This window comes from Malania oleifera, chromosome 3, assembly GCF_029873635.1.
Source record: "Malania oleifera isolate guangnan ecotype guangnan chromosome 3, ASM2987363v1, whole genome shotgun sequence".
Taxonomy (NCBI): Eukaryota; Viridiplantae; Streptophyta; class Magnoliopsida; order Santalales; family Ximeniaceae; genus Malania; species Malania oleifera.
Window position 1 is genome coordinate 107,413,055 of NC_080419.1, and position 72,089 is coordinate 107,485,143.

The window sequence follows — 72,089 nt, forward strand, 5'->3', positions numbered from 1 at the left end:
ATTTGCGACGTATTTCCTCAACATAGAAATATGAAATACGTCATGAACTCAGAATAAAGATGGCGGTAAAGCTAGCCGATAGGTTACTAACCCAATCTTCTCAAGTATCTCAAAAGGGCTAATAAACCTAGGACTCAACTTACCCTTTTTCCAAAATCTCAAAATCCCCTTTAGTGGAGTTATTCTCAGAAAAACATGATCACCTACTCCAAATTCTAGTTCCCGGCGGCAAGTATCTGCGTAGCTTTTCTGCCGACTTTGTGCTGCACTGATCCTATCTCGAATAAGTCGGAATTTATCGCATGCTTGCTGAATTATCTCTGGACCCAAAACTCACCTTTCGCCTACTTCATCCCAAAAAGAGGAGATCTACATCTCCTACCATATAATGCCTCGTAAGGTGTCATGTCAATGCTAGACTGATAACTATTATTATAAGCAAATTCAACTAGCGGAAAAAACTAAATCCAGCTACCTCCAAAATCTAGCACACAGGCACGAAGCATATCTTCCAATACTTGGATGGTTCTCTCAGTCTGACCATCGGTCTGAGGGTGAAAAGCTGTGCTGAATGCTAGCTGAGTCTCTAGTGCCTCCTGTAAACTCCTCCACAACCGTGATGTAAAACATGGATCACAGTTCGAGACTATGGATACCGGCACTCCATGGGATCGAACAATCTCTTGTATGTAAATAAATCTTTGCTAACCTGTTCATAGAGTAGCTAACCTTAATAGGTAGAAAATGCGCTGTCTTCGTCAATCTATCAACTATCACCCAGATGGCATTCTGTCCACGCAACACCGGCGGCAACCCAGTAACAAAATCCGTGGACACGTGGTCCCACTTCCACTTAGGAATGAAAAGTGGCTGCAATTGACTAGCCGGCCTCTGGTGCTCAGCCTTAACCTACTGGCACGTCAGACACTGTTGCACAAATTCTGCTATCTCCCTCTTCATGCCACTCCACCAGAAATAATCCCGCAGATCCCTATACATTTTCGTACTACCAGGATGAACAATGTATAGAGACTTGTGTGCCTCCTCTAAAATCATCCTCCTGATGCTGTCATCTGCAGGCACACACAATCTGGTGCGAAATCTCATAGCCCCATCATAAGAAATACTAAACTCCTCCCCTTGACCATCCTGTACTTTGGCTATCACTTCCACTAACTCTGGATCATCTTTCTGAGCAGCTTTAATCTTCTCATATAATGTGGGCTATACAACCTAACTGGAAATAAGTGCTTGAGAATCATCATCCACTAACTCTACACCGAGTCTTTCTAAATCCATCTGAATCGGATGCTGAACTACAGCTATTAGCTGTGTTGTGTCTCTAAATTTACGGCTCAGTGCATCAGCTACCACATTTGCTTTACCTGGGTGGTAACTGATGGTGCAGTCCTAGTCCTTAATGAGTTCCAACCACCTCCTCTGCTGCATATTCAGCTCTTTCTGTGTAAAAAAAAAACTTGAGGCTTTTATGATCAGAAAATATCTCACACCTCTCACCATAAAGGTAATGCCTCTAGATCTTCAGTGCATGTACAACTGCATCCAACTCTAGATTGTGAGTAGGGTAGTTCTTTTCATATTCTTTCAACTGCCTGGACGCATACGCCACTACCCTACCATGCTACATCAACACACAACCGAGTCCTTTCAAGGACGCGTCACTGTAGATAACATAACCATCGCCTCCCGATGGAATCGTCAGAACAAGTGCAGTGACGAGCCGCTACTTTAATTCCTGGAAGCTCTGCTCGCATTCTTCATCCCATACAAATCTGTCATTTTTCCTAGTCAGTCGAGTGAGAGGACCTGACAAGGCTGAAAAACCCTCAACAAAACGACGGTAATAACCTGCCAGTCCTAAGAAGCTCCTGACTTCCTGCACATTTCTTGGCCTAGACCAATTTACCACCACGTCAATCTTGCTAGGATCCACTGAAATACCGTCCCTTGAGATCACGTGGCCTAAAAATGCCACCTTCTCAAGCCAGAACTCACACTTGCTAAATTTAGCATAAAGCTTCTCCTCCTTGAAAGTCTGCAACACCTGCCTCAAATACACCTCATGCTCCTCAAAACTCATCGAGTACACCAGTATATCATCAATGAAAACTACTACAAACTGATCTAGATACTAGTGAAAAACTCTGTTCATCAAGTCCATGAACACAGTCGGGGCATTCGTCAAATCAAACGGCATAACGAGAAATTCATAGTGCCCGTACCTGGTCCTGAAGGCTGTCTTCGTGATGTCCTCCGCTTTTACTCTCACCTGATGATACCCGGATCTGAGGTCAATCTTAGAATATACCCGTGTACCTTAGAGCATATCAAACAAATCATCTATATGGGGTAGAGGATATTTATTCTTAATAGTAACCTTGTTTATTTCCCTATAATCAATGCACATCCTCATGGACCCATCTTTCTTCTTTACGAACAACACTGGAGCTCCCCATGGCGATACACTGGGTCGTATAAACCCCTTGTTCAGTAAATCCTGCAACTACTCCTTTAATTCTCCCAATTCAGCTGGAGCCATACGATATGGGACCTTAGAGATCGGTGCAGTCCCTAGAGGTAAATCTATAGGAAAATCAACCTCGTGCACAGAAGGCAACCCTGGTAGCTCCTCTGGAAAAATATCTAAAAATTATCGTACTACCGGAGTGCTGTCAATCTTCAACTCATTTTCAGATGCTTATTTCACAAAGGCTATAAAACCTTGACCTCCGTCTAAGAGTAATCTGCTCGCCTACACGGCTGACACTAACTGCGTTGGAGCATGCACCCGTGAACCAACGATTCTGAATTCCTACTCTTCAAGAGGTCTGAAAATTACTTCCTTCTGGAAACAATCGATACTAGCGTGATTGGCAGCCAACCAATCCATACCCAGTATTATATCGAACCCACACATATCAAACACAATAAGATCTGCTGGCAGCACTTTCCTATAAATTTCTATTGGATAGCCTCTAAGTACCCTCTAACATCTTATCATTGACCCTAATGGTGTGGCTACCAACAATGCTATATCTAATGATTGGGTCTCACTCTCAGATAATTTAACATAAGATGCAGAAATAAAAGGATGAGTAACACCTGAGTCAAAGAGAACAATAATTGGATATGATGAAACAGTAAATGTACCTGTCACCACATCCGTAGTAGTCTCTGCATCTCCTGGCGTCAGAGCGTATACTCGTGCTGGGGCCACATTCCTCTGCTAGCCACCCTAAGGCGCCTGGTATCCTCCCTGAGCTACCTGATGTCCTCCCTAATAGGGCCTGGGTGCTGGAACCTGGTCCTGCTGAACTGGGAACTCATGCATCATGTGATCGGGTCTCCCACAACGATAACATACACCCTTGCCTACCCGGCACTCTCCAAAATGATGTCTCCCACATGTCTGACACATCGGGTATGTCGGTGCACCCTGGTTCCCATGGGGTCCTGCCATCTGCCTCTGATCTTCCCTATCATGACCACCTCTCTATGGACCCCTATTGGAGCCAGCCTGAAAACCCTGAGGTGCAGGCTTCTTCCTCTGACTCTGAACTGCTACACCCTTTTGAATACCACTATCAATGATCGCAGCTCTATTTGACAACCTATGTGAATGTCTGAGCTCTAAAACAAATCACCTGCTCAAATAGATTCTGCCTCAGTCCCTCTTCAAACTTCCTCGCCTTCTTCTCTTCATCAGGTGCTAGATGTAGAGCAAAACGTGACAACTCGACAAACCGAGCTGCGTACTGGGATACAGTCATCTGCCCCTGTACCAAATGCAAAAACTCTGTTGCTTTCGCACTCTGAACGATAGTAGGGAAATGAAGAACAAATCCTTGAATCGGTCCCACGTCACTGGAACTAGAATCGGCTTCTGCTCCTCTATCAGACGCGCTGCTCTCCACCAGCACTTCACCTCCTCTGTCAACTTAAATGTGGCAAATGCTACCTTCTACTCGTCTGTACATGGAAGCACTGCCAATGTCTCTTCAATATCCTGGAGCCAATTCTCAGCTACAATCGGGTCATCACCTCCGGCAAAAGATGGGGGCTTCATACGTGTAAACTGCTCAATCGAACAGCCACGCTCCCCAGAGCTCCTAGCCATCTCAGCCATCACCTGCTGAGTGACACTACGCAATACAACATCTGTATCTCCTCCACCTATGCTCGAAGGTCCTGGCCTGTCCTCCCCAGCATTCGTGCCACTACTTCCTGGGTCCATCCTGAAAACAAGAAACACACTTAAGCACTTTATCTCCTATACAGACCTATCCTGTACCATCTCAAAATTAATTACCTTCCCTAACCTAAACCAATATCCAGTTTTGTCACCTAGACACATGACCCGACAATAGTTTACTATGGTTTTCCTGAAATCATCACCCCAGGAAAAACACAAAAACTACTACGGAAATCTTGTACCCAGACACAGAACAAACCCCAAGTCCTTTTCCTATATTCTGGTATTGCTTCTGCTGCACTCTATAGTCTACAGAACCTAGGAAACCTAGGCTCTGATACCAAACTATAACTACCTGCTTAATTACCATATATATTTTCTTTTTTATAATATTCTACATGCTCTGATACCATGCTGGGGGTAAACCCAATCATTAACCTAAGCAGCGAGAAGCATAAATCACATAGACATAACCATATGAAAATATATACACAATACAAAACCAATACCATACAATACCAGAGCACTACATGTTTCCGCACATACCACTATTTTCCCAAAATACCCTCAACTAGCTAGGGTACACACAATCATCGCCAAAAATATACTCACTCTCTGACAGGGTACTACTGAAGCCCCTCTATTTGCGAGCCTGATCTGATCACGTACCTGGATCACCTGAAAAATGATTTAACACTGGGGTGAGCCAACGCTCAGTAAGACGAAATATGTTATTACTAATGTGTGACAAATGAGCTACTATATATCATGGAATATGTTTTCATATAAACATATATAACTGAATATGTAAGTACGGTATAAGCAATAAAATTCACCACCCTCCCTTTTCATGTTGCTTAACATTACAGTATCGTAGTTTACTATTCAAAATACTTCTATTATGCATAAGTATATTCCCTGTTTCTGTAAAACTATAAATACGTAATAATAATAACTGAAAATGTTCCGTGTGGAAATTTGTATGTCATGACTTACCCCCTCATGACAGGGTTGTGTGGCCCGTAGGCTGGATTTACCCTGGCTGGCCGACTAGGAATAAATGACTATACTCCATCAGTTGATATGCCCACCTCAAACCATATTTGGATAGGGAGCCTATCCTCTTCAAGGGCCTAGGTGATCGACCTTACCACGTATTATCTAAATAAGTGGTTGCACTCATAAAGTAACATAATTTCTGTAGCAACGGTACCGTGCTCTGTAACTGCATAGTCCAACAGGGAATCATAATAACCATGATGCTGCATAAACTGTTCTGTAAATCTAATAACTGTATAATCATAACATTGTAACTGCATAATCATAATACTGATATTCGTATAATCATGGTACTGAGATTCATAAAATCATGGTACTGAAATATCATAAAATCAAGATACTGAAATATCGTAGAACATATCTTCGTACAATATTCTTATTCACAAGTCACACGATACTTTAATTCATAATTTTCGTAATTTAATAAACTGTATAATATTTTAAAAAAATACCTAGCATAGCATATTTTCCTTACTTGACTACTGGAAAGTCCCTATGGAATACTAGCCTAACACCCGCAGGGCCTACTACAAAACACCTTGAAAACAATATTTGTAAGAACATAATATCAGTATTTCATCGCCTACATCATTTCTTATAACTACCATAAGGCCAAAAATGGCTAGAAGGCCTTACCCTGAATTTGGGATGAATTCTAACTTGATCCCACCGACGATCCGCTCCGGAAGACTTATAGAGAACTGTGCCGGGAGCGTCGTGGTAGTCTCAAATCTTTTATCCGACGACTGGCGGGGCCAAAATCGAAGAGAGAAGGGAGAGAGTGACGTAAAGAGAGAGAGAGTGAGTGTGAGAGAGAGAGAGAGAGAGAGAGAGAGAGAGGAGTGCGGAGAGTGAATAAAAAATCTGGTTTTTACGATTTATAGGGCCAGAGTCGTCGACAAGACACGTCACCTCGTTGACGAGTCCTTCATTAAATTCATCGACGAGGCCATGTATTCGTTGATGAAATTCAGAGCAGCCAAAAACCACGTTTGGTATTTTCTCATCGACGAAATTCCTTATGCACTCGTCGACGAAACCCTGTATTCGTCGACGAGTCCAGGAAATTCCTTAATACTATTATTATTTCCAAAATGCAATGTCGTCGACGAAGTCTACGGCCTCCTTCTGTTTCTGTTTCTATTTTCTCTACCTCTTTATTATTAAAATGCTATTATTCTTCGGGTCACTACACACTTGGTTCTTATTCTTTTGATTAGGGCTATCCTTATTTAACTTGTGAGGTCTACCATAACTTTTAATTTTTTTCTTACACTTTAGTTGAGTATTATTAGGAAAATGATTATCGAACAAAATATTATGTTAGAAGGAAGTTAAATTTATCTTGGTTGAATTGTTATTACTTTCTTGCATAAGTGCATCTTGCCCTATTGGCTCCTCTACTATGTGGAGTGATTAAGGTTTTAAGGGACATATGCTTTGCCTATGGCGCATGCTCTTTTGAAATTCTCTTCATGATGAGGCAACTTGTTAATAATTTTAGCCAATAATTTCAACCACAACAAGATTATCTCTAATCTTGACATCTTTGAACTTAATTTTTGTCACAATTAATCAGAAATTTAGAGACTGCTCCATAACCAACTTTCTATTATTTGATAATAGAAAAATTGGCTAGCTATTCGAAATTATACTTACTTGCCAAGATTTTCAAATTTTATTTGTAGAAGGGTAACTAGTATCATAATAATAATAAAAGTGATCAACAAGATCATTTGAAAGATAACACTTACAATAATACTAGTCTTTTTCATATTATTCAATCTTGTCGTGGTGTTAGATCAATTCATTTTTAACTTATATTGTCAGTGTTGGCCTTGTTATGATACTTCTAGGTGCGCATGTAGTTAACCTTGAGGATATTAAGGTAAAAAAATGTATTTGATTTGATAGCGACGCTAGGGTAAGGAATCTTAACTCATGTTTGGTGCAACACATCAATATTAGAATTGGATTGGTTAAGATAAGGACCCTTGTCCTTTTATATGGGATAGGATTGGCCAATCCTCCCCCATTGGCTCAATAAGCAATAAAATTACAATTATGCCCCATTTATCTCAGTCTTTGTTGCATTAATCTTGTTTGACGAATATGGCGATCATCGTTGTGATGCTCAGTAATAAAAGGACATTTATCGACAATCTTAGTAATGATGAGTTTAGATGCATCCTTCGTCCACTGCCACGGTAGAGAATGTCATTGTGATGACCCTATATACAATTAAAGCATAATAATAATAATAATAAAATAATAAAAATGGTCATTAAGTTAATATTAATACCGAAGTACTTTTCTGTAGGATCCTTGATTCCTTATTTGATGCCAAAGAAAGACCTTGTTTTAATGAGTGCTTAAAGACCATTGTGACTCAGTCGCTCCCTGGAGGTTGGCCTGGTCAAAATGGAATTTCATTGGATAAATTGGATAAACACTGTTTGTGCACGTAAATAAGTACATATACATAAAATAATATTTTGATAGACATAATTTGTAGAAATACATGATAAAATAAAAATAATATTAATAATATAGGTATCCTATGATGGGCTCACAAGACTGTGTGGGGCTCACATGAGTCCTGAAGTTGTGTGGGGTCCACATGAGTCCCAAAACTGTGTAGGACTCATAAAACCGAATGAGAACTATTGGAATTACTTAAGACCTGCTTGGGTCTCGAAGTTGTGTGGGGCCCATAAAACCATGTGGGGCCCACATGAGTCCCGAAGTCGTGTGGGGTCCACATGAGTCCCGAAACTATGTAGGGCTCATAAAATCGTGTGAGGACTATTAGAGTTACATAGGACCCACTTGAGTCTCGAAGTTGTGTGGGGCCCACATGAGTTTTTAAAATTTGAATTTAATTCTTTAAAAAAAAATAAAACATGGCTTAATAATAATAATAATAATAATAATAATAATAATAATTTTAAAAAAATTAAAAATGAATAAATAAATTAATTAATTAATTAAGTAATTAATTAAAAATTAATTAAATGGGAGTGGTGGCAAACACTCCTATATGACCTCCATCCCTATCCCATACTTAACCCATACCTAACCCATCCCATGCCCATTCTTTAATTTAAAAAAAATTATAATTTCACCTCTCTCCCCACACTTTTACAAATTATATTTTCTTCTCCAAAATTTTCTTATAAATAGGAAGCCCTCAACCTTCATTTTTCACAAAAATTTTCAAAAAAAGAGAATGATTAGTGAATGAAAGAATTAGTGGTAGAGAGATAATTTTTGAGTAAATTCTCACTCGACCACTCTTTTCGATCTCATTTTTTAGAGATATTCATTATATTCGGAGCATAAGGTAAAAGAAGAGAAAAATAAATTTGATTATGTTAGATTTTTATTTAATATTCATACCTGAGTTTATTTGTAAGTAAATTTCAATTATATTAGTTAGTTTCAAAAAATTCTCTTGAGTTTATTTTTACGCATATTTAATTATATTAGTTTTATCTTTAATATATTTGCATTTATTTTTGAGTTAAGAAATGTCCTAAATCCTTCGGGTATTTTATATCATTAATTTCTATTCAAGAAAATATTTTTAATACGAAAATTGTGTGGTATAAATATATTTATACGTTGCATATTTCATGAAAATTTGAGTAAAGATTACATGAGTTGATTTTTTTATGTTACGTATTTCACGAAAATATGAGTAAAAATGAGATTTTCATGATATTATTTTAATTGTACAAATTATATAATAAAAATATTTTTTAAAACCCCTTATGACAAAGAAAGTTCAAAGTTACAGATGCTTGATACCGCAACTTAAAATTTAAACATATTAGAGTGTACCCATACTGTTTACAGAGTAATTTTATATGGTAGTGGATTTCTGCTGAGTGCACACTTGGGTCGGACCAGGATTTAATAGGGAAAATCTCACTTAATGATGATGTACGTTAATTTAGTTTGGTCGGCCAGTCAGCTAAATCTAGTCTTTGGATCGCACAACCCAGTCATAGGGGTAAACATGACTTACGATTAACAGGCCTAAGGGTGGTTGATTTTTACAGTATATGTATATACATATTTAATTACGTGTAAAGAGTTATTGATGATTTGAAGGTAAAATATAAGTTTATATGAATAAGACCATTATTGTGCCTAAATGATGATCTAAATGAAACGTATAAGGAAAATATATATATATATATATATATATATATATATATATGTATGTATATAATTTAAAATTATTATCACAATTTTTAAAGTTAAAAGTTTAATTTAACAAATTTCATAATTATAGTATATGATTATAAAATTTTACTGTTGTAGTTTATGACAAAAGTTTTTATGCAGAAATTTTTAAATTTATATTTATTTTAAAAGTATTTTTAAAGTTATAGTATTAAATATTATTTTACGAAATTATGAAAACTCATTTTGGCCACACACTAATAATAATCTTATTTACTTATTGAGCGTCGTCTCACCCCAATCATTATGTTACATTTTAGATCATATTAAGGAGTGTACCAAAAATCTGAAGTAGCAAGTGCATAGGCTGGAGAAGAAAGAATAGAGTAGAATAAAAATTTAGCATAATACAATTTAGAATATGTTTGTATATTTTAGAATTTTAGAATTTGCATTTTAATAATTGAGACATATATTTGTAATAAAACTAATTAGTGTTCTGATAATAAAAATAAATTTAGATTTATTTGCATCCGCTGAAAAATTTATATGTAGGAACCCACTTGGGTTCGGGTCCTTACAGTCATGACTGAGGGGTGCTTGACAATGCCACTACCTAGGCATCGACTGTGTTATATGATGATTGATGACTTAACTACACTTATCAAGCTTTCATCAATGCCCTTAACTTCTACCTCGACATTACACGCGTCTCCACACCCTTTTATATCAGACTTTTCGTTAGTTTTAATTCTCCATTTATTCCCTCTTCCCTATTTGATTATTTTCTATATATATATTTTTAAAAAAGAGTCATCTATATGTTCTTCCAAAGATATTTTTGTTCTAAAGCAAGTAATATACCTTGACAATCCCATAGTAGGAGAGCAAGAATTTTATTGGAAAACCTAAATTTTCAAAAAACCTATTTATTTTTACAATAAATATGCCTATTTTATTGGCGTATTTTCGTTTTTTAAGTAGCTACACTATAATTGTTTTGCCTTTTATGGATGAAAACCAAACACTAGATAAGATAACTTTTATAGCTATTATATATAGTTTGGTATGTTTAGTTTAATCAAGTCAAGCCCAACCCTGTCAAGATTAGCCACCAAACCAAACACATCCTAAAAGGAGAAGAAAGATTTAAATTTAACAATGGTAATGACTATGCATGAAGCTTTTGACCAAAAGGATAAAATTGATTTAAATAAATCAATGGTTAGTGACATGTAGCCAAAGAGAAAAGAAAGAAAGAAAGAAATTGTCATGTGCCGTGGGTGGTACTAGAGCTTGCTAATAAAATTAAGGCTGAGGGAGTTGGACCACCATTAACATACCTTTGATTTAAGCATGTTTAGCTAAATCTTCTTATAACATCTTAGAATTTGGGATTGATTAGGAAATCTAACACATACCTTGTTAGGAATCTCGAGCATCCATGTGGAGGGTCTGATGGCCAGCAAAATTTGTGAGATTAAAAGTCAATAAAACGAGCAATTAGTATTTAGTTGTAGATCACAACATTACGTAATTGGAACATGAAAATATAAAAGATCTCCAGTTAATCAATACCACCTTAATTATCTTCTTTCTTTTACCACCATTATGTTACTTGTTTTTTTTTTCATTCAAGCTTATTGGGCCTAAGCTATAGCCTATCTGCCTATCTGTTATTTCATATTCCTTTCAAAGAATCCAATGTAAAGGCTTTAACATAAAAGTCCAATCTTACATTGTGTTTGGTAAGGAAGAAAAAAGAAGAAGAAAGAAGAGATAGAAAGAGAGTAAAAGCAAGATAAGAGATATTGGTATTTGGTGGATTGGCAAACAAATTTTATCTATGGATTATGAAGTGGATGGGATATGGGATATGGGATATGTATAGCATGACATTATGTTGATTGTTCCTTAATTTTCCTAATTACAATATTGCAGGGAACCAATCACAAAGCAAATCTCACTTTGCAGGGGATAAAAGTCCCCAATCCCCCCTCGTGCTTTTGGTAAAGCATTCCCAATATATTTCATTACACTTATATTATACGATAAGATTTTTAACTTCAAAATATAGTTCCACTACCATCCCATATGAATTCCTCAAGGACACTTGGTGTGTAATATATATATTTGATAATCTAACGACTTCAGTCACCATCATGTCACTTTGAACACTATGATGCGGTACCAAACTCGAGGGGGTGAAAGTTGTCTGCCCATTGACACACCCCTGATAATTTATTAGGATAAACTCTCAAAGGGAAATCAAATTCATGACTTTGGCGTCACCAAAGTCATAAGTCGCTCTTACCACTTGAGCCAATCTGACTGGCTTAAAACTTAATAACTAAAAACTTTTAGGTTAAGTTAGTACTCACTTATACATATTAAATTAACTAAGCGTTTCTGTTTTTTGGTTTTCATTTCACTAATTTTTTTTTAGTGATACAAAATGATTCCTGAAACTTTTAGGTCAAGTTGACACTCACTCATACATATGAAACTAACTACATATTTAGTGCATGAGAATAGAATATAATCTATCTGAATGTAATCGAATTTATCATTTGATTTTATCATATTTTTAATTCAAATTTTCATTTTATTCATTCTTATGTTGCTTCATTTCCTCAACCAGGCAAAATAATTATGGAATATTCTGAATGCTCCATTGGTTCTTCAAAATTAAAGTAATTAACAAATGCACGTAGCATAAATAAACAAGATAAACTAATAAATAAATACGTACAGCCAAACATATCATAACATAACTATCATAACAGTGCCGGAAACACATTTTCTTCTTTGCTGGATATTCTAGGAAATGCCATGCTCAAATAATCATCACGACAACCCTTTATCACGGTTGAACACCAGTCACCACCCACTACCTCCACCGGCAGCGCCGCCACCACCACCACAACCGCCGCCACCACCACTATTATTTGTGCCTTGCCTGCACTATCCACATCCAATATACATGTAGAGGGACAGGGTGGCAGCGGGTGGCCATGACTCTGGCCTAATTTTTCTTTTCCTCTTTTAAAATTAATGTTGTGTTTGTTCAAGGGAATAAAATATGGCGAAGATAAAAATTAAATAAATAATTAAATGAAGAGCATATACGAATTATAGACTCATTTAATTTCTTTTAAAGAACTATAAAAATGTTAGAACTCGTTTCATCGGGGAAAATATTTTTTTATTTTTTATTTTTTATTTTCTAGAAAATTATGAAAAATTTAATTTTTCAAGATTTGTTTTAAAAAATAAAAAAAAATAAAGAATTTGTTAAAATTATTTTTTATTTTTAGATTTCAAAATAATTACAAAAAAGATAACTTATTTTCTAATTTTTAGGAATTTATACAGGGTAATATTTAAAATTATAGATTTTGAAACTTGAATTTGGATTTATATGGATTTAAAAGAAATTTTATAAATAATCTACACAAATTAAAATCTAAAATCCGAAGTACATGCTCTCATAAGTAAGAGTTAGAAATCTAGAAGATTAAATAATAATAAGCCGTTTTTCAAAATTTCTACATATTAGAAAATCTAAAAATAAGACCTAAGTCATAAATTCAAATCCATTTTATTCTTACATGCTAAATAAATAAAAGTTTCAAAGGTTTAAATTTTTCAATTGTGAATTTTATAAAACTTTCTTGTTAATAGCGATACTATTCCTTGTTCAATTATATTTGCCAAACTTAACATAGTATAAACATATGTTTGTTTAATGTTTAAAAAACTTTTGGAGTTTGCAGTTTGTATTTTAATTAATTGAATGTTAATGTAGTAAACGGGAAAAAAATAAAATTAAAAAAAATATATAATAATAAAATAATAAAATAAAATTAATTAATTAAAATAACAAGTAAAATGAATAGTATGATAAGGAAAATATTATATATATAAGTAAGTTATTATGATATGCATTTAATATAAAGGTTAAAGGTATATATATATATATATAGAAAGTGGAAAGCTTCTTCAAGAAGCTTACTTGGATTTTTTTTTTTTGAAGTGCTCTCTCTCTCTCTCTCTCTCCTACGACTCTCTCTCTCTTCGATTTCGGGCTAGTTTTACGCCGGATCGACAAACCGAAGCCACCACGACGCTCCTGGCGAAGTTCTCTACAAGTCTGCCGGAGCGGATCGTCAGGAAAACGAAGTTAAATTTCATCCCAAATCCAAGGTAAGATTTCATATTTAATATTTGGATTTTTGACAGTTGAAGAAAGTGATATACGCGTAAAAATACTGAACTTTAATATTGAAAATTTTCAGTTTCAGGGTGTTGATTGGGAACGTTGGGAATCATCCCTAAGTTGAGGTAAGACTTTTTAAGTCGAATTTGACTTAGTGGTAGTTATAGAAAATGTTGTACGTATGAAAATATTAAACTTTAATTCTACGAGTTTTCATTTTCAGGGTGTTGAATTGAGAACCTTGTGGGTACGGGGAAGATTTTCTTAGGGGCTTTTCAGAAATCAGGTAAGGGGATAAACTAAACTAGTTTTGTTTTGAGAAAATGTATGTATATATATATATATATATATATATATATATATATATATATCATCTGGTTTCAGCAAAAATAAATATATTTATATATATGATTTACATTTGGAAAATACTGTTTAAATGATGATATGTTGAATACGTAGAAAATTTGTTTAGTGTGGCATGAGTATAAAAATGTTGTGAAATACTGTTTTTTTTTTTTAGGAATGGGGACGATATGGATTTCTATGATGGAAAACCGGCGTACGAGCCGAGATATTTTTATATGTATATGTGATTTGCCGGCATATGTGCCGTGCTATGTGGATGAGATTTACCGGCGTACGGGCCGTGCTATGTGGTTTGCCAGCGTACGGGCCGTGCTATGTGGTTTGCCAGCGTACGGGCTGTGCTATGTGATTTGCAGGCGTACGGGCCGAACTATGATAAAATGTGTAATACCGGTGTACGGGCTGATGATTTTCATGATACACGTATATATGTGAAATGATATGATTAATGTGAAAATAAATGATATGAGATATTTATGTATCACGGTTTTAGTATATGTATATAATATCAGAACCTGGTTGGCTTGGTCTAGGCTAGCACTTGCACGGTACCGTTGCTATGTGTCCATGGTCCTCGTGATCATGATATCTGTGTTAACGCCGTTGTACGGAGTGGTGTGAGATTGGATGGTCGATGTGGTTATTTTCAAGAAGTGTGCTGTTATCGCCCCTGGTGTACGGACCAGTCTGGGTAGACTCATCGGACCTACAGACTACTGTTTGACTTGGCAGTGGTCGGCCAACCATTGTCAGGTCCCACCTTCGGGCCACACAAGCCAGTCATGTGGGGGTAATACATGACAACAGCTAGCTAACCTACCAGGATTGTTTTTATGTTATTATTATTATGATATGAGATGAGAAATGTTTATGAAAATGCAGTATGTTCTGTCACGTTTTGATATGCATATGTTTTCCCAGATTTGATAAACAGTATTGAATATGTTATGTATGGTATATGTAGAACATAGAATACTCATGTTGTCACACACTGGTATTAGTTTATTTCCCTTACTAAAAGGTATCTCACCCCTAAATCTTATACATTTTTCAGGAGTCCCTGATAGGAGAGCGGGAAAAGCCCCACTGATCTAGATCAGTTGTTTGCCCTCTTTGGAAGGGTAAGTTTTTGGTATGGACAGTTAGGTTTTGTGGGGGGATTGTCCCTAGATTTCATTTTTGAGATGTATATACTGTGAGATAGTAATTGTAGTGACTCTGGTATGTGTTATGCACATTATGATGAGATGTATATGATTTTATACTTACTGCTGCGTAGGCTTCTGCTGTATGTTTTGTTATATCCCTGGTGCCCACGGGCCCAGGTGGATTGTGACCTACTGAGTTGGAATGTATGACGTGATGATAATTTATTTATATAAATATATATATATATATATATGTGAAAAAGGAGCAGGTCGTTACAGTTGGTATCAGAGCCTAGGTTGCTAGGTTCTGTAGACTTTAGAGTGCAGCAGGAACAATACCAGAGTTTAGGAAATGATTTGAGGTTTTGTTCTACAATCTAGAAGCAGGACTTCCGTGGTAGTTTCTGTGTTTTTCCTGGGGTGACGATTTCAGGAAAACCATAGTAAGCTATTGTCGGGTTGTGTTCCTAGAATGTAGGACTGGGGATTAACAATGAGTTAGAAATGTTGAGATGAGTGGTGAGGATAGGTGGGTAAATTATGAGGATAGGATTACTGAATTGCAACTGCTATTTTCTAGAATGGATCCAGAAGGAAATAGTGCCCATGCGAGTGGCAGTGATGGAGCAGGACCATCACGTACAGCTAGGACCGACTCTGATGCGGTATTACATAGCGTGGCTCAACAGGTTATGACTGAGATTGCTAGAAGCTCGAGGGAGCAGAGTGGTCCATCTACAGGCCATGGGTGCACTATAGAGAAATTTACAAAGATGAATCCTCCGGCGTTCACAGGTGGAGTTGATCCTGTAGCCGCTGAGAACTGGATGCAGGAGATTGAGAAAATCTTGACTGTGCTGCAATGTACTGAGGAGCAGAGGGTCCTTTTTGCCACCTATAAATTGACAGGAGAGGCTGAGAGGTGGTGGACTGCGGTGAGACTATTAGAGCAGCAGAGGGTGACTCCAATAGCTATGACATGGGACCGGTTTAAAGATCTGTTCTTTGATAGATATTTTCCAGCTACTGTGAGGGAGGCTAAGGTAGAAGAGTTCCTGAGTCTGAAGTAGGGACAACTATCCGTCCAGCAATATGCAGCACGTTTTATCGAGCTCTCTCGATTCGCCTCATACATTGTTCCTGATGAGGTGAAGAAGGCGAGGCAGTTGAGAGAGGCTTGAGGCGGAGTATATTTAGGCAGGTGGTGGTGCTGCGGATCCAGGACTTCGCTGAGTTGGTCGACAGGGCAGCCTTGGCAGAGATTGGTGAGCGTCTTGATGCGGATTAGCAGGGACAGAGGAAGAGATCTGCATCTACGAGCTACCAGCAGGGTCACAGGCCGGGTCAGTGGAGGAGAGGTAATCATGGTAGAGGGTGGAGACAGGAGACGGGAGGACGCCAGGTGCAGACAGGGCAGGGTCCTCCAGTTTGTCAGACTTGTGGTAGGAGGCACTGGGGAGAGTGTCGAGCTGGTGGTGTAGTGTGCTACTGCTACGGTAAATCGGGACACATAGTGCGAGATTGTCCTACCCCGCCAGATGCAGCTCCAGTGTGCTATCGCTGCGGTAGATCGGGGCACATGGTACGAGACTGCCCTACTCCACTAGATGCAGTTCCAGCTCCTAGACCATACCGGGGAGGTTATCAGGCACCACGGGGGGGCCAACAGAGGAATACGGCTCCAGCTAGGGTGTTTACTCTGACGCCGGGTGAGGCTGAGGCGTCAGGTGACGTGGTGACAGGTATGGTCATTATGCTTTCTTTTAAAGTTATTGCATTATTTGATTCAGGAGCTACACACTCGTTTGTGTCCTTGGGGTGTATTAAATTATGTGAGGCTGAAACACAATCATTAGATGTTGAACTGTTGGTATCTACACCGACTGGGTCGGTAGTGAGGTGTGGTAGGGTACTCCACGACTGCCCAGTAGAGATTCAGGGGAAAACATTGTCTGCTGATTTGATAGTGTTAGACATGCATGGGTTTGACGTTATATTTGGCATGGATTGGCTAGTAGCTAATTTTGCCAACATAGATTGTCGTGCACGAGAGGTGATATTTAGACCTCTGGGGGAAGCAGAATTCAAGTTTGTAGGGTCGCATGTACAATCCTTGCCTCAGCTAGTTTCAGCTATTCAGGCCAGGAGACTACTGCTAAGTGGTTGTCAGGGGTTTGTGGTGGTTGTGAAAGAGATGTCGGAGAATGAGTCGAAACTTGCTAGCACGCTTGTAGTGAAGGAGTTTGTGGATGTTTTTCCAGATGAGTTACCAGGCTTGCCACCCGACCGTAAGGTGGATTTCTCTATTGATCTACCTCCCGGTACAGCGCTGATTTCTAAAGTACCTTATCGAATGGCACCAGTGCAGTTAGCAGAATTGAAGAATCAGTTGCAAGATCTGCTAGATAAGGGCTTCATACGGCCCAGTGTATCTCCGTGGGGAGCTCTAGTTTTATTTGTGAAAAAGAAAGACGGGACTATGAGGATGTGTATAGACTATAGGGAGATAAATAAAGTGACAATCAAGAATAGGTATCCTCTACCTCGTATCGATGATTTGTTTGACCAGCTCCAAGGTACACGGGTGTATTCGAAGATTGACCTCAGATCTGGCTACCATCAGATGAAGGTGAAAGCAGAAGACGTCTCAAAGACGGCCTTCAGGACTAGGTATGGGCATTACGAGTTTCTAGTGATGCCGTTTGGTTTGACGAATGCTCCTGCGGTATTTATGGACTTTATGAATAGAGTCTTCCACTAATACCTAGACCAGTTTGTTGTTGTTTTTATTGATGATGTACTGGTCTATTCTAGGAACTATGAGGAGCATGAGACGCACTTGAGGCAGGTTTTGCAGACACTTCGGGAAAAGAAGTTGTACACCAAGTTTAGTAAATGTGAATTTTGGCTAGAGAAGGTCATGTTCTTGGGGCATGTTGTATCTGGAGATGGTATTTCTATGGATCCTAGCAAGATTGAGGCTGTAGTGAATTGGGCTAGATCGAGAAATGTCCATGAGATCGGGAGTTTCTTGGGGCTAGCAGGCTATTACCGTCGTTTTGATGAGGGATTCTCAGCTTTGTCAGGGCCTTTGACATGACTGACGAGGAAGAATGTTAGATTTGAGTGGGACGATAGTTGTGAGCAGAGTTTTCAGGAGCTGAAGCAGAGACTAGTCACAGCACCAGTGTTGATCATCCCATGTGGGGGTGAAGGGTATACCATTTATAGTGATGCGTCCTTGAAGGGACTTGGTTGTGTATTAATGTAGCATGGCAGGGTAGTGGCGTATGCATCCAGGCAATTGAAAGAATATGAGAAGAACTACCCTACCCATGATCTTGAGTTGGCTGCAGTGGTACACTCACTGAAGATTTGGAGGCATTACCTGTACGGTGAGCAGTGTGAGATCTTCTCCGACCATAAAAGTTTGAAGTATTTCTTACGCAGAAAGAACTGAATATGAGGCAGAGAAGGTGGTTGGAGCTGATTAAGGATTTTGATTGTACCATCAGTTATCACCCAGGGAAAGCAAACGTGGTAGCTGATGCGTTGAGCAGGAAATCCAGGAGCTAGTGTTGGCGGCTATGGGGATCCAGCATCCGATCATAATGGATCTGGAGAGACTCGGCATAGAGTTGGTGGAGAGTGATCTCCCAGTATGTATTGCCAGCCTAGTGGTACAGCCTACCCTGCAGGAGAGAATTAAAGCTGCCCAGAAGGAAGATCCAGAGCTAGTGGAGGTGATAGACAGAGTACAGAGTGGGCAGGGGGAGGAGTTTAGTATCGTAGATGACGGAACTTTGCAGTTCCGTTCCAGATTATGTGTTCCTGCCGATACTGAGATCAGGAAGACTATTCTAGAGAAGGCTCACAGATCTTTGTATACAGTTCATCCCGGTAGTACGAAGATGTACAGAGATTTGCGAGAGTCATATTGGTGGAGTGGTATGAAGAGAGAGATTGCTGAGTATGTAGCGCAGTGTTTGACGTGCCAGCAAGTAAAGGTTGAGCACCAGAGACCGGCAGGGCAGTTGCAGCCTTTATTCATCCCAGAGTGGAAGTGAGATCACATATCGATGGACTTCGTGTCAGGACTGCCGACGGCGTTACATGGTCATAATGCCATCTAGGTGATTGTTGATCGATTGACGAAGACCGCCCACTTTATTCCCATCAAGATCAGCTACTCCCTCAGCCGTTTAGCGGAGATTTACATTCAGGAGATAGTACGTTCTCATGGGGTGCCTGTATCTATTGTATCGGATCGAGACCCACGATTCACATCACGATTTTGGAGGAGTCTGCAGGAGGCTCTAGGGTCTCAGTTATCGTTTAGTACGGCATTCCATCCTCAGTCAGATGGGCAGACTGAGAGGACGATACATATATTAGAGGACATACTCAGAGCGTGTGTACTAGACTTTGGGGGTAGTTGGACCCAGTTCATGCCATTAGTAGAATTTGCATATAATAACAGTTATCAATCTAGTATTGGCATGACACCATTTGAGGCTTTGTACGGTAGGAGATGTCGTTCTCCTTTGTTTTGAGATGAAGTGGGTAAGCGGGGAGTAGTGGGACCAGAGCTGGTTCAGCAGGCGTGTGATAAAATTCGTCTTATCAGGGATAGGATCAGTGCAGCTCAGAGCCGACAGAAGAGTTATGCCGACCATCGCCATAGGAATTTAGAGTTTGATGTAGGTGATCACGTATTTTTGAAGATAGCTCCGATGAAAGGGGTTATGCGATTTGGGAGGAAGGGTAAACTTAGTCCTAGGTTTATCGGTCCATTTGAGATTCTAGATAAAGTGGGACCGGTAGCCTACAGGCTAGCTTTGCCACCTGTATTATCCAGGATTCACAACGTATTTCATGTTGCTATGTTGAGAAAATACGTCCCAGACCCTTCTCATGTCATCAATTATGATGAGTTGGAGTTTAGTGATTCATTGGGATATAAGGAGGTACTAGTACAGATTCTGGATAGGAAAGTGCAAGAGCTATGTAACAGGATGATTCCTCAAGTAAAAGTCTTGTGGAGGAATCATGCAGTAGAAGAGACTTCTTGGGAGTCTGAGGAGCAGATGAAGCAGAGGTATCCGCATTTATTTCAAGAAGTCTGAGTGAATAAATGTAAATAGTTAAGTAGTTTTCTGTTGCAGGTACATGTAATGGTTGAATAGTGTAGTACTTTAGTTTTGGGAGAATGGTTTTCTTTTGTATATGTAATCTTCTAAGACTCGAAATGTAACCACGGTATTCCTCCGCCATAAGTGAGGGTAGGTAATAAAATGAGTAAACCCTTTTTCCTGATTAAAGGATGGCGAGTTACGAAAACTGTAAATTTCGAGGACGAAATTCTTTTAAGGGGGGAGGAATGTAGTAACCGGGAAAAAAATAAAATTAAAAAAAATATATAATAATAAAATAAAATAAATTAATTAAATTAACAAGTAAAATGAATAGTATGATAAGGAAAATATATATATATATATATATATATTGAAGCATGTATATATATATATGTGTGTGTGTGTGTGTATACATATATATATATATATATATATAAGTAAGTTATTATGATATGCATTTAATATAAAGGTTAAAGGTATATATATATATATATAGAAAGTGGAAAGCTTCTTCAAGAAGCTTACTTGGATTTTTTTTTTTTTTGGAAGTGTTTTCTCTCTCTCTCTCTCTCTCCTACGACTCTCTCTCTCTTCTATTTCGGGCTAGTTTTACGCCGGATCGACAAACCGAAACCATCACGACGCTCCTGGCAAAGTTCTCTACAAGTCTGCCGGAGCGGATCGTCAGGGAAACGAAGTTGGATTTCATCCCAAATCCAAGGTAAGGCTTTATATTCAATATTTGGATTTTTGACAGTTGAAGAAAGTGATATACGCGTAAAAATACTGAACTTTAATACTGAAAATTTTCAGTTCCAGGGTGTTGATTGGGAACGTTAGGAATCATCCCTAAGTTGAGGTAAGACTTTTTAAGTCGAATTTAACTTAGTGGTAGTTATAGAAAATGTTGTACGTACGAAAATACTAAACTTTAATTCTGCGAGTTTTCATTTTCAGGGTGTTGAGTTGAGAACCTTGTGGGTACGGGGAAGATTTTCTTAGGGACTTTTCAGGAATTAGGTAAGGGGATTAACTTAGTGGTAGTTATAGAAAATGTTGTACGTACGAAAATACTAAACTTTAATTCTGCGAGTTTTCATTTTCAGGGTGTTGAGTTGAGAACCTTGTGGGTACGGGGAAGATTTTCTTAGGGACTTTTCAGGAATTAGGTAAGGGGATAAATTAAACTAGTTTTGTTTTGAGAAAATGTATGTATATATATATATATATATATATATATATATATATATATCATCTGGTTTCAGGAAAAATAAATATATTTATATATATGATTTATATTTGGAAAATACTGTTTAAATGATGATATGTTGAATACGTAGAAAATTTGTTTAGTGTGGCATGAGTATAAAAATGTTGTGAAATACTGTTTTTTTTTTGGGAATGGGGACGATATGGATTTCTATTATGGAAAACCGGCGTACGGGCCGAGATATTTTTATATGTTTATGTGATTTGCCAGCGTATGAGTCTTGCTATGTGGATGAGATTTGCCGGCGTACGGGCCGTGCTATGTGATTTGCCAGCGTACAGGCTGTGCTATATGATTTGCCGGCGTACGGGCCGTGCTATGTGGTTTGTCAGCGTACGGGCTGTGCTATGTGATTTGCCGGCATACGGGCCGAGCTATGATAAAATGTGTAACACCGGCATACGGGCCGATGATTTTCATGATACACATATATATGTGAAATGATATGATTGATGTGAAAATAAATGATATGAGATATTTATGTATCACGGTTTTAGTATATGTATATGATATCAGAACCTGGTTGGCTTGGTCTAGGCTAGCACTTGCACGGTACCGTTGCTATGTGTCCATGGTCCTCGTGATCATGATATCTGTGTTAACACCGCTGTACGGAGTGGTGTGAGATTGGATGGTCGATGTGGTTATTTTCAAGAAGTGTGCTGTTATCGCCCCTGGTATACGGACCAGTCTGGGTAGACCCATCGGACCTACAGACTACTGTTTGACTTGGCAGTGGTCGGCCAACCATTGTCATGTCCCGCCTTCGGGCCACACAACCCAGTCATGTGAGGGTAATACATGACAACAGCCAGCTAACCTACCAGAATTGTTTTTATGTTATTATTATTATGATATGAGATGAAAAATGTTTATGAAAATACAGTATGTTCTATCACGTTTTGATATGCATATGTTTTCCCAGATTTGATAAACAGTATTGAATATGTTATGTATGGTATATGTAGAACACAGAATACTCATGTTGCCACACACTGGTATTAGTTTATTTCCCTTACTGAGAGGTGTCTCACTCCTAAATCTTATACATTTTTCAAGAGCCCCTGATAGGAGAGCGGAAAAAGCCCCGCTGATCTAGATCAGTTGTTTGCCCTCTTTGGAAGGGTAAGTTTGTGGTAGGGGCAGTTAGGTTTTGTGGGGGGATTGTCCCTAGATTTCATTTTTGAGATGTATATACTGTGAGATAGTAATTGTAGTGACTCTGGTATGTGTTATGCACATTATGATGAGATGTATATGATTTTATACTTTCTACTGCGTAGGCTTCTGCTGTATGTTTTGTTATATCCCTGGTGCCCACGGGCTCAGGTGAATTGTGACCTGCTGAGTTGGAATGTATGACGTGATGATAATTTATTTATATAAATATATATAAATATATATATATATATATGTGAAAAAGGAGCAGGTCGTTATAGTTAAACTATCATTTTATGTGTTTTTGTTAATAGGTAAATTTTTTAGCGGATCATTGCTAAAACTAATAAAATTCTAAGAATTAGCTTTTGATAAAAAAAATCCGAACTTTATTTAGTAGACTTCGCACTTCTAAACATGAGTGTAAAATCAAAAGTAAATATAGATTAACTAAAAATCCATTGCATTTTTCTAATTTATTCATTAAAATTAAGAAAATACGTTTTGTCAGGTTTCCAATCATAAAAAAAGGACAGCCCGGTGCACAAAACTTCTACGTATGTGAGGTTTGGAGACAAGATCGGCTCTTCATAATATGAGGCCCTAGGCGAATGATTTAATTAGGGATCCTTAATATTTTATTTTATTTTTATTTTTATTTAAAATTAATTTTTTTAACTTTTTAAGATGCAAAATCACTAATTAAAGTTTTATATTCAAGATTTTCAAGTATTTTTTTTTTATTGATAACATAGTCAATTCATTTAATCTTTTTTGTAACATAGTTGATCGTAAATCATTTTTTATAAGTTTAAGTTTTAAAAAACTTCTTTCTAAAGAAGTTACTGTCACAGGTATCGTTCATAAAATTTTATAAGTAATAAATGCATTTGGAAAATAATCTATTTGTTTTATAAATACATTGAGACTTGAAAAAGAAAGAATTAAATTGCATTTATTTTACATTTTAAAATACAATTTCATTTACTTGATAGTGAGAAAGTCATTGTATGAGAAGATAACATCATAAATAATGTTAACATTATTACATTAAAAAAAATTTGGGGGCTCCAAAATTTTTGAGGCCCTAAGCGAACACCTCAACGGCCTTAAGGTCAGGCCGACACTATCTGGAGAAGGGACGGACTACAATGAGTTTATAGTACGCAGTCTTACCTTACATTTTTTGTAAGAGGTTGTTTTCATGCCTCGAATCCGTGACCTTCAAGTCACACGACAACAACCTTACTGTTGCGCCTAAACTCTCCTTCGTAGGTTTCCGATCATCACAAACCTAATTTTAATTAATTTTTTTAATTTTAATTAAATACATACATAATTATATTAATTACCATAAACAATTAATTAATCAGTATCATAATTACAAGACAATTATGGAGGTGTCTTGAAAAAATTCAAAGACATCGTTGCTTTGCCTTGTTGAATGTGCCACAGTCTGAACCTTTTTATCTTTTCTTTAAAAAAAAAGTATGGAAAGGGGATGTAGCACATTCTCATTGGTTGAAATAAGAAGAATGCAATATATTGACCTATCAAATAAAAGTTATTTCTAAAAAGAACAGGATTGACTTGCCTCACTTTTTAACATTTCTTTTGACCCAACCATCCAAAAAAAAATAAAATGTTAGGACAAACTTTTTTAAAGGAATAGCACTCATGCTTGGCAAAAGTGTAATCATTTTTAACATATATATAATTTATGATTATTTTTTTGTCCTTGGGCTTGACATTTTTTGTAATTTTATATTTACTTACCTATGTTTGGAGGGCTCTTGAATTTAAATTTAGATTAGATTTGAATAAAATTTAATATAAAGATGTATTTAAATGTGTCCAAATATAAGATTTGAAATTCATACTCCCAAATGTAGTGATCAATTAGGCCAATAGAAGGCTTTTTTTTTTAGGCTTAAGATGTATAATTTGGGCTTGTGTGATTTGGAAAACTCTTGTGTAAAATTGTACTGACTTATATATATAAGGGTAAAAGACGCTAACATCTCCTGATATCTAGCAAAAAAATATTGACCTTTCCTCAGATTTCAAAAATTTCAAAACCCTCCCTTGAAATTTCAAGAATTCCAAGGATCTCTCCTAATATTTGTCAAAAAGATACAAATCTCTCATTATATTTTGTGAAAAAGATAAGTCTCTTGAGGGGAGGTTTATGTCTTTTTGACAAATTTCAGGAAAGGTCTACAACATTTTTGAAAGTTCGGGGGAGGTCAATAGAATTTTTAAAATTTCAGGAGAGATCATTTTCTTTTTATCAAATCTTAAAGGAAGTCGATATCTTTTACCCTAAATTGAAATTTGAGGTATAAACCTCATACTCCCGAACACATCATAAGAGTAATAAGTGTCTATTTTCCTTTTCTTCCCATTTCATGTTAAAGTTTGGATATTATACTTTTATATAAAGATTTCATGAATCAAACTATTTGGAATGCCTTTTAAGGGTGTATTTGTTTTCGGTGTTGGGGACTTGACTAGACTAGACTAATATGGTAATTATCTTGTCTCGTGTTTTAAATTGTCATAAAGCATACATTAATCATTTCAAAGGTTAAAATACTCTTAAAGAAAGAAGAATGTAAGCAAAATATATCAATCTAATTTATTTATTTATTTTTTAGTTATTGAAATTGACTAGCTACTATTGACCTAAAGGTTATGAGTTCGAAACGTGCAAACAACCTCTTGTAAAAATATAAGATAAGACTGCATACTATAAATCCATTGTAGTTTGTCCCTTCTTCGGATCCTGCATATGCGGGAGCTTTGTGCACCAGACTTTTTTTTTTTTTTCAAGTGAAACAGTAAACTTTGATCCATTGGAACAACATTTTAAACATATTACTCATTCATTATTTGAGTTTGAAATACTAGTCAAATTTGTAATGACCCATAAAATAATATGCATGGATATGTAAAAAAAAAAATTTAATTAATTAATTAAAAAATTATATGAATAGTGTATTAATGACAATAAAAACTTATTGGAATAAATATATATATAATATTAATATAATATGGTTTAATGTTATAATATAATGTAATATACATATAGGAAAGAAACATTTAGCTTACAAAAGAAGTTTAGATTGGAATTGAAGGAATTCCATTTGCAATAGCTAAGGTGGTGTTGCACGTCTCTCTTCCTCTCTCACGCCAACTCTTTCTCTCTCCCCACGCCTCACTTTTTCTCTCTCCTCAATTTTTTCTCCGATTTTCGGTCGATTGAAGAACGGAAAATACCACTGGATTCCATTCTTAGCCACCAATATTTTTACCGGAGTGGATTCGTGATTAGGACGCTGTAGGCACTACTCCTGGGATAAGGTAACCTCTCTCTCTCTCTCTCTCTCTCTCTCTCTCCTCAATTTTTCTTAAATCTTTAGGAAAATCGACGATCGGACACCACCGCGGGGTTCTAGCATCGATCCTATTATTTTTAAAGTTTAATTAGTTATTGGGAGTGTGTGGGCCTATGAAATATTAAAATAATTATTATTTTGGGGTTGAGTTGATTGAACTCAGGAAAAATGATTTCAGGATTTTGAGTTCCAAAAGCCGCGGGCGTTGAATTAGGAATTTTAGCAGGTCTCTCAATAAGTCAAGTAAGGGGAATAAATTATAACAGTTATTTTTTAAATTACTGGTTGAGTAAAAAATGCGAAAATGCGAATTTGGAGTATAGTTTTGGAAAATTGTGATATGAATATTTTCCTTGGGAACTATATATTATGATATTTTCCCTATGAATATTATATTGTGAATATTAGACGAAATTGTGTGGCATGACAAATGTGAAATAATATTTTATACTAGGATTGTGATAAAATGGAATGTATATATATGTTATATGAATATGTTTTTATATAGAAATGATAATGTGAGAAACCCTGATATGTTTGATACATGCATGAGATTTATATGGATATGATGTATACATAAATAATGAAATGTGAGATATATAGTTTTGTTTTACAGAGAAATGATAAAATGTGTTATACAGATATGTTTTAAACGCTGAGAATATTATTGATATGATGAGAATGATATAGAAAATGCTGAGAATATTATTGATATGATTGTACAAAAATGATGAAATATGAATACAAAAAAGTGAAAATGAGAACCCTGATGGACCATAGTATTCAGAGTACAATACCGTTGCTAGCATGGTGATAGTGCAACCACACGTTTAGTTCAAAGTGTGGCGAGATAGTCGATTGGGCCTGTGAAGGGCTATGTTACCCCCTAGGGTTCGGACCAAGATTGGGTAGGCCAATCGTACTACAAACACGTTCCCCATTTTGATCTAACCGGATAGGCCAACCGCGGTTAAGTCCAGCCTTCGGGCCGTACAACCCGGTCATTGGGGTGATACATGACGATGTGAATATCCTTAGGGTAGGCATGAGCTACAGACGCAATGTGTATTATATATTGGTGGATGCTTATGAGTTAGAAAATGTTATGAAAAGTGAAAAGTAAAATAAATAGTCATAAGTTATAGACACGTCGTGCTATAGGCTGGTGGATACCTATGGGCTAGAAAATGTGAATATGCATATGAGAAATGAAAGAATGTGAAATTGATATGAGAAATGTACAGTCGTGGGTTACAGACGCGACGTGCTATATGTTGGTGGACACCCCTAGGTTAGGAAATGTGAATATGAATATGTGACATGAAAGAATATGAACATGATTATGAAAAATGAGAAAGTATGTAAATGATATGAGAATAAATGAGTATATATATGATACGAGAACGAACGGGTATGTATATGATTTAAGAAATGGAAGTATATGTATATATGATTATGAAAATGAAATGAAAGCTTTTGAAACTATGTTATACATACTTATGTGAGTATGAGTACATATATGTATATATTTTTCCCAGCTGATATATTTATTAAAATGGAATGTGTTATGGTATAATTAAACTCATATGGCCACACAGTGTGAATATTTTATTCTGTCTTACTGAGAGGTGTCTCACCTAGAAATTTAAACATTTTAGGTAATTAGGACCTTCAAGTAGAGAGAGCTCCGAGATAGAGGGGAGCTGGTACCCTGGTAGTCGGGGTAAGTATTTTGTGTTGGGGATGTGTTTTGTGTGATCCCCTAAAGAATTTTGTGGATTTTTTTGGAGATGTTTATAGACATGTGTATGTATGGATTGTTAGTACTCTGATAATTGTATTTGGGATGGTGTATATTGACTTCCGCTGTTAGGTATATTTATATGGGATGGACTGATTGTCCGGTACCCACTACGGGTCGAGTTATTTATGATATATGGTATTAGAGTTGGTTGACAGGTGATGATTTATTATTTATTGTTTATAGAAGAAAAAAAAGATAGGAAAAATTGGGAGGCGTCACGAAACTTCTTTCTTCCTAAAGCAAAAGCTTATATAGCTATGGTGGATATTATAACCTCAAATAATGATATACAACCCTCTATTGGTTGGGTATTCAACTTGGAGAAGCCTATAAAAAAACATCCAATAAATATTATTTTTAAAGTAATTCTTATATATTTTAAATTTCAAAAGCAGTTGTTTATGTGAGAGATAATTACTTATATATACAACTCATAGATAGGAAAATTTTATTTTTAAAATATCTTATAAATAAATAAACAAATTGAATTGTACAACAAAACTATTATGCTTGAGTAATAGTTAATTATAAATGAACAAAATAGTAATAATTACAAAATGTCGCTAGGATTCAAAAAATTGATGAATTCTCTTAAAGTAATAAAAGATATACACTTCTCCAAGATTTAAAAAATCATATGAATCTTTTCTCAAATTAGTAAAAAAATATGCATCTCTTCTAAAGTTTTTAAAATTATACAAACATATCTTGATATTCAATTTGTTATAACACATATTTTAGATTTGTCCTTCTGTTGATCCCAAATGTTACATGATCCCATGCAATAGGTGGAATAAAAAAAACTTAACCATATAAAAATAAATTTATTTTTAAACTTTCGAGACACTTTTTATGAGACAAAATCATGAGGCTCAGTGCATCAAAGCAAATAATACCTAATCGGAATTAGACCTAAATTGTTACATCAAGAGATTCGTGAGGTTTTTAAAATCTCAAAGAAAAAAAAAATTGTAACATTTTTAAACTTCAAAAGAGATCAACACTTTTTCATCAAAATCCAACAAAGTTAGAGGGATCCATGATGTTTTCAAAATCTCAAAATAAGTCTACATATTTGTCAAACCCAAAAAATGATTGTAATTGCCCCAATGTCCCGAAGAAGGGTTTGGAACTGCGAGCAAATAATTATCTTAAAATTTTGATTTGGAGTCCTTACTAACCTATTATTTTCTTAGGTGCGGTTAGAATACTTAATTACTATTTAATTGATTGGTCTCTAAACTAATCATAGGCCAAGGAAACAGTAGTTTCGGTCTATTTTTACCAAAATTGGGATCGAAAGTTCAGTGTGAGGGGAAGGTATCAGCACCCTCTACACAACTGTTTGATGAACAGTACCCAATTAATTATGAATTATCCCTAAAATAATCTTTAAAAACATCCTCAGATTTTTTTAAAATTTTTGCAAAAATTTTCTAAAATTTTTCAACTTTTTTCTAAAATTTTCTAGGATTTTTAAAGACTTTTCCTCATTTTTTTAGCGATTTTTACTTTCCATTTTCCTTAAATTTTGAGCCAAAATAACTCAAATATTTTTCCTAATTTTAAAAATATTTTTATTTTCTATGATTTTTTGATTTTTAATTGTTTTTATTCAATTAAATAATAAAATAAATGGTTCAAGAAAAATAAATCGATTCAACTAGTCTGTACTGGATTAACCGATTTAGGAAGTGGGGGCTACGTGCCAATCTTGACATGAATAAATTTTCTTTTTCAATTTACTATAGTAAGGTGACGTGACGTTACCTTGTGAGGTGGCATCACTTTTTGATGTCACCTTGTAACATGACATCACTTGATTTTTTATTTTTTGTTAGAGGGTGACCTCAGCATGACGTCACCCTCTCACGTGGCAGTTTTTGAGTGCTTCTAGATAGATGACAGAGATTGCTGTCATGACATCAATCTAATCGTCCAGAGAAAACACAAATAAGACGGCTGAGATTGTGACACATGTCACTGTAAGATGGTGACACGTGTTGCACTTGATTATTTATAATATTTTATTATTTTTTATAATTTTCTACAAGAGGTGACGTCAACATGACATCACCCCCTGCCACGTAACGTCAAAAATTTGACTTTTCTTGAGATTTCAAAAATTTTAAGAACCTGCCTTGAGATTTCAAGAATTTCAAAGGTCTCCCCTAATGTTTGTTAAAAAAATATAAACACTTCCTTGTATTTTGTGAAAAGATAAGTCTCTTGAGGGGAGGTTTGTATCTTTTTGACAAATTTCAAGAAAGATCTATGATATTTTTGAAAACTTAGGGGACGTCAATGAAAGTTTTAAAATTTCAAGGGATCAGAGTTTGAAGAAAGAGTCCTTGACCATAGTAGATGATTTGTTCGATCACATAATTTGGACTCTCAACGCATGAGGCTTGGAGTTTTCTATATGATTGTATCAAGGGCCCAAATAAATTGGGATTTCCACTGCCCCCTTGGATTTGCTCAAGTGGTAAAATTTAGGTTATGCCCGGTGATTTGAGTCCGCTACCCTTGAAATCATACTAATAGTTTATTTGGAAGATGGCTATGGGGCCGATCAATCTTCCCCCAGCTTGTATTGCTTGGAGGGTTTGAGGAGCTCATCCTGGCTAATGTTTCGGGTCATTAAAAAAAAAAAGGGATTTTCCTAATGGGCCTAGTTATTTGAGGCAGACGAATCATTTATATTTATGTGTGTGTGTGTGTGTGAGAGAGAGAGAGAGAGAGAGAGAGAGAGAGAGAAATTGTGGGGAGTTTTTAAGTAATGGATGCTGATGTGGTAGAAACAAACAAAACAAAAAATGGAGTTTGTGGAAGTAACTGAGTGGAAGTGAATACCGTACACGTGTAAGCCACTTCAAATGTCTAAGGGGTTTGTGCAACACTGCAACGTAACGAACGTGATTACGAAACGGCTCTGACACTGGCGCACTCCCAGACCCACACGAATCACGAGCATGGCGTGCCCGCTCGCTGGTCACCCCATTCCCCTGCCCGTCTTGTCCCCCGCCTACTCAGACCCTCACTTCCCCAGTTTTATGCCCATGCCCCTGTTTTTGGTTATAATAACAACCATGCCACTGTTTTTTTTTTTTTATTTTCTTTTTCCTCCTCCTTTTCTTTTCTATACAATAAATAACAACATTACTCAATTTTCTTTCTTACAAAAAATCCTTTCTTTAATTTATACTATTTGCTATTAGTGGATACATAAGAAGAGTACTTTATACTATTAGGTATTACTGGATACATAAGAAGAGTTCAGGGATGAACCCTTGACATCCTCAAGTGGCATTTTGCGTTTCCAATTAATCAGTGTGAGATTGTGAGCCTAATAGACGATCTATTGAGAATGAAGTCATTCGATATTCTCGCCCTAGAGATTGTGATGTTTGCGCATCCTAGCCAGTTATTGTATGATTGAGCCATGTCATTTAAGACCCCAATTAGACATTCGGTGGATGATAAACTTTCGTATGTCTTTACCCAAGTAGTATATGATGTCACTTCCCTTAATTCCAGCTACTGAGGGTAAGTGTTAGATATACGAGAATTGTGCTTTGGGAATGAGAGTGACCTTAGTTTCAAAAGATTCATTCTCTTCAAAAAAAAAATATAGGAGGTAAAACAACATGGGATTCCAAATAATAGGATTAGACCACTAAGCTGAACATTGGAGTGTTCTTATGGATGATTATGGGAACGGATGGGCAGGACTTAGTTTTATTGCCTATGCATGATGGTATTGAAATCAATCCACCAAGATGTGATATTTTCAAAAATATTAGTCTCAAGTAACATCGATCATGGTAGAATTCTCTTTTGGAACTTTTTTTTTTTTTTTCCGATATTCTTTCTTGTACCATTAAGAAAAAAGTTAGTACCTTTTTTTTTTCTTATCGTTGTTATGACTTATGGTTGGATAATTAAACCTCTTTCTAATTTCCTTTCATGTACTATATATTCAATTCATTGTTAGTATGTATCATCATGTGTGTCATTTTTTATTGCAATATTTAGGTTATTAGCCAACTCCTTGAAAGTAATATATTCCTTAATTTGTTCAAATTTTCTTTTTAATTCTTTCGATTGAAGGATGGAAGTTGTGTATGATACAAATAATGACCACCGCGCACTCATATATACTCATTTTTCAATTTTTTAAAAACATTAAAGAACCATTTGAATTTTTGGAAAATTATTATAAATCTAGCTAAGATCAACTAGTTATCAAAATTTATTTACAATAATCTTTTTTTGCTTAATTGCATCATGCATCTTCACAATAATATATATATATATATATATGTATTATTGTATTCCACTTGTGAGTTTGTCTCACATTGAAAAAATTGAGTGGATGTTGGATGCTTATATACATGGTTGGACCCAAGACCCAATAGACTTAAACTTTTGGGTCAAGTTGGTGCTTACTCATGTGTATTAAACTCACCCATGATCTCTTCCGGCGCTAACAATATATATATGCAATCCACATGTTAACCGGCATTGGTGAAATCATCTAACATATATAGATATTTCATATGCCATGATACATATCATATCATATTATTTTCACTTGTTCATTATGCATATAGCCTTCAAGCTCACTTAATTTCTTCTGTTAAGCCAACTTAAATGTCAAAGCATTTATCGAGTTTAAGAGATGAAATTTACCAATTAAACATCAAACCAAAAAAATTCATTTAGATTAAATTAAAAAATCTCGTTAGCTAGTTTGAGCGAATAGACTGAATTAGGGCTAATGCATCAATCATTTTCATATTGTATTAAAAAATATTTCCCAATTGTTGTTGCCAACATATTAAATAAACAAAAATTATAAAATATTGATAAACATAAATTGAAAATTATTGGACCAACACTTTTTTTTTTGCTTGTGTAAGTGAAGTAAAGTGGTAATATATATGGAAGAGGAAGGGCAGATTTTGGACCCAAAAGAATTCCACAAAATGAGGTTCATGCATATTATGCAAAGTAGAAATAATTTAAAAAGGGGGCCGGGGGATTTGCCTTTTTTCTCATCTCTTTCCTGCGAAAATGGACGTAGTTCTCAGACTGGTCCATGTGCCTTCCTTCTCCCCCTTGTATTTATACTCAGAAACCCCCCTGAGATGCATACCTAGCTAGCTGCTCTTGCTGGACACCTCTCTCGTAAGCTACCTAACTGAGATCTCCAGCATTCATATATATATATATATATATATATATACACGCATGTGATCATCATCAACTAGATTAACAGGAGAGAGAGAGAGAGAGAGAGAGAGAGAGAGAGAGAGAGAGAGCTTGCAGCTAGCCAGCTAGTAGATCGATCGACTTGCAGTCGAGATTGATGGAATGGAGGAAAGCGTATTTGGACGTGCTACTAGTGCCACTTGGGTTACTGATTTCCATAGCTTATCATCTGTGGTTATGGCATAAGGTTCGAACCCACCCCCTTTCCACCATCATCGGTGCTAATGCCGTCGGTCGCCGCTTTTGGGTTTCTGCCATGATGAAGGTACCTTCCCTAATCCCTTTCCTATCATCTGTTATATAACCATACAGACGCACACACATACACGCATGCATCATTAAGTGTACAACTAGTCTATCATATTCCCTTCTGGGGCATGCAGTCCAGTCGTAAGAGTGAGTTTTCAATTCGAACATCTTTTTTTCATATGAATTTGATTTTCAGCAAGATCAAATTCAAATGAGTGGGCTTTTAGAGAAAATTTGGAGTGACCCCTCTTGCTATAATAAAATTTTTTTACTATATCCACGTTTTGGAACATAATCGGTTCAATTTCGTCACTTATATCGATCTGTTGCTGATCGACCTCCATTGCCACTGCCATCAAGATCCTTCTTCTTCTTCTTCTTCTTCTTCTTCTTCTTCTTCTTCTTCTTCTTCTTCTTCCTCTTCTTCTTCTTCTCCTTCTTCTCCTTCTTCTTCATAATTGTATTATCCACCCAGAAGGTTGAAGTGTTTTTCTTAATTTGTTCAGGGAGTTTCTTCAACTCCTGGACTTTGCGTACGAGAAACATTTTAATATTACAACGGAAATCATGACATATTCGCCATAACAAACTAATCTTACGTGTGTGTCTCTACATACACTTTAACTGCAAAAAGCCCCAATCAAGCAGAATTCTAGCAGTGCTGTAGTTATATATAGGATGTTCTACATACACAACCCAAATTTTTTTTATAAAAATTTAATGTACTTTTTCTATTCGATTCGTGTGATCTTGGATGATGGTAAGTGTAATACTACTTCATTTTTTCATAATATTATAATGAGTTCAGAATTCTAGGCCTGTTTGGATTTTCAACTTAGAATTTTTCTGTAATTTTATATTTGGTTATCAAAGAAAGTAAAAAAGAAAATAAAAAAATATTTCAAATCTATGAATAAAAATTTGATTTTAGTCATTTTACATATCATTGATATTTAATTTTTTCTAATTTTTAATCATACTAAAATAAGCTAAACAAAATCCTTGGTTCAAACTAGACTTGTTTGAAACTTGGAAAATATGAGGGAAAGAAAAAAAACATAAAGGAATCCAATTTCTCTTGTTTCATTATCAAGAAAATTAATAAAAAAAATTAAATTAATGCATAAAAATTAAATTTTATACACCAATTATGTTTAATTTTTATTAATTTTTAATTATATTATAATAAATTTTATTTTTAAATAATATTTGATATATCTTATTTTTCTTTCCTTTCTTTTCTCTATCGCAATTCTTATCCTATGAAAAGTGATTGCGTATTAAGATTGCAAGTATCAATTCAACATACCAAAGTACGGAAATGATTCATGAGATTTTGCCGTTTATATGGTGGGATTCACCATCACGGGTGGACCCATAGATACGATGGTATATATATATATATTACTTATTAAATATTATATATGTCTTTTTCATTAAAGGTAATGCATAATAATATCTCTATTTTTCGGCATCACCTATCTTTTCTTAAGCACTATTTAGAATTTAAAAAATATATTTAAAAAATAAAAAATATCAAGAAATTCATATTTTCATGCTTCACTGTCGAAAAAAGTAAGAAAAAAAATAAAAAATATACCAAATTCATGAACAAAAATTTTAAATTTTACGTATCATTAATATTTAGTTTTTCTTAATTTTAAATTATATTAAAACAAATTTCATTTGTAATAAAATTTAATATAGAAGAAAAATACATTGAAAAATGAGTTTTTTATTTTATTTTATTTTTATTTTTATTTTTTTAAGTAAAATCCTTGATCCAAATAAATCCTTACGATTGTATCTTTTTACATCAATGTTATGTTGTTGTTGTTATTTATTTATTAATTATTTATTTATGTCACTTTATAGTTATATTATTTAATTGGAATTTTAATAAATTACACATTTAGCGCATTTGCATTTTTTCACAACAATAATTTCTTCAAAGTTCCTATAGAATGTATTGATAAAATAAGGGTATAATAAGAGAAAAAATGCAGGAAAAAGCAAATATATAGAGGGAGAAGATATTACAAAGACAATTGCGAAAACCCAATTAGGTGTTTGTCATATATTTGTGGTTACTTAAATGATTTTTTAGTACAAAGAAAAAAAATAAGTGTCACAAGTCATGTGTATAGTAGAGGGGTTATAATTAAATTCTCCTTTCAAAAATATCTGTCATGATCTAAATAGTTTTTAAGATCAATGATATATAAATACTTAATTAACTAAATTATTTTTAACGAAAGGTTTTGAAACGACTCGAAGATTCAACTTTCCTTTCTTAGTTGACCCTCCGAGGATGTCACTTTTAATAGGTTCGACCAAAGAAAACCCATGCATAACTATACATACATAGACAATGATGTTAATATTTTTTTAAAAAAATACAAATTAAGATTTACACCTACATGGTTCTTATTCCATCATTAATCAACTTTCAATTAGATTGATTACCACATACCACTTAATTTCAACTACGGGTGAGCATAATTCAGTTTTAACCTAATTAATCGACTGAATTCAGTCAATTCGATTTAGTTAGTTTGTAGTTCAGTTCGATTCGGTTTCAGAATGAGGTAAATTCGGGTATTCGATTTTCGGTTTGGCTATAGGGAAAATGTAATTCGGTTAATTGAATTACTCGAATTATAATTAATTAATAATTAAATATAAATTATTAAATTATATGATTTTAGGTTAGGGTTCCAAACTTCCAATGTTCCATTCGACCATTCCTAGATTCCCTTCTCATTCAGTCATTCCCATTTCGTCATACAAATTATACATTCAAATTTTTTTCTATAATTAATTTCAATTTTATTCGGTTAAATTCAGTTAACCGAATTATCCGATAATTTAGTTCGGTAGGGCACGATTCGGTTGAAGAGCTCAATTCAGTCGGTTCGGTTATGGGGTGGAGTTAATAAAAAAAAATCGACTAATTCAATTAATTGGCCGAACCGACCGATTGCACACCCTTTCTTCACCAAAAATTCGAAGCCCTAATCTTAAAATAAAGGGAGAGCAGCTAGTGGGAGAAATATAAAAGGAGAAATTGTCCTTGTAGCTAAGTAGTCTCAGCGGCCAACAACACATACAGCACTAAATTGATTAGTGGGCTAAGCTGGAATCCATTACTGCTCTCCCTATATTGGCGATGTCAATATAATTGGTGCATTAGTTCAAACAAAGAGAACACTTGTTTTCACCTAACCAAACATTATTTTAACATAATGTTTGATAATAACTAAACATGCATCACTTCTATAACATTATATTTATGTTATCCAAGTTAAATGCACAATCAAACCCCACTACTTATATTTATAGTACCAATTAAAGTAAGAGTCATTTTACAAGTGGACATTAGGATATTCAAACCCATTTTGACTAATTTTTTTTTTTTTTTAGTAGTACCACAATACCTAGTCCACAAAGTGTTTTAAATTAGGATGCATATATATAATTATAACAAAGCTATTTTAAAGTTTTTCCGTATAAATTGGTACTTTACATATTTAGACATGTGATATGTATAATTTGGAATCTCAAATGATGTTATGAAGAAAATCATTAACTCCTTAAAATTGGGTTGTCAAGGAGCTAGCTAGCGTCCAAACAAGGATCAATGACCTATGACCATAACATAACTTGAAATTTTAAATTTGGAACATTTAGCGCTTTCTCGTTTTTAAAAGGCAACAACACCCAAACTATTGTTTATACTATAAGGATATTTTATTTTCATTCAAATAGAAAAGTACTTAAAAGGGATAGTTACTCAAGTATATAAAATTTGAAACCAATGAGCAATTATCAAATGTCACTTTAACATTTTGGAGTTATATATATAAAAGAAAGAGTTAGCTTGAGTCCCACTACTTATGTGAATATTATTATATTTTAATGAATTAAAATTTTGATACAACACTTTATGATTAGTGAATTTTGAATCCAATAAACTTATAAGTATTTTTCAAATAGAATATTTAAGATTTTCAGATAATGTATTAATTCATTAAAATAATGGGTAACGTGTTCTACACTTCTGTACCTAAGTCATTTGATTGTATTTCTGCAATGTACATAGGTGAATGAATAGTAATGTTGGAGTTAAAATTTTGGGCATATATGCAGGACAACGACAAGAAGAACATACTAGCCGTGCAGACGCTGAGAAACATGATCATGGGGTCGACGCTGATGGCGACGACGTCGATCCTGCTCAGCTCGGGGCTGGCGGCGGTGATAAGCAGCACCTACAGCGTGAAGAAGCCGCTGAACGACACCGTCTATGGGGCGCACGGCGAGTTCATGCTGTCCCTCAAGTACGTCACCCTGCTGCTCATCTTCCTCTTCTCCTTCCTCTGCCACTCCCTCTCCATCAGGTTCGTGAACCAGGTGAACTTCCTGGTGAACTGCCCGCCGGAGCCGTCGGGGACGGTGTCGCCGGCGTACGTGTCGGAGCTGCTGGAGAAGGGAGTGCTGCTCAACACCGTGGGAAACAGGCTGTTCTACGCGGCGCTGCCGCTGCTGCTCTGGATATTTGGGCCGGTGCTGGTGTTCCTCTGCTCTCTCACCATGGTGCCTGTGCTTTACAACCTTGACTTTGTGTTGGGTGGTGGAAAGGGAAAGGGGAAAGGAGGAGATGCTAATCATGCAGCTACGGACTCTGAAGAATCTGTTTAATTTATTAATTAAATTAAAATAGTTAAACAATTAATAATATAAAATAATATGTAATAATGATGTTAATAGTGAGATTGGTTTCATATGTATGTGTCGTGACTATGTCATCCCGGGGGAAATTAATTAGTAATTAAGGTTGTTTATTTGTTAGTTAATTATTAATTTTTGTCTTAATTAAGCTTAGTGGCCTAGTTTCACCCATTTCCATGCATTAAGCAAGCTCGCTCTCTCTCCCTCTCTCTCTTGAAGAGAATTATTAATTTTGTATATTTTCTTCTTAATAATACATTGCTATACATGACATTTTATACATAATCAATGATAAATGGGGGAGCTATATACAGTGAATTCAAAGTAATCTCAGCCAAAATTCAAGGAGATAATGGAGGCTTGATCGGTGGAGTGATTGACGGCTTGATTGGAGGAGCAATGGTAGGTGTTGATGGCTTGATTGGAGGAGCAATGATAGGTGTTTACTTATCATGCCCCTGCAAGATTGACTGGTTGTTGAGGACACCAATTAATCTTGGTTCGATGAGAAAAAAAGGAGAATCGAGGTAGCGGCTTGGTAAGAGAGTAGCTAGTTGATCAGAAGTATGAACATGGGAAACGCGTAGGTGACCTGTAGCAACTTGATCGCGAACAAAGTGGTAGCCGATAGCGATGTGTTTCATACGAGAATGAAAGATTGGATTGGCACAGACATAAGTAGCACTCACGTTATTACAGCAAATGATCGGAGTAGAGGTTACAGGTACACGCAACTCTTGAAGAAGATTCATTACCCAATTTATTTCAGATGCATTAGAGGCGATGGCTCGGTATTCAGCCTCGGTGGAGAAGCGAGCGATAGTCTTTTGCTTTTTAGAACTCCAAGAGATGAGATTGACGCCAAGAAAAAGAACATAAGTAGAGGTTGAAGTCCAATCATTAGGATCACCAGCTCAATCAACATCGGAAAATGCATGAAGTATTTGTGGTGATTTTTTGCGAATCATAATGCTAAAGTCAAGAGTTCCAACTAGATAGCAGAGCAAGCGTTTAACTGCAAACCAATGAAGAGTAGAAGGAGAATGCATGAACTGAGATAACTTGTTAATGGCAAAGGACACGTCAGGACGTGTCAACGAGAGATATTGTAGTGACCCAAGAGTTTGACGATACAAAGTAGCATCATTAGGTGGAGAGTCATCTGACAATATGAGAGCTTCAGTAGTTGCAAGAGGGGTAGAGACAGGCTTGGCATTGTCCATGTTAACTCGATGTAAGAGTTCTAGGATATATTTCCTTTGAGACAAAAACAAACCATTAGAGGTAAAGTGAGCTTCAATCCCAAGAAAATATGTGAAATTACCAAGATCCTTAAAAGAGAATTGTTTGGAAATATTGATGATGAAGGCAGTCACATGAGCAGTAGAGGATCCAGTGAGGATGATTTCATCCACATAAACTAATAGATAAAGAACTGTGCTGGAAGAGTGAATCATAAACAAGGAGGTGTCCAACTGAGAGTTGGTGAAGCCTTCTGAGATAAGAAAATTGTGAAGTTCATGGTACCATGCACGAGGTGCTTGTCGAAGCCTATATATGGCCTTATGTAAGCAACAAACATGATCAGGAAGATCGAGGTTGGTGAAGCCAAGGGGCTGATCCATGAAAACCGACTCAAATAAAAAGTCCTATAAGAATGCATTATTTACATCTAGTTGGCAAAGAGGCCAATCGTTAGTCACAGCAATAGTAAGTAATAATCGAACAGTTACAGGTTTGACAACTGGGTTGTAGGTTTCAGAAAAATCTATCCCAGGTCGTTGATGGAAACCTTTAGCCACTAAGCGAGCTTTATAACGAGCTATGGACCCATCAGGATTTTTCTTAATTTTATAGACCCACTTACACCCAATGACGTTTTTGTGTAGGATTGCGTGGAACAAGAGACCATGTGTGATTGGAGAGTAAGGCATTGTATTCGTCGCTCATGGCTTGTCACCAGGAGAGGTGTTGCTAGGCCTGTTTGAATGTGGAAGGTTCAATAGTAAAGAGAGTGGTGGTTGTGTGAAGGTCAAAGATACGTTTTGGCTTTGTAATGTTATTACATAGCCTGGTATTATAAGGATGAGGTTGTGTTGGAATTGTAGATGAGATACTTACCTAGGAAGGAGTTGATGCATTTGATGGTGGAGGCGTAGAGGAGGGTCTCGAGGATGAAATGGTCTAGTGGGGAGATTCACTCTGATAAGGAGAAGACTCACCATGTGAAGTAGAAGTAAGATGAAGAGATTCAGATTCAACTCGAAGGATGGAGGTGACAGGCACTTGGAAGTGATTAGATGAAGTTGTAGGAGTGGACACCTGAGTTGATTTAGATAACCAATTGGTGAAAAAAGGTAAGATGAAAGGTGACACAGTGTGAGACTTGAAATTCTAAAGGGGAAATGTGTGTTCCACAAAAATGACATGCCTAGAGATGTAGAGTTTATTGGTGGAGGGATCAAGACACATACAGGCATGATGTGGAGTTGAGTAGCCAACGAATATACAAGGATGGTACCGTGGTTGGAGTTTGTGAGAGGTGTAGGGGCGCAACCATGGATAACAAAGACAGCCAAATATTTTCAAGGACAAATAATTAGGTGACTGCTTAAATAGATGAGAGAATGGAGATTGGTTACGTGTTACTGGAGAGGGCATTCGGTTGATAAGGTAAACGACGACTTGAATTGCTAAGGACCAATATTTGAGTGGAACAGATGCATGATGTAGCAAGGCTATTGTAGTTTCAACAACATGGCGATGTTTATGCTCAGTTGTGCCGACATGTTCTGGGGTATGGGGAGGAGATTTGAGATGTTGAATACCAACTCATGAGAGAAAATGTCTGAGGCTGGTGGCTTCACCACTTCCATCTATATAAACTGTTTAAATCTTTGTAGAAAAATAATTTTCAACAGGAGATTTAAATTGTTCAAATATAGAAGTAACATCCGATTTTTTCTTGATAGGATATAGCCAAGTATATTTAGTAAAGTAATCCAAAAAAATAACGTAATAGTGAAAATTATCAAAGGAAGGGAGAGGAGCAGGACCCCAAACATCCATTAATGAAGTTTCCAAAGGTCTAGAACAAGTTAAGGATGAGACACCAAAAGGAAGTATGTGACTTTTATTAGATAAGCATGCATTACAATGATGAGACAAGGAACTGGACTTAGAGAAAGGTAGTTTATGAGATGTAATGAATTGATGAAGAATTTTGGAGGATGGATGACCAAGACGAATGTGCTAGAGACTGATGGTGGGAAGTTTGGATCTGGACATGGTTGTTGTGAGAGCCGAGTGTTGTGGTGAAGAGGTTGTTCTGCTAACTGAAGTAGGCCACTCAAAAATGTTTCCACTATTCCGGCCTTGCACCAAAGATGCCCCCGTGGTTAGATCCTTCACAAGAAAAAAATCAAGAAAAAATTCAATAAAGGTGTTATTCTGAGAGCAAAATTGAGAGACAGAAAGAAGATTTTTCTTGATGTTAGGTGCACACAAAACATTATTGAGTTTGGAAGTGAAATCACATGAATTAAGAGTGGTAAATCCAATATGAGTGATAGGAACGTTATTACCATTTCCAACCATGACATCATCATTGCCACCATACTCAGAGTGAATAGATAGGTTATGCAAATCTGAGGTGATGTGATGAGATGCCCCAGAGTCAACTATCCAACCTGACTGATTACTCGGAGTGTCATGAGTCGTGAAGTTGGCTTGTGGCTAAGTGATGGATAAGGAACGTGATCTGCATACTTTGGCAACATGACCAGGCTTGTCACACAATTGATAGACAACTCAAGGTTGATTCCCATTGAAGTTAGGTCGCCAAGTCTTATTTGAGTAGTTTGACAAGAGTCCTTGAGTTTGTAAACTGCTGGAAAAATTTGGGTTGCCACGGTTTCTATAGGAATTATGTTGGAGCTGATTGTTGTTGTTCCCTGGGTAGCCACTATTGTTTCCTCTGAATGGAGACTGGTTTGGAAAAGAATTGAAGGTGTCATTTCTGCTTTCTTGCTGTGTTGCTTTTGTGAATATTGGGCAGTGATGTGAGAGTCTGTCCAGTGTAATTGCTTAAGGCTCATTTCATAGTCCATGAGCTTTTCTACTAATTCTTCAAAGGATATGGGTGATTCTTTGCACGTAAGGCAACTTTGAGTTATTTGTAATCATCAATGAGACCATTGAGCGTATGTACCACTATTTCTCCATCACTCATATTGTGCCCAATTATAGCAAGATCATCAATAATGGTTTTAATAATTTGCATAAATTTAAAAATGCTCTTTCCTGCTTGATTGACCTTGGTGAGGGAATCAATTAGACTAACCATTCGACTATTAGATTTGTTAGCATAGGTAGTTTTGAGTTTGCCCCACTCTTCCTCGGCATTTTTGCATCGAGATACAATTGGTCCTACTGGTCGAGTGACAGCTGTTTGGATAGCAAGAAGTAATAATCGATCTTGACGAATCCAACTTTTATACTTTGGATCATTAACTGGTGGGCATGGATGAGTTCCATCTACAAATCCCATGAGATCATACCCAAGAAGAAGATTTGTCATCTGGGAGTTCCACATTGAATAGTTTCCGCCGCTTGAAAGTTTGGAAGTAATAAGTGTGGATGCATTGATTGAGGCAACATGAGTATTTTCGTCAGCAGATATAACTGTAGCTTCACTGGATTCAACCATAATTAAAAGATGGAAGAAGATAGGCTAGTTGTACGTATATATAGGAGTACAAGAGTCTGGGTTTTATTAAGGGAAAATTTGGAAGAGGACAAATGGCTGGAAAAGTGAGTGAGGAGACGGGTGCAGGGCCCGCACTATGGGTCTATAGGAAGGGAGTATTTAATGGATGGGTTGAATTATTGTATTAGAAGTGGGGCTGGAAGTGGGGCAAGAATTGTTTAAATGGAAGTAGGGCTTGAATTGATAAATTGGACATGCAAGAAAGTATTTAATATATGGAGTGGTGTCGGGAGAAATATTTAATTGGAAGTGGGGCTTGAATTATTGAATTGGAGATGCAGAAGAATATTTAATTGGATGGTGGTGTTAGAAGAGATGTTTAATTGGACCTTGAAATGTTTGAATTTAAGATAAGGGCTGTGCTACATAGTTGTGGCAAAGAGTTGCCAGGGAAGATGCCATAGGTGTTGTTGTTGTAGCCGAGGCGGGGGCGGAGAAGCAATCGTCGCCGCAACTGTTGGCTCTGGCGAGGGAGCACTGGTCGGAGCAACAACAAGCAAGGTGGTAGGAGGAAGAGACATAGTTTTGGTCGCAGTCGACCCAAAGGAACTCGTCGCCGAGATCAAGGACGAGAGACAAACTGCGAATTTTCTATGGAAGTAGAAGGTGGAAGCAAGCTAGGAGGGAAGTGCAATGCGGGTGTGGCCGAGCACCCGGAATAGAATATGGTGCCAGCGAGGGGAAATTTCACGGTGTAGATTCGTCGATGGAGGGGTCACAGAGACTTGTCGATTTCAAGAATCGGTGGGCTCTAATACCATGAAAAGAATTATTAATTTTGTATATTTTCTTCTTAATAATACATTGCTATACATGACATTTTATACATAATCAATTATGAATGCGGGAGATATACACAATGAATTCAGAGTAATCTCAGTCAAGATTCACGGAGATAATGGAGGCTTGACCAGTGGAGTGATTAATGGCTTGATTGGAGGAGCAATGGTAGGTGTTGACTTATCATCTCTCTCTCTCTCTCACACACACACACACCTTATTGTATGGGCTCAAACATTAATATACAATCTTGTGAGTGGTGAATTATAAAAAAATGTTGATTGACGCAAACCCGTGTCCAACACCATTAACGTCTTGCTACATGGGCCCGTGTCATCAGGGACTTGCATCACATAGCATGATTGTGGGTTTTAAATTCTACGTGCAAAGATTGTTGTTTACAAGTCTTTTTTGTTTGAAGGGTTTCGAGCAATAGTCCATGTTTCCTTCTCCAATATATAGAAAAGACCCCGTGATAGTGCAACATTTTGAGTTAGAGAATAAGGTTAGTATATGATTGTATTAAGATATTGAGGATTTTCACATAGATAAGGTCATAGTAATATGTATATAACAATTTTAGTTTATAACATATTGAAAAATTTTGTAAAAGTTTCATAAGTATAGGCACAATGGCAATAGGAACATTTATATTTTTGGTCCCTCATTTAAACTAATTATTCAAATCATCGCTAATCAAAAGAAAAAAAATGATATTATGAAGGATTATTTTTTTCTCTACTTTTTTTGGATATTTTTTGGTTAATTAGAAGTTTATATTGGGTTTAAGCAATTAAACTACACAACGGGAGGTAGCACATCTCTCATGCCATATATATCTCTTTCCATCTCTCTAAAAATTCAACCCCAAGACCTCCAACAAAGATGTTTCATGTTCTAATCATTAATCTCTCCTAATACACATTTTTTTTTATTACATAGGAACTCTAGCCACCAACGAGCCCTTCAGACCCCCTGATGCGGCACCAAACCTATAGATCAGCATCCTCCACCCTCAGGTCTCGCTGATTAGGGCAAAATTCTGATGCAGACACAACTTCCGTACATCAGTTGGACGTTCGGCCAACTCGACTCCCGGGACACATTTCCATTACCATCCACGGTCCTCACTGGCTCACAGAGAACTTTCACCATCCATGGTCCCCACTAACTCACAGAGCGAACTCTTACCATCCACGGTTCCTGCTAGCTTATAGAGTAAACTCTCACCTTCCACAAGTATCGCTGACTCTGTGAGTGTTTCTACCTGGAATTTAACCCCTGATGCTCCTTCTTACGTGTTGATGTTTTTCCACCGTGCCATGCCCGTGGGGCATGAAAGATTGGTTTTAATAGATCTAATTTATATAAAAATTATGCAGGAGTAGCTGGAAAGACAAAAAGGTATAGTGAAAGCAAATATAAACTAAAGAAATAAAATTTAAAATAGCCTAAAAGTAAACAAAGATCACCAAAAGAGATATGGTGGCATTTTTGTTGACTAAAAAAAATCCTTCATGGTGTGTTGCTCGTTCTAACTTCCTATCATGTCCTTTATGTGGAGAGAAGAAGGGTACATTTATTAACTATTAAATTTAATATATCATTAATAAACCTAATTATGTGGCAGCTTGTGTGTCTTTCTCATTTTATATCCAATTTACCAAAATGTCATACAAACATGAACTCAATTTTTTTTTGGGCAAAATACGCTCATCTCCACAAAGGTTTGGTAAAAGGATAGATGTCATGCCTGAGGTTTAAAAAATGCCACGTACCTCTCTTGAAGTTTCAAAAATGTCACGTACCTCACCTAAGATTTAAAAAATGTCATAAACCTTTCCTGAGATTTGCCAAAAAGATACAAATCTTCTCTAAGAAAACTTGTCTTTTTATATGATATAAAGGAAGGTTTGAGTTTTCTTGACAAAAATCAAGGGAGGTTTTTCAAATTTTTGAAATCACAGGAGAGGTTTTTAAAATTTTTGAAACTTAAGAGGAGGTCATTGTCGTTTTGCCAAGCATCAAGGAATAAATATTAAATGTCTCTGATTTTTCTGAAAATAACTGTAAATATGCCTCTATTATAAATTTGACTTAGCACAATACAATACACGTGAAATAATATTCATGCCACACAAACTGAATAAATTCTTGAATTTTGTTCTGAAATCAAATTTCCTGACATTTTTACACTAGAAACATATTTTGTGTAACAACAGTATTTTCTCAAAAATATTTTCCCAAATATACTCATACATAACACATGCTTTTTGAAAGTTAATATGCCATTAAATAATAATAATTTTCATGAAAAATTACTACTTTAGTTTATTCCCTTACCTGATTGTTGGAAAGCCTCAAAATAACTAGCCCTGCACCTGTAGGATTCTCAGCTCAACACCCTAAAAATGACATTTTTCCTAACATAATTTCAGTATTTCTCCAAATACTACTTTTCAACAACTCCATAAATATTAAATATTCATAAAAAAGTCTAAGATAACCAACTTACCCTGAATTTGGGATGGTGTCCGAGTTAGCCCTACCAACGATCTACTCCACAGAAATGAAGAGAAACTTCCCAGGAGTAGCATGGCGGCTTCAGATCGTCGAACCGGTGGAAAATTGGCCTGAATTTCTAGAGAAAAGGGGAGAAAACTGTACAGGAGAGAGAGAGAGAGCCGAGAGAAAGAATTTCTCTCGTAGAAAGGGTCATTTTGGCCTTAAATAGAATGCTTAGCCACGTGTCTTCATTGACGAGACATGTCACTTCATCAACAAGGCCATGAAGGAATTTCGTCGATGAACACTTACCCTTTGTTGATGAATTTCAGGTCCGAAAATAGCATTCTCGGTATCTTCTTGTCGACGAGACACGTGTCCTCGCCAACGAGCCCAAGAAGCCCATTCTTCGACAAACGCGCTGCGTTCATCGACGAGACCCTGCTAAGTTTCCAATTTACAATTTCCTTTTCCTCTCGTCCTCCTATCATTTAATTAATATAATTCATCGGGTCTCCAGAAGTAGAGGGTGTTGGATTATCCTGAGGAACTCAGTGTCCCACTACCTGTCGCTGGCCCACATCGTATCTCTTCCACTGCCTCTGACTGGTACTCATCTAAAATCCAAGAGGCATGGGCCTCTTCCTCTGACTCTGTCCTCCTGTACCCCTCTTCCAACTGGTCTCTGCTATGGTGGCTTTATCCACCAGCCCTGAAAAATCTCGCACCTACAAAACTGTCACTTGCTCATATATTTCTTGTATTAGCCCTCTATCGAATCTCTACGCCTTTATGAATTCATCTGGGATTATAAATGGGCCGAAACGGGACTTCTCCACGAACTTTGCAATATACTGTGGTACTGTCAAATGATCCTAGGTCATATTTAGAAACTCGTCCATCTTAGCATCTTTAATGGAGGCGAGGAAGTAGCGGTCGAAAAAGATCTCTTTAAAACGTCCCCAGGTCAGTGCTACGGGTACTCGCCTTTGCACTTCCAGGAGCTTCACTACTAACCACCATCGCTCGGTCTTACCCTTCAGTTTAAATGTTGCATAAAGAACTTTCTGCTCGTCAGTGCAGTGCAGTACTGCCAAAATCATCTCAATCTCTTATACCCAAATCTCTGCAATAATTGGGTCGATACTTCCTAGAAAATTCGGGGGATTCATCCGGATAAACTGCTCTATGGTGCTGCCTTGGTAGCCCTGTTCCCTGGAATTTCATACTATTCCTGCCATGACCTGCTGAGCAATGCTACACAACACTTGATTTGAATCGCTGCCACCCTTACTGAAAGCCCCCACGTGGCTACTACCTCAAGCATTCACGTTATTATTTCTTGGGTCCATCCTAAAAGTAGGACAGAAATAGTCTTATAATTTCAATATCTTAATGTAATGGGTACTGTTATCTAACTAAGAAAGCAATTTAACATTTTATATCTTCATTGTAAATTTCAACATGCAACTCAGACACAAAATAGTCAACAATTTTTTTGAGACCTCTAAAACCGTCGATAGAAAGCCTGAGATCTTGAGGGCCTATTTTGAGGAAACCGTGGATGGTTTTTCCCCTACCACACAAAACCGTCAACGATTTTTCCCTTACCATATAAAATCATCCACGGTTTGGACCAAAACCCTTCACTAATCCGTCACTTAACCATTTCAATGATAAAAACCTCTAATCCACAAAAATTCCGACCAATCTAACCAACTAACGTCTAAAATTCCAGCCTCTCTACTCAGAAACAAAGACCATCAATGGCTTTTCGTAATTTTGCTGAATCATCGTCGCAGGAAAATCATAGAAGACCATCAATGGATTCATACTTCAAGGCTTTGCAACCAAAACTCAGGATTCTATCTAGCTTCCAATAATGACTTGGGAAATTTCTAGTCTAACCATTTCCTACCCTCATCAAGATCCATTCTTATACTTTAGTATTGCTATCAGTTGAAGTCTATAGAACATAACAACCTAGGCTCTGTTACCACAAATGTAAAGACCCTGTAAATTCTACTATAAAAAAATAAAAATAAATACTATGATACCATAATAATATCAACAAAGTCCACCCGGACCCAAAGTGGGGTATCGGGGATACACCTGAAAGAACTCGACCCAAGATAGGTGAATTAAATAAATAAGGAAAAAAGAATAAAAATTAAAAAGGTAAAAATCAGTAGGGCTCGTCAACGAGGCTTCTTTTCTCGTCGACAAAGTCTCTTGTATAGCTCGGCAACGATATTCAGTAGCCCGTCGATGAGGAGATATCGAGGGATTTTGGGAAATCCTGAAAACTCAGGCTCGTCGATGAGTCTACCTTGGCATCAACAAACTTCCTTCTGCAGCCCGTCGACGAGGACGTTGTCTCGTCAACGAGTCTAGCTTGGTCAACCAAGTTATAAATATCTAAATCACTTGCTTAATGAAGAAGAAACCAAGATCCTCCCTCTCTCTCTCTCTCTCTGGAACTCAAACACTCTCTCTCTAGGATTTCGGTCTGTTTGTTGCCGGAATCAATAATCTGACGTTACTACGTAGATCAAGAGGAGAATCTCTTCAAGGTTAGCGGATCAGATCTTCGTTTCAAAGATTTTTGGGTTTTGACTTAAAATTGAGGTAAGGCTCTGAATTCGTTTTTGTTTCAGTAGATATCTAGAGAATAGGATTGTAAGGAAGTATTGTTTTTTGTTGTTTAGGTTTTGGGAACTTGATTCGTAGTTTTGGAGCCTTAGTTCATGTTTTGGTTTTCGGGTTAAAGGTAAGAAAATTCTGTTTATATAAGTTATTTTTGAAATCGGAATCGGTAAACATGTAGTTTACGATTTTATGTATGATTTGGCTACTTATTTGGAAAAATCTAACGGGTGAAAATACGAGATTTTTGGGTTACTATTTTGGAAAAATTTGGGGGTTTCGAGTATCATCTCTATTTTTGTTGAAAAGTCGTATGTTGTATAAAACTGTGATATTGAGATGACCATACCTATATTTGTATTAAACTGCATTCTCGAATTGAAAACAATATGATTTGTTGTATACCAAATAAGTGTGGAATGAACTGTTGTATGTAAAATGTTCCAGGTGTGTGAAAACAGCCGTGATGGCTAATTACTGTAAGCTGAGAGGTAAAGGAACTTGAGTTCCAAAATGTTCCAGGTTTTTTGAAATAGCCACGTCTCAGCTAATTACCGTGGGCAAACGCTAAGTCTCGGCTAAATACCGTGGGCGAGAGTGTCCGACTCTATATCCGAGGGTGTGAAATATCGCCTATTTGTTCCGATTGGTCACCGATGGGTGTGAGTGGGCACCGTATTAGCAATGACACCTCTCTGGGGCTTCAGCTAATGCCAGGTTATTGGGAAATTCATGTAATGCGGCCGGTTTCGGCTGAAGAGTGTGACGACACTAACCGTATGTTTTGTATCGTATGTACTAGAACTAGATTGTGAAAATACTGGAATTGTATCGTGTTATGTTTTATGTCGAAATAATACTTGTATGCCATACACTGATATAACTTGTTTCTTCCTTACTGAGAGGTGTCTCACCTCAATTATACAAATGTTTTTCAGTCCTTTGAGTCGCCATCACTAGCATCCTAGCGTAACGGGAGCATGGTTGTTGGTTAGCTGCGTATAGTACATGTGTAAGTACGAATTTTGTAACCGTGTTGTCATTGTTGGGTTTTGTAGACACCTGGGGTACATGCTGTATTTTGGAGTGTAGACTTTAGTTATGTGTAAACTCTGATATGGTACGTTGTTTATATTAGAAAGAACATTTCCGCTGCGTATGTGATGCGTATGTATGTGTATCTGAATGTGTATAGGGTATACATATACCCTACAGGGTTGAACCCTCATTCAGTATAGTATCATGTATGTTTAATTGATACAAAGACAAGTTAGGTTACTAAATTCACACTTGGGGCCCATCCGTGGGTTCGGGGCGTGGCCGCTTGATATTAGAGCTAACTAGGTTGTTAGGTCTTGTAGACTTGGTTAGGCGTAGTTATGTGAACATATTAGAGTATAGGATGTAGGAAATGGGTTGAGTAGGTCGAGGTTTGTCTTGTAGCTAGACGAGGACTCATTGGTGGTGTTATGTGTTTTTCCTGGAATAGCGATTTTAGTAAAATCATGGCAAACCATTGATGGTTTCATATCGGTGGGGTAGGATAGACCTAGACCCATGAGAGTTGTAGTTGACATGATTAGCTTTCAATGAATGTGTTAATTGTGTATGATATAGGAATTCTAACCGATTCCTATCTTAATTTCATAATGGAGCCCAAGGATAATAACTTGGATAATGGTTTCGAGGGGACTGCGAGTGACGAGTATCCTTCTGTGCCTCGGGGTTTGACAAGGCAGGTCATGTGGGAGATTGGGCGAAGTGTTAGGAGACATGAGCATTCTCCTACTGCTATGGGTTCTACCATATAGAGGTTCACCCACATGCACCCTCCGATGTTTACTGGAGGACCCGATCCGATAGTAGCAGAAAACTGGGTGCAGAAGACCGAGAAGATATTGGAAGTTCTGCACTGCACTGACCAGCAAAATGTTCTCTATTCTACCTTCCAGATGGCAGGAGAATCTAAAAGATGGTGGACGGCTGTGAGTCTGCTTGAGAAGTAGAGAGCTGGTCCATTAGGTATGATTTGGAGCTGCTTCAAAGAGGTATTTTTTGAGAGATACTTCCCAGCTTCCACTCGTAATGCGAAGGCCGATAAGTTCTTGAGCCTGACTCAGGGAACCATGACGGTGCAGAGATATGCTATCAGATATATTGAGCTATCTCGTTTGGTGCCGTGTTTGATAACGAGTATAAGAATACTCGGAGGTTCGAGAAGGGTTTGAGGAAAGACATCTGCAGGCTCGTGGGTATGCTGCAGATTCGAGAGTTCTCTATTCTGGTTGATAAAGCCACGATAGTTGAGGCTGACCTCCAGGGGCACGAGGTGGTACAGGAACGGAAGAAGAGGCCAGTATCTTCTGGTTCTCATACTGGCTCTCGGCAAGGACTGTGGAAAAAGAAGAACTATGGTTCGGGTTATTGCCAGATTACCAAACGGCAAGTTCCTCAGGGGGATCCATCTTCTGCGCAATGTGGGGCATGATGGTGAATGTCGGTCATTCGTGGGTAACTGCTACAACTATGGCAAATCAAGCCACATGTCTCGAAACTGTTAGGCATAGAGGAGCAATGCGCCTGCATTGAGCCAAAATCGGGGAAGTAATCAGATGCCTTAGGGAAACTATCAGGCAAACACGGCACCAGCGAGGGTGTACTCTCTTACTTCAGCAGATGCAGAACATGCTGGAAATGTTATGACAGGTACCATGTTATTGCTTTTGAATAGAGTTGTGGTCTTATTTGATTCGGGAGCAACCCATTCTTCTATATCTGCAAGTTTTGTGAAATTGTGTGGGGTTAAAACCCAGGTGATGGATGAGTGGTTGTCTGTGGCTACACCGACTAGGAGTGTAACAATTTGTAGTAAGACGTTAGGAAACTGCCCAGGCTGCTACCAGTGAATCTAGTAGTGTACGACATGTGTGGATTTGACGTCATATTGGGGATGGATTGGTTATTCTCTAGTTATGTGATGATTGATCGTCGTAGGAAGGTAGTAGTGTTCAGACCTCCTGTGTGCGTTCGACGCCACTGATTCTACGACTATACAGGTAAGAAGGCTACTCATGGATGGATGTTAGGGGTATCTAACTTGTGTGAAGGAACCACCTTGGGATGATCTGAAGCTCAAAGATATCGAGTGGTTAACAAATTTCTGGATGTATTCCCGAAAGACTTACCTGGTTTACCTCCTGATCGTGAGGTAGAGTTCGCTATTGAATTGCTTCTAGGCAAGGCATCGATTTCTAAAGGTCCATACCAGATGGCTGCAGTTGAATTGAAAGAGTTGAAGGAGTAGTTGCAGGAACTACTGGATAAGGACTTTATCAGACCTAGTGTTTCACCCTAGGGAGCTCTAGTATTGTTCGTGAAGAAGAAGGATAGGTCGATGCGAATGTGCATTGATTACCACGAGATCAACAAGATAATAGTGAAGAACCGATACCCATTGCCTCATATAGATGATCTGTTTGACCAGATGCAGGGAACGCAAGTCTTTCGAATATCAATCTACGATCAGGGTATCATCAGGTGAAAGTTAGGATGGAGGATGTTGCAAAGACTACTTTCCGAACCAGATACAGTCACTACGAGTTTCTGGTTATGCCATTTGGGTTGACTAATGCCCTGGCGGAATTTATGGACCTAATGAACAGGGTTTTCCATGAATACCTGGATTAGTTTGTAGTGGTGTTTATCAACGATATTCTTGTATATTCTAAGAGTTCAGAAGAGCATGAAAACCATCTGAGGTTGTATGCCAAGTTGAAGAAATGTGAGTTCTGGTTGAAGTAGGGCGCATTTATTGGCCATGTCATGTCGGGAGGTGGTATCTCAGTTGATTCAAGTAGGATAGAAGAAGTGGTTGACTAGGTGAAACCGAAGAGCATACAGGATGTTTGGAGTTTCCTAGGACTGGATGGGTTTTACCGACGGTTCATGGAGGGATTCTCTAAGTTATCTGGACCTCTGACATGGTTGACGAGGAAGGGTGTGAGATTTGATTGTACTGACGAGTGTGAGTAGAGTTTCCAAGAGTTGAAGCACCAATTGGTCACTGCTCTGGTTTTAACCATCCCATCTAGGGACGGTGGTTTTGTGATTTACAGAGACGCATCGCTGAAGGGTTTGGGATGTGTACTGATGCAATAGGGGAAAGTAATTGCTTATGCTTCTCGGAAACTCAAGGAGTATGAGAAGAATTACCCTACGCATGATCTGGAGTTGGTGACAGTAGTATATGCGTTGAAACACTACTTATACGGTGAGCAGTGTGAGATCTTCACAGACCACAAAAGCCTCAAATACTTTTTCACGTAGAAGGAGTTGAACATGAGGCAGAGAAGGTGGCTGGAGCTGATCAAGGACTATGATTGCACCATTAGCTATCATCCGGGGAAACTAATGCGGTAGCTGATGCATTTAGTTGGAAGTCATAGCACGTTCAGTATCTGCAGTAGTAGGTTAGCATCATATTATACGGGATCTAGAGAGTCTTGGCATGGAGTTGGTGGATGGTAATCATTAGACTTTCATTGCTAGCTTGGTGATCCAACTGACATTATTAGAGAGGATTAAAGCTGCGCATGATAATGATGCGAGGTTAGTCGAGGTTGTAGAGAAGGTGTAGCAGGGGTTGGCTACAGATTTTAACATCTCCGAAGGAGGAGTATTGAGGTTTGGAAATAGACTGTGTGTTCCAAACGACAAGGGGATAAGGAGGACGATTCTGGAAAAGACGCATCGTTCTTTATATGCGGTACATCCGGGCAGCACGAAGATGTATCGGGATTTGCGCGAATCATTATGGTAGAGTGGTATGAAAAGGGAGATTGCTCGATTTTTTATGCAATGCCTGACGTGTCAGCAGGTAAAGGTTGAACATCAGAGGTCGGCAGGGCCATTGCAGCCATTGAGCATCCCGGAGTGGAAATGGGAGCACATCTCCATGGACTTTTTCACCAGGTTACCACCAACAGTTCACAAGCAGAATGCAATCTGGGTAATCGTGGATAGGTTGACTAAATCTGCTCACTTTGCACCGATGAAGGTTAGTTACTCCTTGAGTAGGCTAGTACATCTATACGTGTAGGAGATAGTCAGAATGCATAGGGTACCAGTGTCCATTGTTTTAGATCGAGACCCAAGGTTCACTTCTCGATTTTGGAAGAGCTGACAGGAAGCACTAAGGATGAAGCTTACTTTTAGTACAACATTCCACCCCCAGACTGATGGACAGTCAGAGAGGATGATATAGATCTTGGAGGATATGTTACGGGCTTGTGTATTAGACTTCGGTGGTAGTTGGATTCAGTTTCTACCATTGGTGGAGTTTGCCTATAACAACAACTTTCTAATTAGTATTGGTATAGCACCATTCAAAGCATTGTATAGTCAGAGACGCAGATCTCCTCTGTATTGGGATAAGGTCAGTGAACGGTAGAAATTGGGTCTCAAACTCGTACAACAAGCTTATGAGAAGGTCAAACTGATCAGGGATAGAATTGAATCAGCTCAGAGTTAGCAGAAGAGTTACGTGGATGTTCGCCGTCGTGAGTTGGAATTTGAGGTAGGGGGTAAGATATTTCTGAGAATCGCTCCGATGAAAGGGGTGATAAGATTCAGAAAGAAAGGCAAGCTGAGGCCGAGGTATATTAGGCCATTCGAGATAATTGAATGAGTGGGTCCAGTGGCCTACAAAATTGCACTACCTCCAGCACTCTCTCGAATCCACGATGTGTTCCACGTATCCATGTTGAGAAGGTACGTGTTGGATCCGTCACATGTGATTAGTTACGAATCCTTAGAGATTAGGGATGCTTTAGCGTATGAAGAGATGCCCATTCAGATTCTGGACCAGAAAGTTCAAAAGCTGCGTACCAAGGAGATACCGTTAGTGAAGGTACTGTGGCAGAATCATGCGGTTGAGGAAGCTTCTTGGGAGCTAGAGATAGAAATACACCGGAAATATCCACAGTTGTTTTGAGTAGTAGCTTTGGTAGCAGGATCGGTATGGGTATGTATGTAATATTCTGTTATTATAGTAATGGTGTGTGGTTAGTCTATGGGAGAGTTTTTTAATATTGTAAGCTCCTGAGATGGTATGTATGTAACCACAGTATTCCTCTTCCATAAGTAAGGGTATGTATGTATTTGGGACGGGACTGCTATGTGGGTGGCTGCCAGCTTTTTCTAGAGTCGGGTATGCGTTTGTGTATGTTGTTGAGTTGGTAAATGATAGATTACAAAATTTGAGGACAAAATTTTGTAAGGAGGGGAGGTTGTAAGAACCCAACCCAAGATAGGTGAATTAAATAAATAAGGAAAAAAGAAGAAAAATTTAAAAGGTAAAAATTAGCAAAACTCATCGACGAGGCTTCTTTTCTTGTCGACGAAGTCTTTTGTGCTGCTTGGCGATGAGATTCAGTAGCCCGTTGACGAGGAGATACCGAGGGATTTTGGGAAATCCTAAAATCTCAGGCTCGTCGACGAACTTCCTTCTACAGCCCGTCGACGAGTTTGGCGGGGTCAACCAAGTTATAAATATCTAAATCACTTGCTTAATGAAGAAGAAACCAAAATCCTCCCTCTCTCTCTCTAGAACTCGAACACACACACTCTCTCTCTAGGATTTCGGGCCGTCTGTTTCCGAAATCAACGATCCGACGTCGCTACGTGGATCAAGAGGAGAATCTCTTCGAGGATAGCGGATCAGATCTTTGTTTCAAAGATTTTTGGGTTTTAACTCAAAACCGAGGTGAGGCTCTAAATCCATTTTTGTTTCGGTAGACATGTAGAGAATAGGATTGTAAGGAAGTATTGTGTTGATTAAGGTGTAATCCCAAGAGGGGGGGTGAATTGGATATATAAAAAAATAAAGCCACTTAGTTTCCTTTTACACACTTCTTATCAATTTGCCAACTACTTCTTGTTGCTCAATTATGTATGTGTGTGGCAATCCTATCTATGCATGCAATATACTCAATTTAAATATAACGCGGAAAATAAAGAGTAAAAAGAAGAGAAAAGACAAACGCGATTTTACGAGGTTCAGTCGACTTGGCCTACGTCCTCGCCTTGAGCAACCATTCAAGGATTCACTAAAAACCCTGCTCTTTAAAGTGGGACGAAGCTTCCCTTACAAACCGCTGCTTACAAGAGGTACAACACCCTCCTTATCCGTTGCTCACAAGAGGTACAGCTCCCTCCTCACACCTAGTTCACAACCCGAACCGTGTTTATAATGAAATCTGAAAATAACACTCAAAACAATGCTTCTAACAAAAGCTTGTGAGTACAATTCAATTTCCTAGCACATTAACATATGATATAACTTGAAGCTCTTGAATGTATGAAAATGATAAACTCGTTTTATGTATGATATGCCTCAACACACAAATCCTTTTTTTTAAATCAAAACTCCCAAGTGAAAATATATTTGGAATGCTTTGGAGTCAACTAGGGTTCTTGATTCACTTTGTAAAGATGCACAAGTATATTTGAAGTAAGCTATTTAACAAAACTTTGCCTTGAATACAACTCAACAAAAACCACAAAATTTTCCTTCAAGTTCCAATATTTTAATCAACGTAGGTTTTTCAATAAGAAGCCCTATGAACAATATATATATGTGTTTATATACTTCTTGAATCAAAAATCAATCAACTAAGCTAACAAGTTTTTCTCAAAACATGATCTTTTCAAAAATCAGTTTTTATATGTGAATACACACTCAAGATCAAAACCTCTTTCTAATGATAAACACATAAAGAGATGAGAGGTTCTTGAAAAGTAATAACTTGAAAGATCAAACCTTAATACTGGATTAAAATTTAGTTGGATGAATGACTGCCCCTTTGATTTCAGTAGAGATTTGCCCAAAGAAGATGGAAGAAGATTGAAGTGCAGAAAATCAGTTCTAGGGTTCAAGCCTTGCAATGAGATGTCTATTTTTCTTGTTGTGTTTCTTGTCTATTATTCTAGGGTTTAGATATTCATAATATAGAGTATATTACCCTTAGAATTAATCTCAGCCATTGGATCAATAAGATACTTTGCGTGTCTTTTTAATAAAGAACTGATTTTTAGGCTTTCCCGCCCGTTCAGGCAACTGAACTCGACTTTAGGCTCCTGAAGTGTAAATGTCAGGCGCCTGAGGTTCCAAGGTCAGGCGACCGAAGAGCCTCGGCCAAGTTTTGTCTTCCCCATTTAATTCTTCAGGTGACTAAACTTAATCTTTAGGCAATTGAAGAAATTCTTCCGGCAACCGAAGAAATTCTTCAGGCTACTGAGGTTTGAGTTCAGGTGACCAAAGTCCGCATTTTCTCAAATTTTCATATCTAACTAAAAATCTGCTTGACTCCTTTTCGTGGGTCTTTCATAAAACATATTTTTCATGATTTTGAAAACATTTCAAGGTTCATGAGAGTTTCCTAATGATGTACATGAAATGCATGAATCCTAAAACCATTTGAAGTTATAATGAGCCTCAAATTAAATCATATGAAAATGTAAGTACATGAGTTCTAAATACCCTTTCCCAAGATATTCTTGAACTTTTCCGCTTGCATCTTGATTCCCATACTCTTTGAGTTCCATAGATCTTACCAAGATTTGTTGACTTTCCGTGCATGCTTAGTATAAGTCCTGTTCACAAACTCAATACACAGATCAAATATCAAGTAATTTGTCATTATCAAAACAAGATTGGACTCGTAGAATCAACAATCTCCCCCTTTTTTATGATGACAAATGCACGAGCAAAAATATATATAATGGGTTACGCCTAATAAGGCTCCCCTTCAATTAATGCATTAAATATTCAATGAATGACAATATGCTCATGTTCATACACAAAGTGTTTAGCCTGAATCCAAATAAAATATGAAATATGCTCATAATGAATGTAATATGCTAGATTTCATCCTCTGAATATCTCACCCTTTGCGTAACAGCAATAACAGTTTTTGCTCATTCTTTTTGTGTGTTATTATTTTTGCTCCGAATTTTTTTTTTCTCCCCTTTTTGACATCAACAAAAAGGTGTAAACAAAAAAAGCATGAGTAGATGCAACCTTATGTTCTTCTCCCCTTAGAGATCTTAAGGTTTTGAATGTATCCAAATGTTGATACCAAATATTAATAATATGCACTTTCAAGTGATTAAGTCGTAAGAGATGTTGCTTCCCCTGAAATATATCATGTAACATGATTCTAAGCAACCTATCGACTATGCATGAGGCCTAATTCACGTCTAATTTATATAAATCTATCCTCCGCAAGTGGTTTCGTGAATATATCAGCCCATTGTTCATCTTTGCATACAAAATCAAGTCTTACATCCCCTTTTTGTACATGGTCACGAAGAAAGTGATGTTGTATTTTTATGTGCTTAGTTCGTGAATGTAATATGGGATTCTTTGGGATATTTATTGCACTCGTATTATCGCATCTTATGGGAATTGTTTCATAGCTTAATCCAAAATCCTTCAGTTGTTGCTTTATGTAAAGCGTTTGAGCACATCAACTACCTGCCGCTATGTATTCAGCTTCAGCTGTGGAAAGAGCGACTGAATTTTGTTTCTTGAAAAACCAAGAGACCAAGGAGTGTCTTAAAAAGTGACAAGTACCACTAGTGCTCTTCCTATCCACTTTACTACCCGCATAATCAGCATCTGAATAACTAAAAATCTCAAATGATGTGTGCTTAGGATACCATAACTCAATGTCCACTGTTCCTATCAAATATCTAAGAATACGTTTAACAGCTAGCAAATGAGACTTGTTCCCATCATGCTCATCTCAAATTCATTTTGCATTGTATTGGAAAATTCATTACACAATTCTTTATCCGTAACGCCAAAGATGATGTCATCTACATGTACTTGCACTAGGAGAATATCACCTTTCTTGGCCTTTATGAATAGGGTTGTATCTATCTTTCCTCTTATAAATCCATTTTCCAATAGAAATCCGCTTAGCCTTTCAAACCAAGCTCTAGGAGCTTGCTTTAAACCGTACAAGGCCTTTGTTAGTTTATAAACATGATATGAATTTTTATGGTTTTCAAACCCTAGGGGTTGTTCTACATACACTTCCTCATTTATGTAGCCATTTAAAAATGCGCTTTTCACGTCCATTTGATATAGTTTGAAATCCTTAAAAGCTGCGTATGCTAATAACATTCGTATGACTTCCATCCTAACTATAGGGACAAATGTTTCTTCAAAATCTATACTTTCTTCTTGGTTATATCCTTGAGCTACTAATCTAGCCTTATTTCTCACAACTATTCCATTTTCATCTTTCTTATTCTTATATATCCATTTGGTCCCTATTATTGACTTATCCTCTGGTCTGGGAACTAAAGTCCCTACTCTGTTTCTTTCAAATTGATTTAATTCCTCTTGCATGGATAGCACCCAAGATTCATCCTCTATAGCTTCACTCACATTCCTAGGTTCCTCTTGTGATAAAAATGCAAAATGACTAACCATGTTCCTAAGAGAGGAGCGAGTGGCAACTCCACGTAATGGTTCTTCTATTATTTTATCTATGGGATGATTCTTTATGTATTTCCATTCTCTAGATGGTGCATTTACCTTAGTTGTAGTTTCTTCAATTTCAATGGATGGTTCTCTAAGTTTATTTTTATTTTCTGAATCATTCTCAATTGATAGTTCTTTTAATCCCTTGTTTAATTCAGGTTCACATTCATCAATTCTTTTGAGGAAGGGATTTGTCTCATCGAACACTACATGAATAGATTCTATGACCGTCAATGTTCGTTTATTATATACTCTATAGGCTTTACTATCTAAGGCATACCCTCGGAAGATACTTTCATCAGATTTTACATCGAATTTTCCTAAATGCTCATTGTCTCTAAGCACAAAACACTTACAACCAAAAACATGAAAATATGATATGTTTGGTCTATGACCATTCCATAACTCGTAAGGAGTCTTATTAAGTGATGGTCTAATTAGGACTCTATTTAGTACATAGCAGGCGGTATTCATTGACTCCGCCCAGAAGTATTTAGGTAATTTATGTTTGTTAAGCATAGTTCTGACAATTTCTTGTATAGATCTATTTTTTCTTTCAACTACGCCATTTTGTTGTGGTGTTCTAGGGGTTGAAAAATTATGGGCAATTCCTAGTGAGTTGCAATAGTCTTCCATGCCTTGATTTTTAAACTCTCTACCCCTATCACTTTGAATTTTGGTAATTGTGTATCCCTTTTCATTTTGTACTCTCTTGGATAGATTTATAAAATTTTCACATGCTTCATATTTATGACCTAAGAATAGTACCCATGTGTATCTTGAGAAGTCATCAACTATGACAAAAACGTATGATTTTCCTCCTAAACTCTGAATTTGATTTGGTCCAAATAAGTCTAAGTGCAGCATTTGAAGTGGCCTAGAAGTGGAGATCTCTTTCTTCTTCTTAAAGCTTGTTCTTGCTTGTTTTCCTAGTTGGCATGCATCATAGATTTTATCTTTCACAAATTTTGTCTTGGGCAGTCCCTTAACTAATTCTTTCTTAACTAATTTTGAAATTAAATCCATGTTTGCGTGTCCTAGTCTTCTATGACAAATCCAACTTATTTCATTCATAGCAGATAAGCATGTTACACTTTGTGAAGTTAGGTTATCAAAACTTGTGGTGTATACGTTTTCATGTCGCTTAGCAATGAACAGTATCTTATTATCAGGTTTGTGTTGAACTAAGCACTTGTCATGTTCAAATGATACTTTGTTGCCTTTATCACATAGTTGACTTATGCTCAATAAATTGTGTTTTAGACCTTCAACTAATAAAACATCATCAATAATGAGTGAGGAATCATTACCGACTTTACCGACACCTGTGATCCTTCCCTTAGCATCATCTCTAAAAGTAACAAACCCTTCATCCTTGAGTGTGAAGGATGTGAATTTTGATTTGTCTCCGGTCATGTGGCGTGAGCATCTGCTATCCATATACCATCTATCTTTTGAAGATGTGGATCTTAAGCAAATCTGCAAGACACAATTAAACAACTAGCTTTGGTACCCAGATTGTGTTGGGTCTAGGAGGGTTAGTGCTAGTTTGACCTTTCACCTTCCATACTCTCTTAATTTTTACATCTTTATTTTTCAAAGGACAATCAAATTGTATGTGACCCAATCTTCTACATTTAAAGCATGTAGTATATTTATAATGATTCTTAGTTGGAACAAATGACTTTGATTCTTTTGTGAAATACCCCATGTAAAGTTGTCTTTTCCTTATATTTTCTTTATCATTAAAACCGAGCCCTTCTTTTTCTAGAGAATTTCTTTGAGATCCTAAGAGCTTTTCAAAATTATTTTGTCCTTCAGTAAATTTACAGATAATTTCAACTTTGTCTTTCAAGTCCTTTTCTAACTCCTCAATTTTCAACTCTTTATCCTTCATGAAAGATGCATGGGATTCGTTTTGGTGTTCAACAAGATTTGAAAGTTCTTTGAATTTGCTTCTTAACTCAGAAATTTTCTTTGTTTTCTTCTCAAGCATTTTAATAGTGTATAGGTATTCTTATTTCAGTTCATCATATGACATCATATCATTTTCATTTTCAGATTCACTAGAGTAGTATGAAGATGATGAACGAGATGATTATACCTCAAAGTCATCATGTGCCATTAGACACAGATTGGCAACCTTGTCGTTGCTGGATTCATATTCTAAACTGCTAGTGTTATGTGTATCCCAGCCGACTTTCAGCGCCTTTTTCTTTTTCTTTGAAGCTTTTATGAGTTTGGGGCACTCGGGCTTGATTTGTCCAACTTCTCGGCAATTGTAGCATGTTGGTGGATCCTCCTTCTTTTTCTTTATGCTTTGCTCTCCTCTTTCCGATTTAGAGTTCGAAATTTTCTGTTGAACTTTTTGTTCTTTTTTAAGAACTTTCCGAACTTCTTTGTTAGCAAGGCCATGTCATCATCCGTTTCGGAATCACTTCCTTCACTTGAGTAGCTTCATGATGCTTTAAGTGTAGTGACCTTCTTAGCTTTGCTTTGTTCATTTTTCCTTTCGTTTATCGCCAGCTCATAGGTAATAAGTGATCAAATGAGTTCATCCACCGACATCTCCTTGAGATTTCTCCCTTCTGCTATTGCAGTAGCTTTAGCTTCCCACACTGGAGGTAATCCCCTGAGTATTTTCCTGATCAACTCATAAGAAAGGTAAGTTTTTCCAAAAGCATTTAAAGAGTTAATGATGTGTGTGAATCTAGTGTACATGGATTGTATGGATTCATCAACCTTCATTTTAAATGCTTCATATTCACTGATGAGCATGTCTATCCTGCTATCCTTTACTTCCTTAATGCCTTCATACATAACTTCTAGCTTTTCCCAAATTTCTTTAGCTGAGTTACATGTCATTACCCTATTAAATTCATTGACGTCTAGTGCACAGAAGAGTATGTTCATGGCAGTGGCATTACTTTGAACTGACTTCCAATCCTCTTCAGTATATTCATATTCAGTTTTAGGTACATTAATCTTATCAATTACTTTCATGGGAATGTGATTTCTCTTAGTCACAATTTTCCAAACCTTCCAATCTATGTTCAGTAAATATATGCTCATCCTACGTTTCCAATAGGTGTAATTTACACCACAGGTAATGGGTGGTCTAGTGGATGAGTATCCCTCACCAAATGGAGTTACACCAATGTGTGTCATGTGATCGTTTTACAAATTAACTATCAAGTCTAAGTAAATCCACTCTGATACCAAATGTTGATTAAGGTGTAATCCTAAGAGGGGGGTGAATTAGATATATAAAAAAAATTAAGCCACTTAGTTTCCTTTTACACACTTCTTATCAATTTGACAACTACTTTTTGTTGCTCAATTATGTATGTGTGTGGCAATCCTATCTATGCATGCAATATACTCAATTTAAATATAATGCGGAAAATAAAGAGTAAAAGGAAGAGAGAAGACAAACGCGATTTTACGAGGTTCAGCCGACTTGGCCTACATCCTCGCCTTGAGCAACCACTCAAGGATTCACTAAAAACCCTGCTCTTTAAAGTGGGATGAAGCTTCCCTTACAAACCGCTGCTTACAAGAGGTACAACACCCTCCTTATCCACTGCTCACAAGAGGTACAGCTCCCTCCTCACACCTGGTTCACAACCCGAACCATGTTTACAATGAAATATGAAAATAACACTCAAAACAATGCTTCTAACAAAAGCTTGTGAGTACAATTCAATTTCCTAGCACATTAACATATGATATAACTTGAAGCTCGTGAATGTATGAAAACGATAAACTCATTTTATGTATGATATGCCTCAACACACAAATCCTTTTTTTTTTTAAATCAAAACTCCCAAGTAAAAATATATTTGGAATGCTTTGGAGTCAACTAGGGTTCTTGATTATCTTTGTAAAGATGCACAAGTATATTTGAAGTAAGCTATTTAACAAAACTTTGCCTTGAATACAACTCAACAAAAACCACAAAGTTTTCCTTCAAGTTCCAATATTTTAATCAACGTAGGTTTTTCAATAAGAAACCCCATGAACAATATATATATGTGTTTATATACTTCTTGAATCAAAAATCAATCAACCAAGCTAACAAGTTTTTCTCAAAACATGATCTTTTCAAAAATCAGTTTTTATATGTGAATACACACTCAAGATCAAAACCTCTTTCTAATGATAAACACGTAAAGAGATGAGAGGTTCTTGAAAAGTAATAACTTGAAAGATCAAACCTTAATACTGGATTAAAATTTAGTTGGATGAATGACTGCCCTTTTGATTTCAATAGAGATTTGCCCAAAGAAGATGGAAGAAGATTGAAGTGCAGAAAATCAGTTCTAGGGTTCAAGCCTTGTAATGAGATGTCTATTTTTCTTGTTGTGTTTCTTGTCTATTATTCTAGGGTTTAGATATTCATAATATAGAGTATATTACCCTTAGAATTAATCTCAGCCATTGGATCAATAAGATACTTTGCTTGTCTTTTTAATAAAGAACTGATTTTTAGGCTTTCCCACGCGTTCAGGAAACCGAACTCGACTTTAGGCTCCTGAAGTGTAAATGTCAGGCGCCTGAGGTTCCAAGGTCAGGAACCTAATGAAATGAAATGCATGAATCCTAAAACCATTTGAAGTTATAATGAGTCTCAAATTAAATCATATGAAAATGTAAGTACCTAAGTTCTAAATACCCTTTCCCAAGATATTCTTAAACTTTGACGCTTGCATCTTAATTCCCATACTCTTTGAGTTCCATGGATTTTACCAAGATTTGTTGACTTTCCGTGCATGCTTAGTGTAAGTCCTGTTCACAAACTCAATGCACAGATCAAATATCAAGTAATTTGTCATTATCAAAACAAGATTGGACTCGTAGAGTCAACATATTGTTCTATGTTGTTTAGGTTGTGGGAATTTGGTTCGTAGTTTTGGAGCCGTAGAGTTCGTGCTTTGGTTTTCGGGTTAAAGGTAAAAGGATTCTGTTTATATAAGTTATTTTTGAAATTGGAATCGGTAAACATGTAGTTTACCATTGTATGTATGATTTGGCTACTTATTTGGGAAAATCTATCGGGTGAAAATATGGGATTTTTGGGTTACTGTTTTGGGAAAATTTGGGGGTTTCGGGTATCATCTCTATTTCTATTGGAAAATCGTATGTTGTATAAAACTGTGATATTGAGATGATTGTACCTATATTTGTATTAAACTATATTCTCGAACTGAAAACGATATGATTTGTTATATACCAAATAAGTGTGGAATGAATTGTTGTATGTAAAATGTTCCAGGTGTGTGAAAATAGGCGTGACGACTAATTACCATAAGCTAAGAGGTATAGGAACATGAGTTCCAAAATGTTGCAGGTTTTGTGAAAATGCCACGTCTCGACTAATTACCGTGGGCAAACGCTATGCCTCGGCTAAATACCATGGGCTAGAGTGTCCGACTCTATATCCGAGGGTGTGAAATATCATCTGTTTGTTCCGGTTGGTCATCGATGGGTGTGAGTGGACACCATATTAGAAACGATGTATCTGTGGGGATTCGACTAATGCTAGGTTATCAGATGCTCCGTGTAATGCGGTTGGTTTCGACCAAAGAGTGTGACGACACTGACCGTATGTTTTGTATCATATGTAGTAGAACTGGATTGTGAAAATACTGGAACTGTATCGTGTTATGTTTTCTGTTGAAATAACACTTGTATGTCACACATTGATATATCATGTTTCTTCCTTACTGAGAGGTGTCTCACCCTGATTATACAAATGTTTTTCAGGTCCTTCGAGTAGCCGTCACTAGCATCCTAACGTAACGGGAGCGTGGTTGTCAGCTACCTGCGTATAGTACTTGTGTAAGTACGAATTTTGTAAGCGGGTTGCCATTGTTGGGTTTTGTAGACACCCGGGGTACATACTGTATTTTGGAGTATAGACTCTAGTTATGTGTAAACTCTGGTATGGTACGTTGTATGTATTAGAAAGAACATTTTCGCTGCGTATGTGATGCATATGTATGTGTATGTGAATGTGTATAGGGTATACATGTACCCTCGGGGTTAGACCCTCATTCAGTATAGTATCATGTATGTTTTAGTTAATACAGAGATATGTTAGGTTACTAAATTCACACCTGAGGCCCATCCGCGGGTTCGGGGCATGACAACATCTGTCCATAAATACATCCTATCATTGCAGCAGAAAACATAACACGCCTAATCCTTATATACAATACCAGAGTTCTAAAGTCTCCATAACTATACATATAAACCCCCAAAAATCCATAAAATATCCCCAATTCCAAAAACACATATCCTGAACTATAGTAACTAGGCTTCCTTTACTTTGAAGCTCACCCTGCTCGGTTGTTTGGATTTCCTAAAATGTTTAAGATTCTTGGGGCGAGACACTTCTCAGTAAGAAGGAATAAATTATTATCAGTGTGTGGTAATATGAGTTTTTGTGTTCCAAATATACATTCATTATTCAATTAAATTTAACTGACAAAACATGTTATTTGAACTCACACCTATATATATATATATATATATATATATATATATGAAAACACATATTTCCTTTTTAAAACACGTCGTATCGAACATATAATTCTCTGCAATAATTAAATCATCATATATATACATATACATATACATAAGTAATTTTCCTCTAAATGGACATTCATACATCATCATGTAATAACCCTACATGTTCGGGTTATTCGACTCGAAGGCGGGACTTAGCCATGGCTAGCCTACCACGGCTAAGTCAAATTGTACGCGTCTGTAGTATGATTGACCTACCGCAGCCTCGTTCGGACTCAGGGGCGATCAACATCTCTTCGCAGGCCCAATCGACTTCCAATACCAACACCCTCCCTGAGTAGTGTTGTTGCACTGATTATCATTATCATAGCTACAGTACCGTGCTCCAAATATCAATGAAATAGTCCACTAGGGCTCTACTACCATATAATATAATTCATATAATATAACCGTTTAAAATCTGACATGTTCTCAATTTATTCTGTATAAAATCATATCATAGTATATCTCGGCACACAGCCATAAAACATAGTTATAAGTACATCATATCTCGGCACATAACCATACATATATATATATATATATATATATATCATATCTCGGCACACAACCATATATCATAATTCTATAATTTTTATACAATTTTTCTAAAAATCAGTATATACTCATGCCACACAATTTGAGTATTAAATCATAGTTTAATAATTGCCTGGAAGAATATACATACATTTTACTAAAAATAAATTGAATCATCTTCCTTTAGGGTTTAATCAACTCATAATAATAATAATAATCCAAAATCCAATTTCCATATATCCGAATATCCAAAAAACATATATATCAATTTCTGTAACCACATATTATAATTTAATCGGTTAAATTTTAGAGAATGTCTGACATAATTTATTCCCCTTACTTGCTTACTGAGAATGTGCCTGCAAGGATCCTAAACCGACGCCTGCGGCGTTCAAAGTACAAAATCTTGTAATCATATATTTTAGTTTAATTAACTAAATCTTGAAATAATTACTATCCTAACATTCCTAGGCTCTCCACCGGTTAAATTCTAAAACGACAGATATAATTTATTTTTCTTACTTTAACTTTGAAGTAGTGCCTAGGATCCCTAAACCACGAATCTGTTTCGATTAAAATGACGAGGATCGAAGTTAGGATCCTGTGATGGTGTTCATTTTTCGATTTGACTGAAGATTTGAGAGAAATTGAGGAGAGAGGGAGATGGGCGGAGGAGAGAGACGGAGAGTGTAGGGAGAGAGAGAGTGGCGAGATATTCAGGGGCGTGTGTAGAGAGATGAAAGGGGGGTTTGCTTTATAAGAAATTTTGATCTTTCAGGTTACTTTACATATATATATATATATATATATATATTATATTATTATTATATTAATATATTATATTATTTTATTTAATTAATAATAATTTTTTTTTGAAATCACCACAGTAATCATATATTATAAATATACAGTAATAACATGATTATTGTTAACTAATAAATAATACTATATCATTTTAGTTAATAGAAAATGTTTAAATTTTAATTAAAAAATTATTATAATTATTATTTAAAATTTTAATTATAAAATAATAATATTTTTATTTTAAAATATACTTAAAAATATATATATGAGTTAAAATATACATTAATTGCAAGATTATTATGAACTAAAAATAATAATCTTATATTATTTTTTAATAGAAAAATATTAAAATTTTAGTTATAAAAAATTAAAATAATTATTAATAATTTAAAAATATATTTAAAAATAATCATATAGTTCAATAATGAAAGTATCTTAATATCACTTATTTTAAACATAACCATAGACCACTGAATTTTGTTGAAAAAAAAAAAGTCAGATTTCAAAGTTTAGAAACTGATTTGCAGCTGCCACCAACTCAAAAAACGGAGCCTCCGCCTGCCCAAAACGACGTCGCGCAGCATCTCCTCCGGCAATAAGCCTCTCGCGCTGGGACCGATTGCTTCGATACTTGGGGCCGAAGTAAGTGATCCCTCGCTGATCTCTTTTCTCGCTGCTCCTTCGACAGAGCTTCATTCGCCGCATCTTTCTCTGTCTCTCGCTGGTTCCGTGGGAGGTTAAGAATTTTCTTTTTTCTATTTTTATTTTCAATTTCAACAAGTTAGGGTTTTATGGTATCCTAATTTAGTCATAGATCGTGCTTTCTGCTTGTTTATGTCTTTAATTGGTTTGTTACATTGAAATTAATGATTTTACAAGTAGCATTTTACTTGTGCGATGCACTTCAAAAAGCAATTGTGTTAACTTAGCTGTGTCTTGACAAGACATTCTTATTCTTTGATTAGTTATTTCTCTCGCATCTTCTCTTTTGTTTAAATAAATTTCTGATAATTGAAGACTGGATCTGTTTTGTTGAATGATGCAATGGTTGAATCCTTAAAATTCTTCAAATTGTGTATTTGGCTGTTCTCCTAGTGTTTCATTCGCCATATGTAGTATTCCTCTAGTGTAAGGTTTACCGTATGGGCTTGACATACTTTCTTGAAACGAGTTGAACTGACCGTATCTTTTCCTTTTAAAAGTGGCCTATAAATTCTTTTTTGGTGATTAATATGTCCACGGGGTGTGTTTAATGAGTTGAGAAAAGGGCCAAAGAGAATGACTAATTTATGCCATGTCAAAGAGCAGTATGAGGTTTAATGTGGATGATATTATGGCCTAGACATGTTCTTTCATTTTCTTTGAATAGGTATGTGAGTATGTCTATCCAAAGCCTTTTTGTCATAGTGTCTCTCACTATGTTCTTGAGCAAAAAAATTGTGCGTAATGGATTGATCATCTGCCTACCATGATCAAAGAGATTGAGGATGAGAATCAGGGATTGAGGACAAACAGGAGAAAAAAAGAGACATCATGAGACCAAAAGATGGTTTCATTCTATGGAAGATATATTGAGATTGGGTGGTGAGAGTCATGTTTGTATCAGCTGCATGTGAAAGCATAAAAAGCCCCAATCCTCATTTAGTATTATGAAGAAAAGGTGAGGCTAAGTAAGTAATTTCACAATTGCAAAACACAGACTATTCTTGGAAAATTCACTCTTTTTTATAGAGATTTAATAGTTTCCCTCCATTTAGATACATGGTGCTTCTCATGCTCGAGCTCCCCATGTTCTAGCGCTCATCATGTGGAAATTGACCTACTCTTTTTACTTAATGAATAATCAAACTCATGAATTATCTTAGGGGTTGGAGAATATCTCGCAAAAAGTCCCATTTTTCTCCCTAAGTACGTCAAAGCTTCAAACCATCACTATGGCATTTGTAGGCCATGAAGGAAGGGGGTTGCAGAAGATAAGCTCATGTTGAAGAGAAGACATTTGAGTTGTGGCTATATAGAGTGGGAAATGGTGAGTTCTTATTCATGAGAGAGCATAACCCAAGTCGAAATTGATGGGTCAAATTGTCTTTTTTTTTTTGTTGATAAACTTTACGCACAAAAGAAGGGGTAAGGTTGCGTACATTGTGACGACCCTCCCCCTACCCTCACTTTGCGAAGGAGTGCCTTCTGGCCTGAGGATGCTCAAACGAAGAAATGTATTAAAATAAGAAAGGAGTAAAACAAAGAAAAAGGAGGAAAAAAAAAAGTAAAGAAAAAACAAAGAGAAGAAGTCTTTTGGTGACATGGTTTCTAGAAACATCTCTCTAATTGGTAAATGGTTGTGATATTTCCTTTGGAAGTAAACTCCCTACGGCGCATGCTTGTTCGTGGAATTTCATGCTCTAGTTTGTGTGTCAATTCTTTTCTCTCACCCATTTCAAAGTGTGCAATCAAAATAGAATAGAATTTGCTTTTGGGAGGATATTTTGGTGGGTGAGGTTTTGAGCTGAAGGTGCCTTGGTTGTTCTAGCCTTCTTCTCTTCACAATGCTCCTATTGCCTTATTCTTTTTCCCAAGGAGCGGGGGTATCCTTTTGTGGGATTACCACATTTATGGGCATCTCAATGAAAGAGAGAAAGAGAGGTAGAAGAGCTTACCAAACGTATTGGACTGTTTTTGTTAGGGGATGATAGAGTTTGGGAGTTTGATTCTTCGAGGCTATACTCTTCTCAATCTTTCTTCTCGCATCTCATAAAAGCACCCTTCCCTTCTACCAACCATTTCCCTTGGAGCCAAATCATTAGGAAGGTGAAGGTTCCCTTGAAGTTTTGGACCTTCATCTAGACCATGTCATTGGACAAACTCAATATGCATGGCATATTACAAATAGAAGGCCCTATATGATCTTAGTCCCAATATGTGTTTGATGTGTAGTGAGTCCAATTAGATGAACACTCACCTGTTTCTTCACTGTAGGGTGGCATTGCACCTTTGGAATGCTCTCCCATCTCAAAGAAGTATGGGTGGTGCCCTAAAATGTGAGAGATATTTTTATTGAATTACAAGGGTTTTAGTTCAAGCAGAAAGGGACACACTCCATGGAAAGGGGCAGCTTTTGCGATCAACTTGGACTCTTTAGCTCGGGAGGAACGCGAGGAGTTTCAGGGGATGCTCATCTGACCCACATTATGGGATAGAGTGGTTTTCTTGGCTTCTTTTTGGGTCCATTCTCTTGATTTCTTATGGGGTTTGATGCGTCCAATCTTCAAAGGGATTGGAGGGGAGCTCTTATGTAATCTTTTTGGTCTTTTGATCATTGTCCATTGTTCTATGTGGACGTCTTGTCCACAAATTTCTTGTACTTTGCTTTGGATTTAATAAAATTTTATCTTATCCCGTTATGCAAGGAAACAGATAAACAAAAAGAAAGTAAAAACAAGACAACTCTAATGGGTCAGGTTGTCTTCATTGTTGGTGAAATGGTTCCCTGGTGAGATGTCATCAGTGGTTGAAGATTAGGAAGGGGTTATCGAAGCATGAGGATTGGAAGCATTAGGTATTAGCTGGCGATTCACTCAACAAATGTTTCAAATTTTTGGAATTAAGACTAAGGTGAAAAAGCAAAAGATTTTTATTTTTTATTCCAAAGGCTAATGAGTTTGGTGGCTGGAGTTCGTGCAGGAGATGGAATGAAAGGGGCGGTGCCTTACGAAAAGTGGACTTGGGGAGTTAAATGGAAATGGTGTGGGCTTTTAGCTTACACTTTGGTGTTTAGAGAAGGCTGTACTATGAACAATGAGCATTCTTTAGCTAGCCCAGAGAAGACATGCCCAAAATATATATGGCCCAATAAGTCTCACAATATTCAAGGCGTGGAATCAAAATCTGCAGACAAGGCTTATTGGTTCTTTAGGGTCACATTGGCACTTACAGGAAAATAGCTGGTAAAATGGGCCACATGCACTGGCCTACTAGTGATATCTTTTAGCTAAAAAAATGACTTCATACTGCAAATTACTTGTAGGCTAGCTTTCAACATGGTAGTTGGTAATGCACATTCTTATAGTTGAGATTGATTTTGATGTAAAATTACTTGAGGAAAGTCAGGTGTTAAAACCGTCTATAAAGCTGATTTTAGATCGAAGGTTTTTTCCTGTTTTTAACTACAGTGTTGTACACAATTTATGGATCAAGAAAATTTAATTCTTAAGATTGTCAAGGTTGTTGCTTGTCTGACAGTTTTTCATGTTACAGATGATATTGTTAATATTAGTGCAATGCTTCATGTGTAAGGGTTTTTTATTTTTCATTGCTGCTCCTTATTTTCAACTAGTATGTCTACATCATTTTTATCAACTAATCTGCATCATTAGCAATCAAAACAATTTTTCTGCTTTTGTTTATGTAATTTTTTTGTTTTTGTTTTTTTATTTTATTTTTTTGTTCTTTTCTATAATATATAATGAATTTTAAGTCTGAAATTCGGCCTCCTGTGTAAATGATGTGGTATTTTTGTACATGCTATCTAAGTTATTTTTGCACCAAGGAATCCTCTTAAATTAGCAGAAAGACCATCATCACACTTGTCTTTTTGAAATAAATTATCATAATCCCTATTTTCAGGATTGGTGTTTTCACCTAGTAACAACCATGTCCACCTCATATATCCCAGCGACGACAGACTCAATTGCTCAGGCCATGGAAGCTAAGGA

At 36.7% G+C, this 72,089-nt stretch overlaps 2 protein-coding genes across 2 annotated transcripts in view; both read left to right on the forward strand.

Moving 5' to 3' along the window:
* The first annotated feature begins 32,976 nt into the window (after positions 1-32,976).
* Positions 32,977-38,340, forward strand: LOC131152078 (uncharacterized). The gene is made up of 2 exons (XM_058103697.1): positions 32,977-33,500; positions 37,634-38,340. Exons 1-2 carry the CDS (start codon positions 33,333-33,335, stop codon positions 38,183-38,185), a joined length of 720 nt encoding a protein of 239 aa, XP_057959680.1. The 5' UTR covers positions 32,977-33,332; the 3' UTR covers positions 38,186-38,340.
* A 29,699-nt stretch (positions 38,341-68,039) lies between these two features.
* LOC131150335 (26S proteasome non-ATPase regulatory subunit 11 homolog) overlaps positions 68,040-72,089 on the forward strand; it is a 5,468-nt gene continuing 1,418 nt past the window's right edge. Inside the window, exons 1-2 of the mRNA XM_058100981.1 lie at positions 68,040-68,113; positions 72,001-72,089. The exon at positions 72,001-72,089 is cut by the window's right edge and continues 1,418 nt beyond it. Coding sequence (XP_057956964.1) covers positions 72,028-72,089 — 62 coding nt within the window. The 5' untranslated portion in view covers positions 68,040-68,113; positions 72,001-72,027. The remainder of the gene's footprint in view (positions 68,114-72,000) is intronic.

Bases quoted from the DNA above. Each gene is read 5' to 3' on its own strand.
- LOC131152078 (XM_058103697.1), top strand. From the start codon at position 33,333: ATGGAATGGAGGAAAGCGTATTTGGACGTGCTACTAGTGCCACTTGGG. The intron at 33,501-37,633 runs GTACCTTCCCTA...GCATATATGCAG, and splicing joins GGGTTTCTGCCATGATGAAG to GACAACGACAAGAAGAACAT.